The sequence below is a fragment of the Triturus cristatus genome, chromosome 6 (assembly GCF_964204655.1).
Source record: "Triturus cristatus chromosome 6, aTriCri1.1, whole genome shotgun sequence".
Lineage (NCBI taxonomy): Eukaryota > Metazoa > Chordata > Amphibia > Caudata > Salamandridae > Triturus > Triturus cristatus.
Window position 1 is genome coordinate 794203887 of NC_140589.1, and position 72089 is coordinate 794275975.

Genomic DNA, 72089 nt, shown 5'->3' on the forward strand with positions numbered 1-72089 from the left:
CTATAACGGGGGAATTTCAATGGTTTTGTACAAGTGAAAAGTCCAGCTAACTATAACACCCCTGAAACCTATGGTTTTTTCAGTGAATTTCTGAGGTTTTTTAAATGCTAATTCCTAACTATAACGTGCCTGAAACCTATGGTTTTTCTGTGAATATATATATATATATATATATATATATATATATATATATATATATATATATATATATATATATTCAAGACAACTCGGCAAAGTCCCCACCAGAGTATCCACGGCACAGAGGGAGTCCACAGCAGTTTACTTAAGGTACTTTTTTATTCCTTTAACACCATGTGCAAAACAAAAAGGATGGTCGGCGCGTTTCGGCAGATGCCTTCAACTGGACCATAGAGTCCCACCATTTAAACTGTCTATTTAAAGTGACTAAGTGCAGAGATCCTGTACTGCTCGATTTTTCCCGGCCTTTCTGTGTTAAAGGGGAACTAATGTGACTTCAGTCTCTTTCCATCCAAGTCTAAGGGTTAGAGTAGTGTATAGAGCCTATTTATTAGGCACTTCGACATGATCCTGTGTTCTTCCCCATAGATCAGGGTTTGCACACATATCCTAGGGGATAGATTCGTTAGTATTAGGGGTAATTTATTCTGTAGTGAGGGTATTTCATGGAGCCGTGCTGAATTCAGGCCTGGTAGGCCTCAAACGGGAGAGACTCCATCTTTCTTCCTGCTCCGGCAGCTTGGGATGCTTCTAGGTCATAGGCAGTGTTTTAGTTAGGAGGTGTTATTCGCTTGGAGAGAACCGGTTCAGGCCGGCCCTTATCGAAGGATTGTATTTTTCTTCATGCCGAAGACACTACATCAGGCCGGCCGGCTGGGAACGTGTCCTTGGCACGGGGAGGTACAAGAATTTGGTGGGCGGCAGGTTACGGGCTGGAATTTTCCATGAGAAAATGCACCTCTATATTAGTGAAAGTCTGAGGCAGATACTGGCACTTGCTTTTAGTTCGTAGGCGGCACCTGGCCGTCAGCAGTAAAGCTACTACTTATTCCAGGGAAGACAGATGACAAACTTGAAGGTGGAGAAAAAACCGAGAGATAGATATTCTTCTAACAGAATAGCCAAAGAGAAGAGAGTAGCCGATGAGGAAGAGGTCCCAGTGACTCGGAAAAGGAGAAGGGAGTAGATCCGTGACTGCGGAGGTGTGACTTCCAGGCGAAGCCGAGGCACAGACGAGAAGGGAACCTAGATGACCATTGAGTGCAGGCTACATACAACCAAGGTGATGTCGACCCCTTTCTTATTAGAGTGTACAACCTAATCTTTCACTTTTCTTTACAGGTTATGTGTCACACTGTACTGTTATGTGCTTGCGTATATGATATATATATATATATAATAAAGTCAGTTTGTAGTGAATCGACATGTGCTGCGTGTTCTTGTATAAGAGGGTAGCCTATTCTTCTAGTCAGCTGTGACTTGACATGAACAGATGTTAACCCTGATCAGGTAAGTGGTAACTGAATAAGGGAGAGAGGAGCCCCTCAAACCAGAGAACAGGTTGTGCTCAAACTGGCAGTTCTTGTGTGATCTGATAAATAGTAACACTGATTCCCTTGTTGTATGTTATGGTGATTATAGGATGAACTCGTGCTGAGGCTGCCATCTGGGTAGGAAGTCCTGGGTCCATCTAGGACCGCGAGGCTGAGGCTGCCGTCTGGGTAGGAAGTCCTGGGTCCATCTAGGACCGCGAGGCTGAGGCTGCCGTCTGGGTAGGAAGTCCTGGGTCCATCTAGGACCGCGAGGCTGAGGCTGCCGTCTGGGTAGGAAGTCCTGGGTCCATTTAGGACCGCGAGGCTGAGGCTGCCGTCTGGGTAGGAAGTCCTGGGTCCATCTAGGACCGCGAGGCTGAGGCTGCCGTCTGGGTAGGAAGTCCTGGGTCCATCTAGGACCGCGAGGCTGAGGCTGCCGTCTGGGTAGGAAGTCCTGGGTCCATCTAGGACCGCGAGGCTGAGGCTGCCGTCTGGGTAGGAAGTCCTGGGTCCATCTAGGACCGCGAGGCTGAGGCTGCCGTCTGGGTAGGAAGTCCTGGGTCCATTTAGGACCGCGAGGCTGAGGCTGCCGTCTGGGTAGGAAGTCCTGGGTCCACTTGGGACCGCGAGGCCGCCACTTGTAGGTCTTGGTATATATATAGTAGGAATTCCCCGTCCTTAGGTGGTATATATATATGTGGTTACTTATTGTGAATAGGCCCTAGGGAGGGGGTAACGTTCTGGCTGGGTTAGAGAGGCTCTGTTGAGCGGGTTCTATCTGATCCGACAACCCAAGCAGAACATTTGGCGTCACGAACCGTTTTCGAAACCTGTGTGCGTCGTGTTGTCTCGTGTTTGCTTTCGGCGTGTGCGTGGTTTTGTTTGTATATTATTTGTGGTATACTTGTGTGTCTAGCTTTTCTTCTTCTTTCTTTTCTTTTTCTTTCTTTTCTTCTTTCTTTTTCACAATGTTTTCTAGAAAATCTAAATCTACTTTTAAGTTGCCCGTTGATATTCCCGGATGGGATTCAACGCCTTATGAAGCCTTAGCCCGTGAGTGGGCTGATTCTACTGGTTTGAGTGAGAATTGGAATTCTTCTTTGGAGCTGGCGGAGCCGCCTAATGTGATTACTTGTTTACAGAAGGCACCCGTATCGAAGGGTGAGGAGATTCCCGTTTTGGGGCGCAGAGGTTGGATTGTTCTGTCTGCGTACAGGATTCTGCATGAGAGGTTGTTGAAGTTACAGATCTCTCTTAAGGATGTTGAAGCGCACTTTGTTGAGATTCAGAATTCTCATACTTTGTTGCGGTGTCAAAATAAGTTGCTTGCTGATAAACTTGAGACTTACCAAACTATTGCCGAAAGGGCGGCCGTGCGAATTGCTCGTTATAAATACAAGAATAGGCGCGGTCGGGTTTCGACGCGAAAGGTGCGTCTGGTCGTGGCGAAAGCCGGGCTGGATTGGAATCCTGATGAATGGGATGGTAATATCTGGAACTCGAGTGATTCTTGTTCCTCGGGTGAGGAGTCTGCCAAGCGCGAGTCTTCTCGCTCCCGCCATGATTGTAAGTCTGCTTCTCGCACCTCTGATGGTGCACCCCATGATTACGCTCGTTCTTCGAGTGGGATAGATGCCTCTTACACTGATTGTCCCTCTACGAGTACTGATCGGGCTCCTTGTGATGCTCGTCCCGCGGTTTCTGCGCATCCAGTTTTTCGTCGGAAGTTGCAGCAGTCTCCCAATGCTCCGCAGGGTATTTCTTTAGACTCTTTAGAGGACTTTACTCAACAGGAAATTAGTGATATTTTGCAGCGATTTCGGCAGCGAGCTGGTGAGTCCTTGCTCACATGGATGGTGCGCCTTTATGAACTGGGCGCTGCTGGTATTATGTTGGATACTGGCGATTGTTTGAAGTTTTGTTCCTTGAGTTTGGATTCTACTGTGCAGGATCATTTTCGTAACTATAATGGTGGTGGTCAAATTTCTTTACTCCAATTGGCGACTGAGGGTTGTAATCAAAAATATCCTACTGAATCTGACTGGCCTGTGAATGACAAGCCGTGGTATACTTTGCGCGATGCTGCTCAACGTCTCAAAGAGGAGGTGATGAAAACGGCAATTTTTCTAGGTACTGCTGACAGATTGCTTGATGGTTTGTTGACATCTTCTGTGCGGAATCGTATTATTCGTTCTTCCCCTGTTGCCTATAAGCAGGTCATGATGACTTTATTGATTAATCAAACTGGTAACGTGTTATCTATGGTACTGGAATCGGTACGCCAACTCGGTGAGTTGGGTGAGTGGTTTAAACCTGAACGTCAGTCCCGGCCTGACACTCGTACTCCTGGTGAAAATAAACTTACTAGACGTGATATCTTTTCTGGTCTTCTGGCTGATGGTGTGCGTAGGGAAGACGTTGACGGTGAGACTACCGCTCGTTTGTGGGAGTTGTTTCTCAAACGTGGTTTGGATCGGAAGGAGGGTGCCCGGCGTGTTCGGACCACTGAGTGTGATCGTGATGGTTCTGACGGCAGCGGTGATGACGACCGCCGTGGGCGCTCTGTTCGTCGTGATGATCGACGTTATGTACGTGATATGTCCCCCCGTCGAGAGAGAGACAGGGAGAGAGAGGGGGAAAGAGAAAGGGGGAGAAATGATTATGTTTACAGCAGACGTAGAGATGATAGGGATCAATCCCCTGAGTTGAGGAGGAGAGAGGATCGTCACAGTTTGGTCGATCGTAACCCGCAGTACAATGCTGAAGACTCGAATCCGTTCCGTACTGGGAATGGATATGAACAGGAGGTACCGATACCTAAGAAACGTGAGAGTCTTTATCCTGATTTATCCTGGTACACAGAATGCAGTAAGAATGACTAGGAAATAGGTCAAGCTCCGGTACACAGATGGGCTCACAGAGATAATAGACCCTATGTAGATATTGATATTTATTGGAGACATCGTAATATCCAAAAGGCCCGAGCATTGGTAGATACAGGAGTGGAGGCCACTCTTATTCATGGAAAATCAAAGAAGTTTACAGGTCAGCCTTTTACAATTACCGGATTAGGTGGAAAAGAAACTCCTGCAGTTCAAACTTTGCTTGAAATGAGAATAGGTAGAATCCCTAGAAAAGAATATTCTGTACTAGTGGTGCCTCTCTTAGAATTCATAATTGGAATTGATATTTTGAAAGGAATGACGTTACATTTAGATGATGGGTGTTACCAATTTGGAACCACGCATTATATATCGTCCAGGCCTATACGGGTTGGTCGGTTAAGAATGCCCCCCATACAAGTTCCCCAGGCGACAAAAGTGGTTTGTCAGAAGCAGTATCGGATTCCAGGTGGTCATGAGGATATTAGTACCACTATTCAGGAGTTGGTGGATGCAGGTGTTATAACCCCGGTTACTTCTGCTTGGAATAATCCTGTTTGGCCTGTACGTAAGAGTGATAACTCTTGGCGCATGACTGTTGATTATCGAGAATTGAACAAACACACGCCCTCTTTGACTGTTGCAGTACCGGATGTTATTACCCTAATTGAAAGAATCCAAAAGCATCCAGGTACATGGTATGCGTCCATTGATATTGCTAATGCTTTCTTTTCGATTCCAATTGCCCCTGAGTGTCAGGAACAATTCAGTTTTACGTGGAACGGGCGTCAGATGACGTTTAGAAGTCTTCCTCAGGGCTATGTGCATAGTCCTACGATATGTCACCGGCTGGTGGCAGAGCATTTGGCTGAGGTACCGGTTCCTCCCCAAATTCAGATATGTCATTATATTGATGATGTTTTGATCCAAGGTGAAACACGAGAGGAAGTTCAGACACAATTGGACAGGATCATTGAGTGCCTGCGTGGGAAAGGTTGGGAAATCAACCCGGATAAATTGCAAGGTCCGTCCCAGGCTGTAAAATTTTTGGGTATTAATTGGCATGAAGGGCACCGTGAAGTGATCCCTCAGGTTAAACAGAAGATTCTTGATTTTGCAGTTCCGAGGAATAGGAAAGAAGCCCAGAGCTTCATTGGTCTGTTTGGTTTTTGGCGCCAGCATATTCCTCATTTGAGTCAAATATTGGCCCCTTTGTACCGGGTCACGCGTAAAAAGAATGCATTTGAATGGGATAAACCGCAGCAAGATGCGTTCAGTCTGGCAAAAGAAGCAATTCAACATGCTCTGGATTTATGGCCTGTACGTGATGGTGACGTGGATCTGAATGTGTCTGTACAGGGCCCTTATGCGAATTGGAGTTTGTGGCAGAAACAAGGCAGGAGTAGAGTACCATTAGGTTTTTGGACCAAAAAGTTACCTGATGCTGGTGAGCGTTATACACCTTTTGAGAAACAGTTACTTGCTTGTTATTGGGCTCTGGTGGATACCGAGCAATTGACTTTGGGACATGATATAGTTTTGCGTCCTGAAATTCCTATCATGCAGTGGGTTTTGAGTTCGCCGAAAACTCACCGAATTGGACATGCTCAAGAGGCGAGTGTGATTAGATGGAAATGGTATATACAAGACAGGGCACGTGTGGGCCCGAAAGGAGTTGCCTCTTTACATGAGCAGGTGGCGCGAGCGCCGTCGACTGAGACTGAGAGTGAATGTTCCGTACCTTTAGTACAGGAGTCTCCTGTCAAGTGGGGTAAGCCTTTTGATGATTTGTCCGCAGCGGACAGAAACCATGTTTGGTTCACGGATGGTTCAGCGAGGTTCATAGGGACGAGACGGCACTGGAAGGCGGTGTCCTATAATCCGATCACACAAAAATTGCTGAGCACAACTGGTGAAGGTAAAAGCAGCCAATTTGCTGAGCTCTATGCTGTTTATCAAGTTTTGAAACAAGAGTTACCTGGTACATGTCATATTTTCACCGATTCTTGGTCTACTGCCAATGGACTGGCTGTTTGGTTGCCGACTTGGCATTCCCATAATTGGAAGTTACATTCCAAAGAATTGTGGGGAAAAGAGTTATGGCAAGAGATTTGGGAGATGCTCCCACAGAGTACTGTTACAATCTTCCATGTGGATGCTCATACCCCGATAGATTCTCTTGACAAATTTTTTCATAACATTGCAGATGAGAAATCTAAAATTGCTGAGGCAGTGGTGGACAGGCAAGATTCTGATATTGCGGGATTGGCGAAATGGGCACACCAGAAGGCAGGACATTTTGGAGAGAAGGCCACTAGCAGGTGGGCTGCTGATCGAGGAATTTATATTCCCCTAGATTTAATTAAAAATGTTATTTTACATTGTCCCGTTTGTCAGCATGTCAGACAGCGTAAGGTGCCCCAAATTGTTAAAGGTCATTTACATCGCGGGAAACTGCCCGCTCAAATTTGGCAGATTGATTACATCGGTCCACTTCCCATGAGTGGGAATTGTCAATATGTTTGCACTATTGTTGATACATACAGTGGCATGTTGGTAGCCCTTCCCTGTAAGCAAGCTACCCAATTGAATACCATTAAAACATTAAAATTGATTATGATGTATTATGGTGTGCCATTCCAAATTCAATCTGATAATGCATCCCATTTTCGTGGAAGATTGGTACAGGAATTCTGTGTGGAAAACAATATTGAATGGATATTCCATATACCCTACTATCCACAGGCCTCGGGTCTTGTGGAGAGGTTGAATGGATTGTTAAAGGATCAGCTGCGTAAGTTAACAGATGACAAGTATAAAAATTGGCGAGACTTTTTGCCCCAAGCAATATTGATTTTGAATAATCGTCCTTTTCTAAATGCTGAATCTCCACTTATGCGTTTGTTTCCCCCGAATGTTGAGGCTATGCCTAATGAAATCAGAGAGACTGTGATGTATTGGGAAATCACTCCCGGAGCTTTGGCTCCATGTAGAGCGACCCCAGGGTCGGCAGGTTTAGACTTGCATGCCATGGATGACACCGTTTTAAAGAGTAAGGATTGGGTCATCATTGCTACCGGTGTTGGTATTCAAATACCACCTGGGAATTTCGGATTGATAGCCCCTAGATCGGGGCTGGCTGTAAAAGGCATTCAGGTGCTTGGAGGAATAATTGACAGTGATTATCAGGGAGAGATTAAGGTGCTCCTGCTGAATAGCAGTGAGGTTGACTTACTGATACACCGCACTGACAGAGTGGCTCAATTACTCATTATGCCTGTTTTCAGTGGTTCATTAATGAAAAGCGCTGCCCCAACTTTGCTAACTGTACGAGGCCAGAAAGGTTTTGGCTCTACGGATAACCCTGGGGCTAGGGTTTGGGTGCAGTCGCCTAAGAATCCCCCTGAACAAGCAGAGGTCATTGCCACCGGTCAGGACAATACCATTTTGGTTATGAGACCAGGGAAAGATAGCTGGGAAGCGGTCCCGGCTGACAAATGTTACTTACGAGAATGATTAATGCCTGTATTTGATTCTCTTTCAGATCATTCTTTGGACTGTTGCTGCAGGATGTGTCGGCACTGGACTCCTTTTGGGCTGGTACGATGAGAGAGGAGGGATCCCGTCAACCCGGGATGAACTGAGAACTAGAGTGTTGCGTTCCTTCGCTGCGTGGGATTCATCATCGAACTTTTGGACATCGCTAGCTAAGAGGGTGACTGATGCCCCTCACTTCTGTTTGACACCGATGAGATCTGTACATGATATCTTGGCGACCTGTCTGGTTGCTGTCCCTGCCTCACTGAAAACTCTTACCAACATTTTCAATGTTTCAAAGGCTCGCCCCAATGTTCTCCTGGGTGATTTCGCTACCCATGTGTATTGCCCCTCATGTACTGAAATGCTAGACGAGCAACCCCCCATCCAGTCCCAAATAGTTACTTATAATATCACACAAGGTGACTTATGTTTCTTTCTTACGTGTAATCCTAGTGCGATCTCGGAATGTCTACGCCTAAAACTGAAAGGTGCCACTTCATTTACAGCTCATGAACGGACTTTGTGCTTTCAAAGGACCCCGACCACATGTGTTTCAGTTCAGAACAATATGACTTGCAATAGTTTGGTAGTTACCCCCAGTCATTATCGCACGATGTTACTACCTGCCGGATGGCTTTTCTCATGTGGTAATACTTCCTGGCCATATGTCCCTGCAAACATTTCCGGAGGCCCTTGTGCCATTACTAGGCTGAGCTTGTTAATGTTTTCATCACATCCGAATGTCAACTCTCGTGTGATTCGAGATACTGTGATGTTACAGGAGGATTGTGACTCATCTTTACATTTATATTCCAAGTCTGAATACCTTAGCCTGGCTATTTCAATTATTGGTGTTCCTGCTTTGGCAGTTTATAATGCCAAATCTATTGGGGAAATGGCCTGCTGGATGGTGAAGTCCATTAATCATACTTCTACAGTCCTGTCTGACATGCTATTAGACGCCCAGGGTGAACGTAGGGCCATTTTGCAAAATAGAGCGGCCATTGATTATCTTTTGCTTAAACATGGACATGACTGTTCTGATTTTGAGGGTCTCTGTTGTTTTAACTTGTCTGATCATACACAATCCATTCGCGCACATATTGACAAGTTACGTGACTTAACGGAAGAAGTTAGAAAACACATTGACCAGGGATGGTTTGACTGGCTCTTTAATTGGTTGCCTGATGTACATATGCTACGTCAAACATTAGGAGGTATTCTGATTACTGTTGCTATTTTGATTTCTATCTGTTGTTTTATTCAGTGTATTCCTTCACTCCTTCAATTCTGTACACTCGGTACTAGACATAGATCAGTTAGCTTTGTTTCATATTATTCTTCCACCGATGTTAGTTCTGTGTAATGAATGTATAATAGACTGAAGTCAAGGGTGAAATGTACTGCTCGATTTTTCCCGGCCTTTCTGTGTTAAAGGGGAACTAATGTGACTTCAGTCTCTTTCCATCCAAGTCTAAGGGTTAGAGTAGTGTATAGAGCCTATTTATTAGGCACTTCGACATGATCCTGTGTTCTTCCCCATAGATCAGGGTTTGCACACATATCCTAGGGGATAGATTCGTTAGTATTAGGGGTAATTTATTCTGTAGTGAGGGTATTTCATGGAGCCGTGCTGAATTCAGGCCTGGTAGGCCTCAAACAGGAGAGACTCCATCTTTCTTCCTGCTCCGGCAGCTTGGGATGCTTCTAGGTCATAGGCAGTGTTTTAGTTAGGAGGTGTTATTCGCTTGGAGAGAACCGGTTCAGGCCGGCCCTTATTGAAGGATTGTATTTTTCTTCATGCCGAAGACACTACATCAGGCCGGCCGGCTGGGAACGTGTCCTTGGCACGGGGAGGTACAAGAATTTGGTGGGCGGCAGGTTACGGGCTGGAATTTTCCATGAGAAAATGCACCTCTATATTAGTGAAAGTCTGAGGCAGATACTGGCACTTGCTTTTAGTTCGTAGGCGGCACCTGGCCGTCAGCAGTAAAGCTACTACTTATTCCAGGGAAGACAGATGACAAACTTGAAGGTGGAGAAAAAACCGAGAGATAGATATTCTTCTAACAGAATAGCCAAAGAGAAGAGAGTAGCCGATGAGGAAGAGGTCCCAGTGACTCGGAAAAGGAGAAGCGAGTAGATCCGTGACTGCGGAGGTGTGACTTCCAGGCGAAGCCGAGGCACAGACGAGAAGGGAACCTAGATGACCATTGAGTGCAGGCTACATACAACCAAGGTGATGTCGACCCCTTTCTTATTAGAGTGTACAACCTAATCTTTCACTTTTCTTTACAGGTTATGTGTCACACTGTACTGTTATGTGCTTGCGTATATGACATATATATATATATAATAAAGTCAGTTTGTAGTGAATCGACATGTGCTGCGTGTTCTTGTATAAGAGGGTAGCCTATTCTTCTAGTCAGCTGTGACTTGACATGAACAGATGTTAACCCTGATCAGGTAAGTGGTAACTGAATAAGGGAGAGAGGAGCCCCTCGAACCAGAGAACAGGTTGTGCTCAAACTGGCAGTTCTTGTGTGATCTGATAAATAGTAACACTGATTCCCTTGTTGTATGTTATGGTGATTATAGGATGAACTCGTGCTGAGGCTGCCATCTGGGTAGGAAGTCCTGGGTCCATCTAGGACCGCGAGGCTGAGGCTGCCGTCTGGGTAGGAAGTCCTGGGTCCATCTAGGACCGCGAGGCTGAGGCTGCCGTCTGGGTAGGAAGTCCTGGGTCCATCTAGGACCGCGAGGCTGAGGCTGCCGTCTGGGTAGGAAGTCCTGGGTTCATTTAGGACCGCGAGGCTGAGGCTGCCGTCTGGGTAGGAAGTCCTGGGTCCATCTAGGACCGCGAGGCTGAGGCTGCCGTCTGGGTAGGAAGTCCTGGGTCCATCTAGGACCGCGAGGCTGAGGCTGCCGTCTGGGTAGGAAGTCCTGGGTCCATCTAGGACCGCGAGGCTGAGGCTGCCGTCTGGGTAGGAAGTCCTGGGTCCATCTAGGACCGCGAGGCTGAGGCTGCCGTCTGGGTAGGAAGTCCTGGGTCCATTTAGGACCGCGAGGCTGAGGCTGCCGTCTGGGTAGGAAGTCCTGGGTCCTCTTGGGACCGCGAGGCCGCCACTTGTAGGTCTTGGTATATATATAGTAGGAATTCCCCGTCCTTAGGTGGTATATATATATGTGGTTACTTATTGTGAATAGGCCCTAGGGAGGGGGTAACGTTCTGGCTGGGTTAGAGAGGCTCTGTTGAGCGGGTTCTATCTGATCCGACAACCCAAGCAGAACAGATCCCTTGTTTGTTTCCATTGAAAAAATAGACTAGACCATTCACCCACATACAAAAGTTGGTAATTTGGCTTATAGTAGCTACCATTTTTTCTCTTTCTATTTTTACATTTTCACACATATTCATTTTTGTCATGGTTATAAGCATTTTGTTACGACATTACCAGTAAAGTATTAAAATTGAGTGCTAGAAACTCAATTAGATTTTTCTGACAGCCTGTTTCTCTATTCTACTGTTTCAGGATAGTAGGCGGGATAAAAAGAGAGAGACACAAGGGAATTGAAGATCGTAAAGGTAGTAGAGTATTTTACGAAGCTGGAAGGAAAATGATCTTTTTTTGGGGGGATTGGAGAAAGAATTTGAGGAGTATTTCTGGAAAGATAGGATCATTCTCCTCTTTGTAAAGTACCTTATATACATGATCATTAATAATCTAGATTCTAAACATACCAGGGACAAACTAAAAACCGAATGTAGCCAAGTATCACGGCACCCGTGATTTTATAGATAGCCCCAAGTACATCCTAAAATTACATTATTATCTGGAGAGTAAAGTGACATGTGCTCGATGCAAAATATATATATATATTTGTGTGTGTGTGTGTGTGTGTGTGTGTGCCTGTGTATATGTATATTAAACCAAAGGTTACAGGGATGTTAGGCTCAGATTTCACTCATATTAAACCAGTTAAACTCACCAGTTAGTAACCTGAGCTAACTATAACTTACGCTCCCACAATGCACTGCTTATGACCTCACACATTACATCACTCATGATATGGTCAATGACATCATTGTGAGAAGGTGTGTGGGTGTCTCACTGGGTCTGTGAGTGGGTGTGAGAGTGTATAAGTAGGTCTATGAATAGGCGCATGAGTCTGAGTTGGTCTGTGAGTGGGTGCATGAGTGTTTGAGTGGGTCTGTCAGTGGGTGCAAGATTGTCTGAGTGGATTCTGCGAGTGGGTGCATGAGTGTCTGAGAGGGTCCGTAAGTGGGTGGATGTGTCTCTGAGTGGGTGTGAGAGTGGGTGCATGAGTATCTGACTGGATATTTGGGTGTGTGCGTGAGCCTCTCAGTAGGTCTGTGAATTAGTGCATGAGTCTCCGAATGGGTCTGTGTGTGGGTGTGTCATTGTCTGAGTGTGTCTACGAGTGGGTGCGTGAGTGTCTGGGTATGTCTGACATTTGGTACCTTACTATCTGAGTGGCTTTGTGAGTGGGTGCATGAGTGTCTGAGTGGGTCTGTGAGTGGGTGTATGTGTCTCTCCATGGGTCTATGTGTGAGTACATGAGCATCTGAGTGAGTCTGTGAGTATGTGCATGAGTGTCTGATTAGATCTGTTAGCGGGTGTGTGAGTCACTCAGTGGGCGTTTGAGTAGGTATAGGAGAGTGCTTTATTTCAGCTACAGTTTTATTTGGCCCTCAACAATTCCCCATAGGGTATAGTTCAATTTAGTGTTTCTAAGTGACTGCTAAGTGCATGTAGCAGGCTGTTTTCTGCTATTGGTATCAAAAGAATTTGGTTGTGAGTTTGTCTTCTAGTACCTCTACCACCACATCAAGAAATTCAATTCTGTTGTTAACCAGAAACATTAAAATTAATATACCTATGGGGAATTGTTGCGGGCCAAGAGAATTGTAGCTCCAACAAATCATTTGTGACAGAACAGGAAATAATGCTCACCAGGTTCCGGACTAGAGGGTATCCTTCATGGGTACTCAAGAGAGCACTGGATAGGTTTGCCAGCAAAGACAGGGATAACATCTTATTCCAGAACATACAGAAACAGGATAAGGAAGGAGAAAGCACCACTAGACTCATACATCACTTACAACAGTCAATACATGGAAGTGGAAAGAATTCTTAGGCAGAAATGGCAGATCCTCTCCAATAACCAGATCATAAGCCCAACTCTTGATCCCAACGTGAATATCGCAGATCGGAAAAGCAGATCTTTAAGAGATATATTAGTACGTAGTGATATGATCTCGAGAATAGATAATCGTATGCGTGCCCTTCGGGGTTTCTTTCCTTGCAAGAAGAGTAAAGTTTGCAGAAACAGCACAGAGAGAACTGAGTATGAAACTCCATCTAGCCAAAAATATAGACAGATAAACATTTCTTACATGCAGTTCTCAATGTGTTCTGGAGTGTCCCTGCAAAAAGAACTACACTGGGAGCGCCATAATAGGCTCAGAGGTGGGACCATGTGGCCCCCCTCCACTTTAAAAACAAACTTGCCCTGGGGATGGGGTCTACAGGGCCTTATGAGGCTCAGAGAAGGGGGCCACTCAGCCCCCTCCCCTCTTTTTGCCTCCCCGGAGCCTAAAATGGAGCAGGCCCTGACAGATGCGGTCCCCAGGGCCTAATAAGGCTCAGAGAGGAGGCCACGTGGCCCCCCCTCCCCTCCCCTTTAAAATACATAGGTCCCTTTGGATGGGGTCCCCAGGGCCTAATAAGGCTGGGGGAGGGGTACAAGCAAGCCTCTACCCTTTAAAAAAAAGGCAATGGGGAAGAGGTCCCCAGGGCCTAATGAGCCTTGGAGAGCGGTGCCATGCATTTCCCTCCCTGAAGGTTCCCTTAAAAAGAAAAAAACAAGGCCCTGGGGCCTGAGAAGGCTCATGGAGGAGGCCGATGCAGCTCGGGGAGGGGGTTCCACGTGGCCCCCTCGGCTTTTTTCTTGGATTTGGTCCCAAATCGGGTTCTCAGGGCCAAAAGTCTAATCTTATACTGCGCATGGCAAAGGCCATAAACAACATGGGGTTGGCTGCAGTGGGGGAATTGATCCGAGCCTATATGCTCCCCAGGCCCTACAGACAACCCCCCGCTGAGCATGGTTTTTAGTCGTGCGCGGTGGGAACTTGGCTTTACGTGTGGTAAGAAAAATATTACTTTACATTAACAAAACTAGAAATTCACTGAAAAAACCAAAGGTTAAAGTAACATCCTAGTTAGGTAAAAATGTCAGGGACAAAAATTATATTTTAAACAAAAATAAACACAGAAGTGCACCAGTTAAAGTTATAAGCGCTAACTATAACTTGCACCCCACCATATACTGCCTATGACCTCACACATTGCATTATCATGAAATGTTGTATGACATAATTTATGAAACCACTGATGACATCCCAAATGACTTTGAGTCGGCCCTCTGCCATGCACAGTGTTCTCTAATTTGAGATGTCATGTGTGTTGCTATGAATGCTTTGATTTAACGTGGTATAAGTGATGTAATATGAAAGGGTATAAGCTGTAAATGAGAAAGGCACAAGTTATGGTTCATTTAGTCTGCGTAGCGAGTTCACAACGCTTTGTATGGAGGTGTGCAAGTGATTTTAAGTTTCGGGTGGTGCGGAAATTAGAACTTTCAGTTACAACTATAATTTTAGAATTTATAATGTTTGTACAGTTTAAGTTGGTTTTGTACAGCTATACTATCAAGGTTGTACCCACATGAGTTGTAAAAGATTTTTGCGGACGGTGCTTCCTCTGCTTAGAGTGCAAGCCAGCAGATCTACTCTTACTAATGCATGATCCATTATTTTATTTGCTTCCCACTGTGACCATCTAACCATAGCCTGCAAGTGAGCCAGTTTCTAATATATTTAATGTTTGAGAATCACTGTTTCTCCTGATTTCTTTGCTCAAAACCGTGTGTCTGTCTAATGAACAGTCTAGCCAAAAAAACTTGAGGAGGGCCTGTTTAAATGCATCAAAAAAGCTCTGTTTTATCAACCAAGTGAGAACCTGAAAAGATACAGGACCTTAGGTGAAATAATAATTTTTATAACATTAATTCATCCCAGTCGTGATTGGTTAAAGGGGCCGCTTTTCCTCAGATCATCCTTGATAGCTTTCGTTATGGTTTGCCCTATAGAGATCAATGATGGTGAAGGTGAGATGAATCTCTGGATATGTAATATGTTTATGTGATCAGCAAAATGAATTTTGCTTTCTAAGGGCCTCATGTAGGTAGCCAAATACCGGTCGGTAACGGCCGATTTTCGGTAATTATACCGTTACCGACCGGTATTTTGGCCATTGGTATGTAGGGGGACATATTTTGCTTTCGGAATTTACCGAATCGGTAAAATTACCGATTTGGTAATAATACCGAATCGGTAATGTTACCGAATCGGTAACTTTTCCGAATCGGTAATTTTACCGATTCGGTAAATTCCGAAAGCAAAATCGAGATGTAGGGGGAGTGTGTGTGTGTGTTTATGAGTCGGTATTTACCACCAACTTATAGTTGGTGGTAAATAATGAATGTATGTGTAAATGCATTTTCACGCGCGTAGCAGTGTGCAATGTGGCATACATACATGCCCTTAGGGCATGTATGTGTGCCACATGTGCACACATGGCCGAATCAGGCGTGCAACAGGGTGTCAATGTGACACCCTGCCACCCTTGTATGTGTTCCCCCCATTACCGAATCGGTATTTACCGATTCGGTAATGAGGCATACCTTCCCATCAATGGGAAGGTATGCCTCATTACCGAATCGGTAAATACCGATTCGGTAATTACCGACTAGTAACGAATCGGTAAAAATTACCGACTCATTACCTACATACGAGTTACCACTTCTTAAATACCGAGTCGGTACGGCTCGGTATTTAAGAAGTGGTAACTGGTACGCTACCTACATGAGGCCCTGAGTGAGTTGGTTTCTGCTAGAGTATAGGTCAGGTTGAGGATTTCAGATTTATCCAAGTTCATCTTTAACCATGCCGCATTTTAAAAGAAATGCATCTGACTCAACAATGCCTCCTGGAGCGAGGATCTGGGTCAGTTAGAGCTAGCCAAATATCATCTGCAAATATAGAGACAGGTCTGAATTGCACCACTTTTATGCTTCCATTCTCCATAAATTTGGTTGCTAAAGACTCTATACTCAGGGCAAATAGGAGGGATGAAAGAGTGTAGCCCTGCAGTAAAGCTCAAATACACCAGATTGATGACGTTCTCTGCATCCAAGAAAACGAGTTTCACTAGAATGAACCTCCTGTTGATCTTTTTGATGAAATGCATAACCATCCTCACATTTTCATGTGTCTGATGTGTCTGACTAACTCCTGATGGATCAGCATGACTTAAGTCCAGTATAACAGGCTACAGTCATGTGGCCAGGATTTTAGTAAATTTTGTGGCACCTACATTTATCAATCCCATGCACCTATCTAGGGAGAACTGTTTAGGCTTTTCCCAGATATGGTTCGTTCTTCCACAAAGGCAGTGACCTTGTCCTTGTCAGGAAAGATATATAATAATAATTGGGCCATTATGGGAGCAGAACTACTTGAAATGTTTTGTAGATACCATCCACATAGCCATTAGAGCCAAGTGCATTACCAGTCTGGTGTTTTTAGCTCAGAGATCACTTCCGCTGATGTTATTATATCCTCAATTTATTCCCACTGTTTGGAAGAGATGCAAACCATGATGGTGCTACCCAGACATTCCTCCTGAACTGAACCCCATGAAGGGCCAGCAGTACCTTCTAGGTTTTCATCTTCCATTACTAGGAAATCACAAAGTAGAGATATATTGTCTGGAATAAATCTATCCTCTAGAGAACCACAAACTGCTGCTCAACTTGTTTTCCTAGTCATAGGATTTCATTTTCAGGTGTGGGAATACTGTTTCATACTTGTTAGTGGTTATTTTGTTGATCTTTTTCCTTAACGTTGACACCGTCCTCAGCCTGCCCTGGGCTAAGCTTGCTTATATGCTCTTTCTGCCTGAATCAGCCATGTCTCTAACAGGTTAATCTCCTGTCTTCTCAGTCTTTTCCACTCAACCCAGTGCACTATCCCTTCATAAGCTCTGGAAAAGCATCCCAGAGCATCTCTTATGTATTGTTCATCTCAAGGAATTCTTCTATACTATCTGATACACAATACCATGTTGTACAACAGGGAGGGATGGAGTTTCCATCTGAGCAGTCGAGGTCTCTGCATGCCAATGTAATCATAAAGGTGAGGGACCCACGGAAAAGCATAATCACCCAGTTATGTTATGTGTCTAGAAGAGGAATAGAATAGTTTTGTGATTCAGGAGAGTCTGTTCACTACCATGCAATTGCTTGTCTAGAAGGGTGGCAATATCATAGTTACCTTTCTCTATTGACCAAAATATTCTGACCTTTCTCTGGTGGCAATTAGCCTTTTAAAGTTTAAGGAGCCAACATTAATCATCCCTGCATAATAGCAATCTTAGTTTCAGGTGTATATTGCCTGGCATAACTATAAACTTCAAAGTCAAATATACAGTGTCTAATGGAGACAGCATTTGAACTCCCCCCACCCCCCACCACTGGTTAGAACAGGAACCCTAACTGAAATATACTCAATCACAGCAATATGACCCCCATAATGTATCACGGTAAAATTATACATTTCCTTCAATGAAAGCCTACCTCTATCTCTAGTATTACACAGTGGTCAACTGAGGACCCGATTCACAAAGGTAAACTCACTTTTGCAGAGTCTCTGCACATAAAAAGATAGGTCAGTCCTATCTTTTTATGTGCGGAGGCTCCACACTCGTAAAATGCAGTATGCATTTTAAGCCCAATGCAGCATACATAGAAAGAGGAAGTAATGAGGAAAAATAAAGATATTTCAACTTGTTACACCTCTCCTAGGAAGGCGTAGAATTTTGGCGCATTCCCAGGTTTACCAGTTCTGGAAAATCTGGGAATGTGCCAAAATCCATGGAAGTTGCATAGGGACATAGACGCCACAACCATGGAATGCCTTCCAAGGGAAGAATAACACATTGCAGTGATTTGCACTGAGTTGCATTACTCCAGATTAATAAAGCCACTAAGACCCACGCAAAGTGGTCTTGTGTGGCTTTTTAAATCTTATTTCTGGTGCGACACAAATGGTCTCATAAATATGGCCCTGAGTCGCTGAAACAGAAGTCCACAAACTTCAGGCAGGTAAGGCAGCAGGTTGTGGCCAAAGAGGGTTGGAAATCTCACAGTGGGAGAAATTTGAACCTAAGGAAGGTCCCAATGCAGCAGGATACGTTTGATGTCTTTGCCTGGTGAAGATTTCTCCAGCGTGGCAAGGCTACAGCTGTAGCCAAAGAAGGCTAGACAAGACCAGATTCTTTCTCCAAGAGGTACCACTGAATTGTACATACTGCTGTGGAAAAGATAAGATGCGGGGGAAACCTTAATCTTTACCCCAACGGCAATGCACATCTATTGGATTTGCTTGGCAGGTTGGTCCCAATTCTCTTGAGGTCTTTGGATTCAAAAAGTTTTTACATTTCAGGTTTCTTAGGCTATAAGGAGGAGTATACATTGAGACAACCCATGGATCAAGAACAGCATTGAGGGTCAAGACTAACTCCTGTAAAAGACAACAGCAGAGTCCAGGGAAGGTTCAGTTGTAACTGGCCAGCTGGGCACTAGCAGGAAAGGAATTTTGCAGCTTATTGTGTCCATGCAGCTAGAAGAGGAGGCCAGTATTGTAACCGTTGGAATGTACTTCTTTGTCCTGGGTACAAGAACAAGAGCAGTTCCAGTCCTTCAGGTCTCAAACAGCAGGTTCAGTCCTCTTTTGATCTTCCACTGGTCAAGGAGATCAGAGGGGGTAAAGGGCATGCATCAGGAATGCCTGGAATCAGCTTGTGAGTGTGGGTGACTCCTGGCTCCTTCTTATCCTATGGGGTAACGGTTCCGAGATTTACCCTCACCCACTTATGCAGCATTTCCTGTGTGCCCTACAGCAAACAATCCCAAAGTACCCCTCTCTGACTACATCTAAAATGGTGAAACCCTTCTCCCCTTTTGCAGAGCCTGAGTGCCCAAACCAGAGGTGTGGCCAGGGGAATGCACACACCTCCTCCGCCGGCAGATCTACTCTTACTAATGCATGATCCATTATTTTATTTGCTTCCCACTGTGACCATCTAACCATAACCTGCAGGTGAGCCAGTTTCTAATATATTTAATGTTTTAGAATCACTGTTTCTCCTGATTTCTTTGTTCAAAACCGTGTGTCTGTCTAATGAACAGTCTAGCCAAAAAAACGTGAGGAGGGCCTGTTTAAAGGCATCAAAAAAGCTCTGTTTTATCAACCAAGTAAGAATCTGAAAAGATACAGGACCCTAGGTGAAATAATAATTTTTATAACATTAATTCATCCCAGCCTGGATGGTTAAAGGGGCCGCATTTCCTCAGATCATCCTTGATAGCTTTCGTTATAGTTTGCCCTATAGAGATCAATGATGGTGAAGGTGAGATGAATCTCTGGATATGTGATATGTTTATGTGATCAGCAAAATGAATTTTGCTTTCTGAGTGAGTTGGTTTCTGCTAGAGTATGGGTCAGGTTGAGGATTTCAGATTTATTCAAGTTCATTTTTAACCATGCCGCATTTTAAAAGAAATGCATCCGACCCAACAATGCCTCCTGGAGCGAGGATCTGGGTCAGTTAGAGCTAGCCAAATATCATCTGCAAATATAGAGACAGGTCTGAATTGCACCACTTTGATGCTTCCATTCTCCATCAATCTGTTTGCTAAAGATTCTATACTCAGGGGAAATAGGAAGGATGAAAGAGTGTAGCCCTGCAGTAAAGCTGAAATACACCAGATTGAAGGCGTTCTCTGCACCCAAGAAAACGAGGTTCACTAGAATGAACCTCCTGTTGATCTTTTCGATGATGTGCATAACCATCCTCACATTTTCATGTGTCTGATGTGTCTGACTAACTCCTGATGGATCAGCATGACTTAAGTCCAGTATAACAGACTACAGTCATGTGGCCAGGATTTTTGTAAATATTGTGGCACCTACATTTATCAATCCTATGTACCTATCTGGGGAGAACTTTTTAGGCTTTTTCCAGATATGGTTCGTTCTTCCACAAAGGCAGTGACCTTGCCCTTCTCAGGAAAGATGTATAATAATAATTGGGCCATTATGGGAGCAGAACTACTTGAAATGTTTTGTAGATACCTTCCACATAGCCATTAGAGCCAAGTGCATCACCAATCTGGTGTTTTAGCTCAGAGATCACTTCCGCTGATGTTATTATATCCTCCATTTATTCCCACTGTTTGGAAGAGATGCAAACCATGATGGTGCTACCCAGACATTCCTCCTGAACTGAACCCCATGAAGGGCCAGCAGTACCTTCTAGTTTTTCATCTTCCATTACTAGGAAATCACAAAGGAAAGATATAGTGTCTGGAATAAATCTATCCTCTAGAGAACCACATCTGCTGCTCAACTTTTTTTCCTAGTCATAGGATTTCATTTTCAGGTGTGGGAATACTGTTTCAGCCTTGTTAGTGGTTATTGTGTTGATCTTTTTCCTTAACGTTGACACCGTCCTCAGCCTGCCCTGGGCTAAGCTTGCTTATATGCTCTTTCTGCCTGAAACAGCCATGTCTCTAACAGGTTAATCTCCTGTCATCTCAGTCTTTTCCAATCAACCCAGTGCACTATCCCTTCTTAAGCTCTGGAAAAGCATCCCAGAGCATCTCTTCTGTATTGTTCATCTCAAGGAATTCTTCTATACTATCTGGTACACAATACCATGTTGTACAACAGGGCGGGATGGAGTTTCCATCTGAGCAGCTGAGGTCTCTGCATGCAAATGTAATCATAAAGGTGAGGGACCTAAGGAAAAGCATAACCACCCAGTTATGTTTTGTGTCTAGAAGAGGAATAGAATAGTTTTGTGATTCAGGAGAGTCTGTTCACTACCATGCAATTGCTTGTCTAGAAGGGTGGCAATATCATAGTTACCTTCCTCTATTGACCAAAATATTCTGACCTTTCTCTGGTGGCAATTAGCCTTTTAAAGTTTAAGGAGCCAACATTAATCATCCCTGCATAATAGCAATCTTAGTTTCAGGTGTATATTGCCTGGCATAACTATAAACTCCAAAATCAAATATACAGTGTCTAATGGAGACAGCATTTGAACTCCCCCCACCCCCCACCACTGGTTAGAACAGGAATCCTAACTGAAATATACTCAATCACAGCAATATGACCCCCATAATGTATCACGGTAAAATTATACATTTCCTTCAATGCAAACCTACCTCTATCTCTAGTATTACACAGCGGTCAACTGAGGACCCGATTCACAAAGGTAAACTTTCACTTTTGCAGAGTCTCTGCACATAAAAAGATAGGTCAGTCCTATCTTTTTATGTGCTGAGGCTCCACACTCGTAAAATGCAGTATGCATTTTAAGCCCAATGCAGCATACATAGAAAGAGGAAGTAATGAGGAAAAATAAAGATATTTCAACTTGTTACACCTCTCCTAGGAAGGTGTAGAATTTTGGCGCATTCCCAGGTTTACCAGTTCTGGAAAATCTGGGAATGCGCCAAAATCGATGGAAGTTGCATAGGGACATAGACGCCACAACCATGGAATGCCTTCCCAGGGAAGAATAACACATTGCAGTGATTTTCACTGAGTTGCATTACTCCAGATTAATAAAGCCACTAAGGCCCACGCAAAGTGGTCTTGTGTGGCTTTTTAAATCTAATTTCTGGTGCGACACAACTGGTCTCATAAATATGGCCCTGTCTCTGAAACAGAAGTCCACAAACTTCATGCAGGTAAGGCAGCAGGTTGTGGCCAAAGAGGGTTGGAAATCTCACAGTGGGAGAAATTTGAACCTAAGGAAGGTCCCAATGCAGCAGGATTCTTTTGATGTCTTTGCCTGGTGAAGATTTCTCCAGCATGGCAAGGCTACAGCTGTAGCCAAAGAAGGCTAGACAAGATCAGATTCTTTCTCCAAGAGGTACCACTGAATTGTACATACTGCTGTGGAAAAGATAAGATGAGGGGGAAACCTTAATCTTTACCCCAACGGCAATGCACATCTATTGGATTTGCTTGGCAGGTTGGTCCCAATTCTCAGGAGGTCTTTGGATTCAAAAAGTTTTTACATTTCAGGTTTCTTAGGCTATAAGGAGGAGTATACATTGAGGCAACCCATGGATCAGGAACAGCATTGAGGGTCAAGACTAACTCCTGTAAAAGACAACAGCAGAGTCCAGGGAAGGTTCAGTTGTAACTGGCCAGCTGGGCACTAGCAGGAAAGGAATTTTGCAGCTTATTGTGTCCATGCAGCTAGAATAGGAGGCCAGTGTTGTAACCGTTGGAATGTACTTCTCTGACCTGGGTACAAGAACAAGAGCAGTTCCAGTCCTTCAGGTCTCAAACAGCAGGTTCAGTCCTCTTTTGATCTTCCACTGGTCAAGGAGATCAGAGGGGGTACAGGACATGCAACAGGAATGCGTGGAATCAGCTTGTGAGTGTGGGTGACTCCTGGCTCCTTCTTATCCTATGGGGTAAAGGTTCCGAGATTTACCCTCACCCACTTATGCAGCATTTCCTGTGTGCCCTACAGCAAACAATCCCAAAGTACCCCTCTCTGACTACATCTAACATGGTGAAACCCTTCTCCCCTTTTGCAGAGCCTGAGTGCCCAAACCAGAGGTGTGGCCAGGGGAATGCGCACACCTCCTCTGCAGTCACTTCAAACCCGCTCTGGGGGTAGCTCTCTCCCCACTGTCATTGGTGCCTGACTGACCGAGGACACAAAGAAGTGCTCTGCACAGGTGTCATCTGATATTTGCTTGTGATGGGGAGGCCCCTTTCAAGTTAATTAAGTTCCTGGGCACTGCTCAAATGTTCATCCTGCCAGAGGAAGTGAAACACCTCCCCACACCCAAACATTTGTCTCCTGCTCTGGGAGCAGTGTTCACGCCTTATTCAGGGTTAAGCATTCAGAAGGCTACAGCTGGAAGCGAATGCAAATTAGCCCCCAGAAGCTTTCAGAAGGGAAAAGGTAACTTTCTAAAAGTATCTTTTCTATAATATTTATTAAACATCCAACTTCACCAGTGAATTGGGTTTTTATTGAATGTTACAGAGTCCAAGAATGACATTTCTATTGGTTTCCCAGCCGTAGACAGAATTATTAAAACTAACATTGCATCCCAGTGTTTTCCTATGGAACAGCCAGCTTAAACCAGTAAAAATTGTTTTTGGAGCCTAGTCACTGTAAGCACATTTGTAACATTACATTTCTAAATGTCCAACATTTAAATGTAATACTCCCTGCCTTACGGGCAGTAAGGCCGGATTCGGGTTGGCTTATAAATATTTAAACAGAAAGTTTAGACTTGTCAAAAAGTGTTATTTTGGTCAGGTCATATGACAGTTTAAAACTGCTTGATTCAAGCTACAATGATAGAAATGCGGCCATGTTTTACACTGACACTGTAGTGGATGGCAGAATGTGAGCTGTAGTCCACTAGTGACATTTAACACGCAGATCCTGGGTACATTTTGTAGTATATACTAGAGACTTATAGCTAACTTACCATATACTAGGGACTTATAGCTAAGTTATATATGCTAGTTAGTGATATACCAATGTCATCATATTGAAAGGGTGCAAACATGCATTATCACAGATTAGCAGGAATAAAGTGTGCAGGGTTCAACAGTCAGCAAAAACAGATATGGAGACACGTGGGAGTACACAATGCACAATAGGGTCATTTACGACTGTGTGTGTGTATGCGCGTGTGTGGATGTGTATGTGTATTTTTCGGTGTGGGTGCTATTAGCCTACTGCCTCACCTGCATGACCAAAAAATCTGTTAACTACACCCCTCATTATTCCCCATTGCCTTGGGCCGGTCCCACAACATCAAACAGGGTACTTAACAGCAACGTGGGAGTCGTACCCCAATAATCACCTGAACCTCAAAAATTTGAACACTACAATTTGTCCCTAATTAATTTGGATCCAAAGACTCCTAGTGATCGCCCGGTTAGAGACAACACTCCTCATCGAAGGAATACCTAATTTAAAAGAGTAAAACAAAATATAATATGGAAGCATTAACAACTGAGTCAAAAATAGGAAAACATAGGTTAATTATAGAAATATTAATAAATGCAGTATATAGAATAAATGCATGAATCGTCATAAAGGGTTGAATATAGAAATACAGTCTAAAAACTTAGCCCCTATTACTTAGGTCTAAGGAAAACCCAGAGACTCAGAATCAAAAAGAGTACTGACAGCACCCCATAAGGAAAATCAAAGAAAAAATGGACATGATCTCAGACAAAAAGAAATTAAAAGTCACCCCAGCATCAGCTGATGCAACACTAAAAAAATTACCCCGTGATTCTAACACCAAAGAGTTTTCATTCACAATTTACACAAGCTATTAATAGATTCTGCAAATTCAGCATGGTATGATCATGGTCAGGGCCACATTGGCAAATCAGAAACAGCAAAGTCATTTTCCAAATCTTCAGTACTCGACTATTTCTTAATGTAAGAGAAATCTTCCACCTGCTCCCTCAGCAACTACCCCCTTCAGATTCGCAACACAAATTGAAACATTTCTTAAACAATGACTCACAGACCTAACATGTCTGCAACAAAACTTCCAGCGGAAGTCCTTGAAAATGATACTTTGGGTTCACGATGGAATGTTTCCTAAAACAATTGTACATCTTTTTAAATCTTTGATGTCATTCACTTGGTGCACCATGGCAAAAAGAAGACAATTGCCTTACAGCAGGACACTGATTGGGAGGGGGAAATGATCAGGAGCAAGATGAACAGAGCACCAAAAACTGCATCCATTTTTAAATTAATGGTATCTAACACAAAAATGCTACACAAATACCACACAGTATTAATCATACTTCCGTCTGACAAAACAAATTTGTTTAGAGTGAAACAACATAAATTCATTGGTTATGCCTCCTTGCAGCATTAAATCCATTAATTTTCGAAAAAACAATTCACACGAAATTTGCATATTTTTTAAAAAGCCAATACAACTGTAACACTTAATTGTAGTTCAGGAAATTCAGTTGAATATCTCTTTCAGTAGTCATAAACGTAGTCAGTCAGGAAAATAGAACCCTAGCCTAAGTCCACTATTTTGAACAAAAGTTAAGTTCTTGGAACCAAGTAACTTTACCTTTTGGGATGCATCAGCCATACTTACCACATTTCACAGTCAGGTGTGAGATTGAAGAGTCTTGGAAAACTTCAGTTGTAAAGTTTCCTATTAAATCCATTCTTTCGCTTTATTCTTGCTCAAGGGCAGGCCAAAAGCACTTGGACCAATTATCTGGAAACTTGGCAGGACTGTGTCCCTAAGGAGCAGTGTGTGCTTCTTAGTAATGGAGTGACATTTGCTGCAGCTGCTGATGATATTCGGCATAAAAATTCCTCTACTCATTGTTAACAGAATACAACATTTGTCTCTACAAGTTATAAATGTGCTGTTCATAAAAATCCAAAGACTGTTCTTCCCCTCTGGAAAATACTAGCCAAAAAGTTGCACCGTATGTCGAGCCAAGATCTAAATCAAAAAATATATGCAACATATTTCTAGTAAGTGCGTGTAAATACAACACCCACAAACACATACCCACGAATAAGTTACTGAATGGCACTTCGTTACACACCAAACCAAATAGAGGGATCTTCGCACAGACATTACGACAACATTACCAAATTAAGGGGCATATCAACAAGGCAGCGATAATTTTTTATCATCGCTTTAGCAGCGATAAAGCGGCGATAATTTTATCGCCTTATCAACAAGGCGACGCTAACCCCTGTTAGCTTGCGTTTTTCGGCGATAGCTACCGGATTTTTATTGTCTTTCAAGCCAGCGATAATTATCGCTAATGACATGCAAGGTAGACGTTCCTGACTGAAATTTCACACAAAAAATCTCTAACACAGCTGCTCCATATTAACAAGGTTATCTCCAAAACGCTTAGTTACAAAAAAACGCACGCTAACTCCCGCTAACTCCAGTTTTCAACACCTGATAAAAACCTGACTTAAACTGGAGATAAGTGGGTGTATATAAGGGAGAGTTGGCCCGAGCCTTCCCAGAACAGCCACAGAAGCCATGGAGATAGTCATCATGCAGCTTGGAGTCCCACCAATGCAGCAACAACAACAACCACCGCCAATGCCACCACCACCAGGACCACTACCACCCATGCAGCGACGAAGAAGACAGCGCTCACTGCGCAGATGTGTCTACCTCACAGACTTAAGGCCAGAGGAAGTCATAGCCCACTACAGGCTCAAAAGGACCTCCATCCAGCACGTCCTGACCCTCATTGCCCACAGGCTGACGCCACCAACACAGCGGACAACCAATATCCCTCCGCAGACAAAACTGCTCGCTGTGCTGCACTTCTTGGCCTCTGGGACATTCCAACCAACAACAGCCAGAGTCGGTGGCGTATCACAGGCATCCTTCTCAACCTTCCTCCCCACAGTCTTGGATGCCATACACAGCCTGATTCCGCAGCACCTATACTTCCCCAACACTGTGCAGGAGCAGATTGCCATCAAGCAAGGATTCCATGCCATTGCTGGCATACCACAGGTGATCGGTGCAATTGACTGCACACATGTACCATTTGTGCCCCCTGTGGACAGCAAACACATCTACAGCAACAGGAAGCACACCCATTCAATGAATGTGCAGGCAATAGTGGACCACCGCAGACTGTTCACCAATGTCGTTGCCAAATTTCCAGGGAGTGTGCATGATGCATTCATCTTCCGACAATGCATCATAAACCAGCGCTTCCAGGATGGCATATATGGAAATGCATTGCTTGTCGGTAAGTACCAACTGAACACACCACATGCACAAAAAACACAATCATGTTGACCCATCTAGAGGGAGGATGTAAATACATTGCCTAGGTACTGATTGGCGGGGGCACAAAAATGCATGGGCACATGTTGATGTATTGTGTACGAGGATGAGGTATACAGGCTCCACTGTGTAGAGCACGGCTACTCACAGTATGGCCCACGTGCTGCCAGCGGCCTGGCAAGACTTTCTTGTTGCGCCGTGGACCTTGCAGACATTGTACCTGTGTGCAGAAGAGTGCCACCAAACACTGCCGCAACAGCGCGGACTCTGAGAGACTCTGCACCATGGGGGCTGTGCGAGTCCAGCGATAGACAGAGTGGAGATGCATGTGCACCAAGAGGTAAAACACAACAAAAAATATTTAACAAGTAAATGGTCCATGAAAGACCTGTGATGTACTGGGGTGTGGTTGTGTGTGTGCCCAGGAAGCTGTCCCAGCCCAGGCTGCCGGGGGGGAGGTGACAGAGGGTGACAAAGGGAGAGAGAGGCAAAGAGAAACAGGGAGGGAGACAGAGGGATAAGGGCGACAGAGGGAGGGAGACTGAGGGTGACCGAGGGAGGGAGACAGAGGGAGGGAGAGATAGAGCAAGGGAGGGAGACACAGAGCGGGGGAGGGAGACAGAGAGAGGGAGGTAGAGAGAGAGAGAGAGAGTGTGAGAGAGAGAGAGACAGAGTGAGAGAGAGATGTGTGTATGCCAGGTCTGGTGGCTCAGTGACCGAGGGTGTGCGCACCAGGGGTCTGTGTCCAACCACATGCTCAGTTCCCTTACTTACTAGCCCTGCCCCCTTCCCCACTGACCCCGCACCCAACCGTGTGCCACAGGGACACAAACCACACAGCAAATTTGGGACCAGAGAGAAAGTATGTGAGTACCCATGGTGTAGAGTAACCCCCAGTACCTGGCTATCCATTTACCTTATTAAAGTCCTCCGGACTGGTATCCCAGTCCGGTGTGTGGTCGCATGGTTGATGAAGATGATAATGTTGCAGTTCTTGTTGCCGGTGACCTATTAGGGTGACTCAACGTTTCACAAGTACTCACACATGTACAATCAGTGTGTCAAGTCTGCGGTCTGTCGTGACCAAGGTTGTAACAATGCACTTTGATTGTAGGAAGTGCAGAGTGTGGCAAATGTGCATGCATAGGCTGGAAAATGTGTCATGAAACCACCATACTGCGCCATTGGTGTTGACTGCAGTGTTGTTGGATGCTGCTGTTGATGGTGTCTAGTAGCATCTCCTCTCTCACTCTGCCACAAATATTTCTCAGCCTCAACCCTGTCATATTGTGTGTCATGTGGTTTCCTGATGAGTAAGTGGATGTGTATTCGGTCACTACTTGTGTGTTGAAATTGAACTTTCAAATGCTAATCCATTACAAATGCTAAGAAGTATGCAAAGGTGAGCCATGCCATGTGTATCAGCGTGGGGAAGTGTGTGGACAGTCTGATCTTGTTGAAGAAACCACATAATATTGAATATGATTGTGAGAAGTTGTGTCATATGAGTCTAATGCTCTGCTAGTGACAGATGACGCAGGCCAGTAAGTTTACGTGGTGTCACAATTCATTGTTGATGGTGTGTGCCAACCTTCACTGTCCCCAGTGGGCACTGCAGGTGAGGTGGCTGTGGTCTGTTCCTCCGTATTACCTCGGGACATACAATTGCATGGCTTGTGTGGTGTCACAGGTCTGCCATCAGCATGAGATGCATGTCTGAATGTCAGCTGTGTCATGGGTGGCCTATGTCATTTGAACATTCACATGGCGGTGACTGCAATGAGTGTGGATCAGTGCCATGGCTAGATGTTCGGAGAGCCAGACTGCCTGTCAGTGTCTGTGGTTATTGTGCAGGTATCATTCCCATTTTGGACACTTGTAGTGACACTTATGCATCCGTGCAGCAAACACCAGCGAAAAGGATGGTTGGAGAATCAACACTGCGGCAATGTACTCAGCATTGATGCCGCTAAATAGCCAGAAGCAACACATTTCTAACCTAAGTCAAAACACAGCAAAAAGACCAATCGCAAAATATGTCAACACTGCCAACATAGTATGCCTAATGAATCATGTACACATCTCCCTATTACATCTCATAGGTGATCAAGGATATGCTCTCTGCCCGTGGATGATGACACCAATCCGAAACCCCACCACCCAGGCACAGAGGCAGTACAATGCTGCACATCGACACACACGTGGGATCGTGGAGCGTACATTTGGCGTGCTCAAGTCATGTTTCCGTTGCCTGGACATTAAAGGTGGCAAACTGCTGTACAGCCCAGAAATGGTCAACAAAATAATAATAGCATGTTGTGTATTGCACAACATTTGTGGCCGCACAAATGCTCCTTGGATCGAAGTGCCTGCAGCACCAGCCGATGACCAAGATGATGACGAAGATCAACGAGGTGGCCCACACACCACTGCCAATGCTGCTGGAATTGCCCGAAGGGACAGGATAATAAACAATTATTTCACTTGAGCACATCACATTGTGACTGACAAAAACAAAGACATGTATATGGAAAATTGCCACAAGAACTGTTTGTGACAATAAACAAACTCAATACACATACCCTGTCTGCAAGTTACTTTCCTGCATCAGTATATCACTATGAATGTTACCAAAGTACAATAATTGCAAGTAAGAGTCCAAAATGAAATTCCTGGTGTGTATGTTTCATCATCACAGAGAGTTAACAGGGTGTCAATCGTGCACAACTTGACTTTACAAGGAGTAAAATCTGGCACACAATTCATCAATGGTTGTGTCAAATAGCATGCAAACCATGATTCACAGGGTGTACTTATCATTAAAAATTGAAACTTCATGGGTTTGGAAGTGCCAAATAATGAATTTCATGGTTAATTTGGTGTTAAAGTTTCAGGACTAATCTGAAAATTGAGCATGGAATGTTGCTCAAATCTGAGAAGTGGGTGTTGAATGGGGCTCAAATCGGAAATATGGGTCATAAATTGGGTGCAAATGTGAAATTTGGGTGTGAAATGGTGCCAAGCCTGAAAATATATCTCTGCATGCATCCAAAACATTGAATGAGCCACCAGCAGAGCTCACCATCTCTGGACACCTTCAGGAAGACCGTCCAGACCGATCTTTACTTTGAACAAATCAGCTTATTGGCAGTATGACCCAACAGACAAGACAAACTATCTGACCATCTCTCTGCACCCCGTGTTGGACAAAGTCACTGAGAGACACATAAACACCCAGATGACTGGCTACATTGAAGAGAACTCCATCATGGACCACTCCCTGTCTTGTTTGGGTATCAAGCACAGCACCATGATCGTACACCATGCTGACAATGCTTAAATATGCATGCCACTCGACCTGTGTCACATTGTGGACAACACATCCTACTATATCTCTATGAAGCCACAAACACCCTCTCACACACCACACCCCACATGCCAGATACCACCACAAGGGGATACGAGGAAAAGCCCTCTCCTGGAGTACAATATGGAACGTCACTAAGACACACGTTTTGCTATATGCACATGTCCCCACTCACTGCCATTGCTAGACAGCACGGGGTAAGCATATCATCCCACAAAGACAACACACAGCTCATCCTCCCCCTCAAGAACAACTCAGAAGACACAAAAGCCAGCTCCCTGGAATTAATGTCGGAACTAGCAGATGAGATGACACACCTTGTCATAAAGATCAACTGTGAGAAGACTGACCTCCTCATCTCCACTCCATCCACATCCGCATGGGACAACCTCTGGTGGTTGACAGCCCTTGTGAGCCCGCCCTCACTGACAGACCATGCACGCAAGTTTGGCATCATCCCAAGTACACCATCATCCTGCCCAGCCAGATCTACTCCATTGCATGCTACAGCTGTCTACAGACCGAACCTAATCCATCACAACGGATAATCCCAGGAAGCATAAAAACTGGCCCAAACGCACTCATCCACAGCAGACTGGACTACTGCAACAAAATCTACGCAGGGAGATACAAAACGCCACTACACAAGTTATAACACAGCCTGAAAGCTACAGACACACCTGTCTTCATAAACCCACATCCCAAACACAAGAGGCAACACATACAGAACATCCAATGTAGCACCAACAAGGAGAAAGTAAGCCGCTAACTACTCACACACACATTCAATTCACTACGCATCATCAGCCACAAAGACATCCATCACAGAGTCAACCTCAACATCCCCAAGAGGAACTGCTGCTCTGACAACCTTGCCCTTGCAGACTCGACCAGGATCGGCAAATCACAAGGCAGAGGGAGAGCTGCCCCCTACGCCGCAAGCAAAGACATGGACAAGATGAAAGTCAACTTCCAACAATCTCACACCCAGCATGCTTACATGCAGAACAACAAGACATGTCTATTTGGATGAGGTGAAGCTGCACTCCTACTCCCCCACAGCGCTTTGGGAGCCACACGTGTGAGTAGGGCACATCATGCCCACCCTTATTGTCGGATTTATATGCACACATACTCATAACCTACAGACCACCCCAGGGGAGTACTACCCTTACAATTCACATCTCTTTTTGTAATGAATGTCTGTGAAATTACACAAATATGTGGGGATGAGTAATGTTACATGCCATTTTGGGTGTTGACTGTCTTGGAACATAAAAGGTAGTCTTTGTATACCCCTGAGGAAGTGTTGGCTATGGAACAACAATTCCCATTCTGTTGTGTGCAGTGGGATACACAGTACCTGGGCCTACAACGTGCTCCGACTCTTGCCTGTACAGCGAAGCTCAAATATCCAACACTGTTGGATGAGACGGATAAGGCGCTGGATGCCTGCTCAAAACTGAGCCTCACATGGTTTTGAGGCACAGCGGGAGGGAAAATGTTGAGTCTTCCACGCATTTCCGAAGGATGTCAATTTGGACACTGAGGTGCCGATCACGATCCGGTAAAAAATATCCCCGTGCGACTCGTATCCGGTCTTTTTACCGTACGAATCGTACAAGTGCCGTACGAACTGGCAATCACGATTCGCATGGTAAAAAGTCCATACGAACCGCATTGGGAATCATTCCCCACACGTCCTCGGGTCGGAAAATGTGTCCGACACGTCCTCGGATGATTTACCGTACAAACGTGAAAGGTGAAGTCCGACCGAGGAATCACGATCCATCCCGTGCGTCCGAGGTTACAACCGGATGGAAAAATCACCGTCCGCACCGAACTCCCATAGCAACCATGGAGACGTGCCCGCATACGCGCCCCCAGCCCCCGTAGGTACGCGCCGACCCCCCCAGCCCCCGTAGGTACGCGCCGACCCCCCCCAGCCCCCGTAGGTACACGCCGACCCCCCCCAGCCCCCGTAGGTACGCGCCGACCCCCCCCCCAGCCCCCGTAGGTACGCGCCGAAACCCCCTGTATGTACACCCGTGTACGTGTCGAACCCCCCTGTATGTACACCCGTGTACATGTCGAACCCCCCGTGTACGTTCGAGTCGAACCCCCCCGTGTATGTTCGAGTCGAACCCCCCCGTGTACGTTCGAGTCGAACCCCCCCGTGTACGTTCAAGTCGTACCCCCACCCGTGTATGTACGGTGCGTACCCCCCCTGTACGTTTGAGTCGAACCCCCCCGTGTACGTTCGAGTCGAACCCCCATGTACGTTCGAGTCGTACCCCCACCCGTGTATGTACGGTGCGTACCCCCCCGTGTACGTTCGAGTCGAACCCCCCCGTGTACGTTCGACTCGAACGTACACGGGGGTTCGACTCGAACGTACACGGGGGTTCGACTCGAACGTACACGGGGGGGTTCGACTCGAACGTACACGGGGGGTTCGACTCGAACGTACACGGGGGGTTCGACTCGAACGTACACGGGGGGTTCGACTCGAACGTACAGGGGGGGTACGCACCGTACATACACGGGTGGGGGTACGACTCGAACGTACACGGGGGTTCGACTCGAACGTACACGGGGGGGTTCGACTCGAACGTACATGGGGGGTTCGACTCGAACGTACACGGGGGGTTCGACTCGAACGTACACGGGGGGTTCGACTCGAACGTACACGGGGGGTTCGACTCGAACGTACAGGGGGGGTACGCACCGTACATACACGGGTGGGGGTACGACTCGAACGTACACGGGGGGTTCGACTCGAACGTACACGGGGGGTACGCACCGTACATACACGGGTGGGGGTACGACTCGAACGTACACGGGGGGGGTTCGACTCGAACGTACACGGGGGGTTCGACTCGAACGTACACGGGGGGGTTCGACTCGAACGTACACGGGGGGGTACGCACCGTACATACATGGGTGGGGGTATGACTCGAACGTACACGGGGGGGGTTCGACTCGAACGTACACGGGTGTACATACAGGAGGGTTCAGCGCGTACCTACGGGGGCTGGGGGGGGTCGGCGCGTACCTACGGGGGCTGGGGGGGGTCGGCGCGTACCTACAGGGGCTGGGGGGGGGTCGGCGCGTACCTACGGGGGCTGGGGGGGGTCGGCGCGTACCTACGGGGGTTGGGGGGGGTCGGCGCGTACCTACGGGGGCTGGGGGGGGTCGGCACGTACCTACGGGGGCTGGGGGGGGGGGGGTCAGCGCGTACCTACGGGGGCTGGGGGGGGGTCGGCACGTACCTACGGGGGCGGGGGGGGGGTACGGTGCGTACCGGGCCACCTACTCTGGTCGATTCGCGCCGTACTTCGCTTTTGCGGCACTTTTTGGGTGCCGTGAAAATATTGCCGTCCGGACTGCTGTCGGTTCGAATCGTAATTCCTGGGTCGTGAAACGCTGCCTGAAAGCGTCCCGACGTCACGTCGCAGCATTCCCGGATCACATTCGTATGTATATTTTCGTCGGTCGGTGTTTTTTACGATTCGTACGGAAATGGTGTTTCCGTGCGAATCGTAATTCCATGTTTGTAAAGTTTTACGACCGGGTACGAGTCGGACGGGGAAAACGCTCCGACCGACGGTTCGTACCCGGTTTTTACCGGATCGTAATCGGCACCATGGTGTCCCACCACCGTGCACTCACACAATTGCAAGCCATTATAACTAAGTCTGTCAGGGAGGGCAAGCGGACTTGCCTCCCACATGTGCAGCTTACACGGCCGAAAATTAAAGGCTGCCTGGGATTGCCCCTCATTGGTGGCTACTAACAAGCCACATGCCTCTGATATATGGTTGAATGGAATAGGCTGCTATGGGAGAAGCAATGGAGCTTCATGGACCAGTCTGTGGCGGGCAAAAACATCTGGATCTAACTGTGGCTAGCCCATGAGCACTGGCCCTGGGGCTTGTACTCTTTGCCGGTTAGGGCGCCCACCCACAAGGTCTTGGACAGGGTGGCAGTATGGAAGGGGTGGCCTTTTATTCCCTCACCTACAAACTACAGCGTGGATAACCCGGAATTGCCCCGGATCAGGAATCAGCGATATTCCATCGCTGTCAAAAACAGGACTGCAAAAGCATAGGGTCTATCTTTGATCCAGAAGGGCATGTGCCATATCTGTGGCCATACAGGATTATGAATTTCCCGCTGCTGTTGTGTATTCATAATGCCAAATAACACACTGGGTCACTGGACTCTACGTTGTTTACGTCATATGCAAAGTGGCCAGCGCGTAAGGAGGACAAACATTCCCTCATATCTGAGCTGTACGAAATGCTCATCACCACTCTGAGTGGTCAGTGCACAAAACTGCAGGTTTTGTTGGAAATGTAGCTGCAGAGGCCAATTTAAGCCAAGGAATGGGAACGTATCCTGTATTGCGCACACCACACTGTGCACAGTGTAGCGGGGGCTGGAACCCCCTACAAGGTTTGCTCTCATTGTTGTTACACACCTGTGCAACTACATGTCTGGTATAACAGCCAGCCATATTGCTGCTGTCAGGGATGCAGGATGACTGGTACCCTCGTGCACTTACTCTGGCATTGTCCAAAATTGTAGAGATATTGGTGTGAATCCTTAGATAACATAGATACAGCGTGCGACATAGCAATGCCCGGCGCACCGGAGTACACTCTCCTTGGCCTCTCACATCCGAAGGTCTTCTCACTAACATCCCTCAGGGGTAGGCAAACAGCCCAGCGTTGCTGGCGGACAGGCCGGTTATCCTAGCACAGTGGGGGACAGTGGAAGTTCCAGGGCTCCTGTTCTGGTTACAACGTCTAAGGAACCTATTAGCTCGGGAGCACCTGTCTCAGGCTGCAGAGGGAAGGGTGAGAGAGTTTTGCCACTCCGTGTTTCCCCTTTGTGATTTCATTGTCGAAAGATATAAGGGAAGTCACATGCCCAAAGTACTTGCAGGTCTGACGCATACCAACGATAGGGCAATCATCCTCCCCCGGTCACCCAGTGGAGTGACGAGGGGGCTCCCTTACACACATATTGTGTATGCTTACTATCATCTAGGTAGGCTGCAACTATTGCGGAAGGTGGGGTTGTGGGAGGGTTATTGGGGGAGGGGTGTTTTTGCACCCTTGTTCATGATTGTTTCACTTATCTGTTTTACATGGTTATTCTTTGGAAAATGGAAGACGCTCTTAGTGGCTTGTTTGCTCTTCCGGTATGCGTCCGGCCTCCGGGTGGCGGCTTAAACGCTGTGTAAATGCCCACAATGCTTGCACGTCCGACATCCGGATGTAGCCAGCAAGCTGGGTTGGCCACATTAGCCTGCATTCCTATAAAAATAGATAACCCTCAAATGGAGTCGGCCTTCATTGTGCAAACCTATTTTCACATTGTATTATTGTGCTGTAACCAGAGTTTTGGCCAGAATGTCCATCATTGCCATATAAATTCCGGGCTGTGAGATTCTCATCGCAAACACGATGATATATCCGCATTTAAAAGGACATGGCTGGACACACTACCCAATACAGTATCAGCATCAGGCCAGTAGCAGCCTCTTAGCGTGAAGAAACCCATTGAAAACTATGAACCATGTCGCATACACATGACAGTAAGCATATGGACATTAGCGGGCCCTTAGCGTGCAGATTCTGGTCGCATGTATGCTGCATGATTACATTAGCTGCCCCTTAGCGTGCAGATTCTGATCGCTTTTCATTAAACTGTATGCATACACATTACAGTAAGCATATTGACATTAGCGGGTCCTTAGCGTGCAGATTATGGTCGTATGTATGCTGCATGATTACATTAGCTGCCCCTTAGCGTGCAGATTCTGATCGCTTTTCATTAAACTGTATGCATACACATTACAGTAAGCATATTGATATTAGCGGGTCCTTAGCGTGCAGATTCTGGTCGCATGTATGCTGCATGATTACATTAGCTGCCCCTTAGCGTGCAGATTCTGATCGCTTTTCATCAAACTGTATGCATAAACATTACAGTAAGCATATTGACATTAGCGGGTCCTTAGCGTGCAGATTCTGGTCGCATGTATGCTGCATGATTACATTAGCTGCCCCTTAGCGTGCAGATTCTGATCGCTTTTCATTAAACTGTATGCATACACATTACAGTAAGCATATTGACATTAGCGGGTCCTTAGCGTGCAGATTCTGGTCGCATGTATGCTGCATGATTACATTAGTTGCCCCTTAGCGTGCAGATTCTGATCGCTTTTCATTAAACTGAATGCATACACATTACAGTAAGCATATCGACATTAGCGGGCCCTTAGCGTGCAGATTCTGATCGCATGTATGCTGCATGATTACATCAGTGGCCCCTGAGCGTTCAGATTATGATCGCTTTTCATGAAAACGGCCGTATACCCATTACAGTATCAGCCAGAATACAATAGCGGCCCCTTAGCTTGCAGTTTCTTGTCGCTTTGTACAAAAAATTGCCTCTAACACACATGAAGTGATGTATGCCTGCTTCCTGTCTCCATGTGTGTGGCATTCACTTTCACTTTCTCTTTTGAGCACATTGTGTTGGATTTGGATGAGTGAGGAGGTGTTTTTGGGATTGTGCTGGTGGAGAGAGTGGTTTGGAGTGTTGCTGTGTTGCTGTGTCCTGTCTAATGTGTTTTTTTGATTATTTCACAATTAAATTACTTTCTACTGTTTACTAAGGGTGGGCGTAGTTCGCGAAGTAGCACTTCGCGAAGCTACGCAAAGTGAAGTTCGCACTACGCGAGCTACGCGTAGCACTTCGCGAACTGCGAAGTAACATGTTCGCACTGTGCAAGATGTTGTTTTCAATGATTGCACAGTGCGGACAAGCAACCGGCACTGTGCAATCATTGAAAATGGCATCTTGCACAGTGCGAGCTGTAGTTTTCTGCTGTTCGAGTAGATGTTTCCTTGAGCTTCAGCTTTCTCAACGCGAACTGGTAGTTTCTCATCGCGAGCGGTCGCGAGCATACGCGACCCCTCGCAATGAGAAACCTGACCTTCTCGCGTTGGGAATCTCGCCGGGAGGTTTATTTTCCATGCTCGCGATCGCGAACAAGGAAAAAGTCTCGCCAGGATGTCATTTTGCTTGCTCGCGGTCGCCAACTTGACGTTGAGGACCGCGAGCAAGCAAAAAATGACCGCAGCACTACGCAACACTACGCTACGCGTGTTCGCACTGTGCTACGTGCAGTTCGCGTAGCGCGAAGTAGCGCGAACTTCGCAAACTACGCGAGCGTAGCGTAGTGCTTCGCCCAGGCCTACTGTTTACTGTCCTCAGTCTTGTTGTGTTTTTTGTGTTTTTTTTACTATTGTCATCCTTGGGTTTTCTTTTTGTATTCTGGGGTTGAGAACTGGGGTGTATGGAGATGCCGGCGGTGGGCAGGTCAGGGCGGATGTCGGAGGAGGCATTGGGGGGCTTCCTGTGGCTGGTGCGTTGCTACCTGCCTCTGATGCTGGAGAGAGGAGGGTGTATCCTCCAGGGGTATGGTGTGGCGGTGCGCAAGTTGCGGTGGGAGCGTGTGCGGGCGCAGGTGCTCCGCTGCTTTAAGGTGACCCGGACCGTGCGGCAGTGGAAGCACCGCTGGCAGGATATGCTGGCGCGGGAGGCGGACCTGCTAGATTACACCGGAGTCATGCCTGGCATCCAGGGTGATAAGTACCAATTCCCTTGTTGTCCACAACTAATATTACGTACATATATGAGTGACGTGTGTGAGAAGAAGATAAGATGTTTTAATGCCGTCCCAAGACCGTGACACTGTAACAACGTGGTTAATGCAATGCGATTTGCGATAAATACTTGTGCATGATGGCCTTGACCTTGGATTTGCATGACACACTCTTCCCACTACAGTGTGTGCAACAGTACGGAAGGTGTTGGGATAGTCAATCAAAATACACATTATGGATGTGCGCCATGCAGTGCAAGGTGGATTGACGATTGGCGTTGCAATGACCGCGTAGAGTAACTTTGCCACTTGAAATACCACATTGGAATGGAGATCCCCGGTGTCAAACATCCCAAAATACACATGCTTAATGTGGCCGAATACTTAGCAGGAAGGGTTGCAGGGGCATGGCGGTGTTTGCATGTTGAAGTATATCAAGGGGTGTGTCTGTCGAAGAGCAATGTTCAGAGTTAGTGCTTGGAGATAGGGAGCAACGTTGCCTGTCAGGGGTGTAGCGGAAGTGTGTCACAGGCCATATCTGCAAGGTAGGAAAAGGAGCCCCTCTGGGGCAGGGGAACATGGCATAGGCCAGCTGGTTGGATAGTCGGGTCCTTTGTTGTGCCATGGAAATAGAGTTGGATGTTAAGGTATGTTTGCCCAGTGTTGTCGATGGCTGTGTGATCCTGGGTGAACATCTTGAATGCCGCCACTGGGGGTTGAGTCTTTCACCGCACCTGTACTGGGATGAGTCCCACCCTCTCCTACCCCTATATAACACACTCTACTTCCCGGCAGCACCGGCGGCGCGCCGAAGGCACGCCAAAGGCAAGCCTGTCTGCGCCCGTCCACGCCCTGAGGCGCCCGGCGGCCCGACACTCTGCCCATTCTGAGCCGACATCCTGCAGCTTAATCACTTACTCCTCTGAGGAGCTTCGTCGCCTGAACAATACCCTTCCCTCTTGCATATCTCTTGGTTGCTCGCTCAAAACGTCGTCAAAATGCCCACATTGCAACTTTGCTTATTCCTCCTACATCGCACCTTCAGCGCCATTAATCCCTCCCTACAAGTTCTGGAGTATTAACTGTCGATCTCTGCCTAAAAACAGAGACCACATCTTCGATCTACTGACTTCCACCCAGCCAGATGCACTGTTCCTAACGGAAACCTGGCTCCATGCGAGCTCCGGCCCAGACGTGGCAAGTGCCCTGCCACCTGGATATGTGATAGTTAGGCAAGACAGAACCACGTGGAAAGGTGGGGGGATAGCGATTATTTTTAAAGACATCCACTCCTGCTCTCTGGACACAGTTCCCTTCCCGAACTGTGAAGCCGCACTATTCAAGATAGCAGTTTCCCCTCGACTGACGTTATCGGGCATTCTAATCTATCGTTCCCCCTGACAAGCCTACACAGTGGCTAACCTCATTCGCTGAGCGTGTAGCCCCCCATGCTATGAAGGCAGCGAATTTCACCATCCTGGGAGACCTAAATCTCCATCTAGAGGATTCGCAGAACGGACTAAGCAGAATGTTTTTATCCGACTGCGAGGCTATCAATCTAACACTGCGCAACCGAGGCCCTACCCATCAGGCAGGCCATTTACTTGATCCTGTCATCTCCAATATTCTGTTTGACTGCACCTCCCCTGCCCTCCCCCTCGATTGGTCCGATCATTATGCCATTCACTTCACTCTGCCTGCTGATACTACAAAGTGCATGCCTCTTCCTGGCACTAGGAATAACCATAGAGCCTGGTCTAAGCTGAACATCTCGGCGTTTAACGCCTCTCTTATGGCCACCTGCCCCGATACCAATCTTGGGTGCACCTCTTTGGCTCAGGAAGTATCCTACTGGTTAACTTCTAACATTAATCACCATCTGCCGCCGCGTCCTAGACTACCGATCTCGAATCTCGCCCCTGCCCCATGGTTCACGGACGATCTGAAAGTAACTAAATCCGAATGCAAACATCTGGAGAGATCTTGGCGAAAAACCTACGCCCTGAATGACAAATTAACCTATCGTTCAGCACTCAGGCAATACCATCAAGCCTGTCGAAAGGCAAAAGCCCTGTTTGTCTCAGAGTCTATTGAAAAGGCCATTAACCGGCCGAAAGCCCTCTTCTCTATGGTCAAGAAGCTAGCTGGCTCAAATACCGCCCCACTCCACCTGTGCTAGGGGAAGTGGAATGCAATGAAATTGCTGACTTTTTCTATCCAAAGTCGAAACCATCTACAATGCCCTGTCCCGAGCCTCCCCCATACCCCCTCCCGACCCCTCTACTCTGGACTCACTGAGCCCGCAATCTCAGGAAACACAGATCTCTGAATGGCCCCTGCTAGACTCCAACTCGCTGCTCGCCTGCATAACAAAGGTCAACTCAGGCTCCCCCCTGGACCCAATTCCTATGAACATCCTTCGCAGGCTCTCCCCTGACGCTCTACTAATCATTCAAGAGCTCCTGAATTCCTCATTGCGGGAATTTATAGTCCCGGATGAATGGAAAAGAGCTTTGGTAGTGCCACTTTTTAAAAAACCCGGTGCAGACCCCAAGACGCTCGCCAACTTCCGGCCCATCTCCTTGCTGCCTATGTTCTCAAAAATCCTGGAGAGGCATATCAACATACATCTCACATCTCATGTGGAGACTATAGGTTTTTTACATCCGTCCCAATCGGGATTCCGCTCCCACTTCTCCACCGAAACAACCCTCCTGGGGGTTACCGAGAACCTGCGCACCCGTCTTGATCACGGTGAGACCGCGGCGCTTATTCTTTTAGATTTAAGCGCCGCATTCGACACGGTCTCACACTCCATTCTTCTGAGAGCTCTGAGAACGGCTGGAGTGACTGTCCCTGCCCTTGCTTGGCTGGCCTCTTTCTTAAATCACCGCACTTTTCAGGTTGTTTCTTCCGGCTCTTCCTCCTCTGTTCGCTCATCTGCGTATGGTGTCCCGCAGGGGTCTTCACTGAGCCCTATGCTCTTTAATATCTACGTGAGACCCCTAGCAACCATCGTGGAAGACTCTGGTCTCTCCCTCTACTCATACGCAGATGACACTCAGATCCTTTTTTCCCTCTCCTCGGCCACAGCAAACGCTCCATCTGCTCTTAAACTAGGACTTAGCCGAGTGGCAGAGTGGATGCAGGCGAACCTCCTGAAACTGAACGGAGATAAGACGGAGGTGCTCATTCTGGGCAAGCAAAAGCACCTATGGAGCCCTGCACACTGGCCGTCAGAAATGGGCCCACCACCCCTTCCAGTGACCCAGGTTCGCAATCTTGGCTTTGTCCTGGATGATTCGCTCTCCATGCGACATCAAGTGGTTAAGGTGGCAGCCACTTGCTTCTCCATCCTGGGGTGGCTCCGTAAAATTTTATGGATGCTCCCAGTATGGACAAGACGCTCGGTGGTCCAGGCTTTAATCACCTCTCGCCTGGACTACGGCAATGTGCTTTACCTAGGAGTTACCCTGGAGCTTCAGAGGAGACTTCAGCTTGTACAGAATTCAGCCGCCCGCCTCCTCTGCAAGGTCCCGTGGAGATCTCCAATTTCCCTCTTTCTTAGAGACCTTCACTGGCTCCGTATCGCTAACCGTGTCAAATTCAAGGCCCTTTGTTTTCTGCATAAAATCAAGCAAGGGTCGGCCCTAGGTTACCTCAAGGCCCTTGTCCAACAATACTCTCCATCCCACCTCCTCAGATCATCAGCTCATGGCAACTTTCTGATTCCGCGCTTCAAACTGACGAGAATGGGTGGATGCTCTTTCTCCTGCGTTGCCCCCAGGTTGCGGAATTCTCTTCCGGCTACACTGAAACTCGAACCATCTCTGTTAAAATTCCGCAAAGACCTTAAAACCTGGCTCTTCTCTTACTAACAACTGCAATGCGTAATCATTAACTCTACTGGCGCCGGGAGACCCCTTGTGGGTAGCTGCGCGCCCTATAAATTCAATTACAAATAAAAATACAAATACAGATACAATGTGACTCTAGCTTTGATGTGGAGGCAGTGGAGTGTGCGCAGGTGGTGGGAGGTGTGACAGGGCCCTGGCAGTGTGATGATCAGTCCTGTGGTTGCATTTGAGATGTCCTACAGCTTGCGGTTGTGGTTCATGTAAAATATGTCATGGACTGTGTTGCCGTAGTAGGGTGAGCTATTGCACAGGGCATGAGTGAGTGTCCATGTGTGTCTGAGTAGGAGTAATTTGAGTGTCTGACATAGGAGGCAGAGTGTGTGGAAGCACGATGATGAGACCGGATAGATCTTGCAATTATCTTGGACATCGGAGTCCATGATGGATTACATGTCGCGTGCTTTGGCCGTGTTGGGGTGTGGGTCCCCCATGCCGTGTGAGGAGCCTGTGTAATTACATGCGTTGATGTTTTGGCGCATGATGGGTACTTTTCGTTTGCTTTTGCTCACTTGTATGCAGCTCTTTGACATTCATCTAGGAAGCTCTGCCATGGATTCGCTATACTTTTGTTTGCTGTAGTTGTGTGGGCTGGATGTGTCGAGGAGAAGTTGCCAGTCGTATGCCTATGATACAATGTTGAGTCCATAGCTAATCACGATTGTGGCGTGTGGAGACATGTAGATGTGAAAGATTGTAGGTCTGAATGTGAATCTCTGGGTGACTCCACGGCTGGTTGTTGGAGGCTCCAAGATAACAGAGGGGTGTCTGACCCACACGTATGTACGTTGAGGAAGGAGCAGATCCAGTTGAGGGCCTTGTCTTGAATCCTTTTCTTGTGGAGTCTGCATATTGGTGGGCTTTGTGAGACAGTGCTGAATGCCGCTGCGATTGGTCAAGGATGATGAGTAAAAAGGTTTTTTTGCGCTCCGTGTGGATGAGGTGCCTTGATATTGGGTGAAACAACTCAGATGTGCAGCTCGTCCAGCAGTGATGTTTTGGCTGTGCAGCCTCTGCTTCAACATGTTCGTGTGTGGATGCCATTTAAAGTAGGCCCAGTCATGTCGCCAACATGAAGTCAACACCACAGGGATGTAGCATTGTTTGTCACTGTAACAATTCACATAGTGAATATGCCACGTTTGCTGGGGTTTTATAACAACATCTACTTGCGTTTGTTCTCTCACAGATGGACACCAACCGATCACCCAGGGGGACATTGACCGTTTCCGGGACCCACACGCCACTGGTGAGTAGTGACAAGAAATATTGGCATGTTGCGTGGGCATGAGTGTCTGTGCCAAATGCAGCACGTTGTTGATTAGCAGTATTGGTGTGTATCGCATGTCAATTGCCTATGATGTGCAGAGGTATTCAGCCTTTCCGTACTGTGTCTAATATGGTAGTGTAAAGGAGTACAATGCATCTCATTCAGAGTTGTGAGTTTTCCATCAGCAGTCATTGATACACGTGTCAATGTATGTGCCTATTTCCGAGCTAATAATGCTGCCAACTAGGCATTTACACTGCAGTTGTGATGGCAATAGGCCACTAGCATTTACTCCCATGTTCATTTGCGCAGCCTAGTCAAGATGGCACACTTACATGCGGTAGACATCATCCAAGGGGCGTGCAGTGGGTGTAGCATTGTGCACAATGAGGCAGTGCTATTATACCCGTTCAAGGTCATACATCTTGGCACAGTGATACCTAAGGTATGCTGCATAGCACAGAAGCAGAAGTGGCGGGGTGTAGCTCAGATCCAATATTGTCAATGGTGTGTTACACAAACACATTCCATAGATGTGTACGTCAATTGAGAATTTATATTTGTGCACTGCAATGGTGTTGACAGGCTATGTCCGTGTGGACAACTGGACATACCAGGCTGGAATCAGGATCATGTGTACCAACTCATCTGACACAATTGGTGACATCACTTAACACACATTTCATGCCCATGCATTAGCTCTGCATCATTTGATGTCACATAGATTAGCTAATCAGGACTGCGGCAACAAGATCTGTGTGTAGACATTAGCCATAACAATTACACAATCCTCATGACTCCAGGGTGCCATTACAATGTGTAATCCATTGTAACAGTTTGCGTAGTTGATGCATGCGTGTTCATCTCTACTATGGAGTGAGATTGGGGGTTACAGCACATGCATGACTGGCAGTTGTGGGTCAATGATGTATCCCCCTCGCAGTGGATGACTATCACCAATTGCATAGTAATGGTGGAGTGAGTAAGTGCCTTAGTCCGCATTCATACCCTAAACTTGTTTCCATGTATGCGCCATGATGCAGCATGATTACAAGTGTGAGTAGGGCAGTCCCAGGACTGTTATTGTGCATGTAGTGTGAGACTACAATAGGTAGTTATTCACACCTGCACACATACACCCTTGCCTGTCTTGGCACTGACTTGATGTACTGCACACAGTTCCTGAGACACACACATGGCTGCACATGTGCATTGTTATTCTGATGCAGCTGTCTGTCACAGGATGGGAGAGGGTTGTGCTGTGCACGTAGGGGTTATGCCTCCCGAATGAAGTCAATTGTACAGGTCACCCACAGCCCGGTTGTCCAATGGTGCCATGTTTGTAGCGTATCCTTAGCTTTCAGTTGTGTCAGTGCATCTACCATGCCATGCACTGTCATGTCAGTCTCAACAGCATGTAGATATTTGATCCTGCGTAGACATTGTGTTTAACAGGTCAGTCCTTGACTTAACATGTTGTTTTTCACTTGTGATACAGATCTCATGTTGTATGGTTACATAGTGTAGGGGACAGACAACTGACATAGATTTCTTTTTTTTCTCAGACAACATGACAGGGGAAGAGCATCGGTTCCAGGTCGCCAAGGAATGGTACCTCCATGTGCAGAAGGTACACAAGGGTTACAGGCTGATGGCAAGGAGGTACCGGTCCGAGAGGAGGGCAGGGACCTGGTCGTCGCTGCCAGAATGCATCACCACTGGCAGCGGCTCTACACCATCCCCCTCAGGTGTCGTTGTGGGATCCCGAGATGTCAATCCCCCTGCTGCCACACCTGCACCGGTGCCAGGCCAGCATGCGCCGCCACCTGCACCAGCCACAGCATCAGCACCAGCCCCCGCACCAGCACCAGCACCGGCACCAGCACCAACACCGGCCCCCATGGACCCTGGACTTGCACAGGTCATGGGGATTGTCCAGGGCCACACTACCCTCCTACAGGACATCCGCTGGGAGTTCCTCTACCTAAACAGGCAGATCCACAAGATCAGGGCCCACCTTGGACTGCCCTGAACACTGCCCCTGTTCTCACCTTCTCCCTTCCCACACTGTCCCCCTTTTATTATTATGTTGTGTGATGTCCTAGTTGTGTGTGTTGTTTAGCATAGTTTTAGTGTAGGCTTAGTTAGGGTTAGTTTTAGACTGGTTTTATTTATTGAATGTTATAGGATTTGGGGATAGGCTTCATTTATCTTTTGGTGGGGGGTTGATGTATTTATTCTTTTTCTGTGTTGGTAAATAGTTAGTTAAGATAGTTTTAGGTGCAATTAATAATTGTACTTAGTTTAGGGCTAGAGTTAGGGACATAGATTAGTGTAGGGTTCTTTTTTATATATATCTTTGTATAATAAATCTTGTTAATTATAGTTTTCTGCTTGCACTTATATCATGGCTGATGCGGGGGAGTGGGGCTTGCCCCATCGTGTGCAAATCATACCATCGTTGGAGTAATCATTGTATGTGTAACTATGGTCCTGACCTGTCACTCTGCAGGATGGATTGAGGCCAGATACCTTAGATGTGAGCACAATGACCTTGCATGTCTGATAGATTAGCAATTATGGTTTACGGCCTACTTTGGTGACAGTTCATTGTGACCTCCAACATCTCACATGTTCCTGGGCATGGCCAATCGATCTCCATTCCATGCATGCTGTTGGTCATTTGTGGGTCCATTGTTAATGTCACATGGCACAACAGTGTTAGTGAGTCACATGAGTCATATGAGACTGAGTAATGAGTTTGGAATAGAGGTCACTCACAGGTGTATTGGAGTATTAGCACTGTCTGGAATACAGACTTAACTTCGAGTTTTTTGCTTTTGTGACACAATTAATTAAAGTAATGCCTTGGGACTTGATGATGTTAGTTTGCAGATACACAGTTGTGCTGCACACAAGTGGTGACATGCTGCATTGCTCCCTGTACCAACAGTGCCAAAGCCACTCATCCCAGCTGTTACTTTCGCATTGTCTCATAGTGATGACACCCTTGTAATCTTGCCACTGATCCAGACTATATGCTGAGTACAGTTCAAATGACATCCGTGGGCACATTGGCCAATATGTGTGCACGTCATGGCAGTGCTCAGAAGTTGCTTTTGCATTGTTTTTGCACAGGTAGGAGCTGACTGACGCAATGCACTTTGGCTTCAGTAAGTATTGTGGACTCAACTTCAGTGTGGCTTACTTTGTAGTTCCATATATGTGTGTTATACCGGAGCCCTTGGGTCTCCTCAGCAATGTGAATCTGTTGTGGACACCTAGAGATGCGACATGCAATGTGCTACATCACAACAATCTTTGACCAACATGTCTAGTGTTTGGCTACATGCCAGGAGACCATGCTTTGCTATCATTCTAGCCAACACTACTTGTGTCCTGCAACAGACTTGTACATGTTGTCACACATGCATATTGTTAGAAAGTGGCTAGGTATATACTGTTCCCAAATAGGTACGGTGTGCACAGAGTCCACAGTCACCAGAGTTTGGGCAGAGGTTAAAGTTAGATATAACCTTACTCTGTGAAGTGTTAGCTTGGTCAAGCAGTAAGGCAGTATCAGTGGACAGTGTAAAGCCTTTTTTGTACACACTCAGTCAGCAGGTGGTCTCACACACTCAATAACTGAACTCAAGGCCAATGTTTTTGATATAAAAATATATGTTTGTTTTATTTTATAACCAACAATAGGTATCAAAATATACTTCCTCAGATTGCGAGGCTTTAGTTACATACTTTGGCAATATGCAATAGACTTTGGTAGGTAATAGTTACAAGTTGTTGCAATAGGCAACACAATTTCAAACACAATAATACATTGAGCTCAATGTGAGTTTGAAGTGATTTGCAAAAGATTACTTCCAGGATAACTTTCCTAAGTCATGGCCTGGATCCTAGATTCAGTCCTGTGCAAGGTCTTGGAAACATGTGAGTATATCCGTTGTAGTTGCTGTTGTGATTTTCATGCAATATTTTGCTATTTCTAAACTTGACACTAAGAAGAAATTTTACAGAGAAACTGGCAATGATTTCCTATGGTCGAAAATTGTGTTATTGGTAAGTACGGTTGTGAGTGGTTTTCAGGGTCAGTGCTGGGCACCAAGATCCAGCATTGGGATCTCTCCTAATAGCAGTTGAGTTTTTCCATTTGTGTTAGTTGGTTGATTTTAAGCAAAATTTTTCACTTTTAGAATCTCCACACTTACAAGAATTTTCTGATGTAAACCAATCAATGTTACCCTCTGGAATACATTTGAGTTCTCGGCTTAAGTACTCGACTGGCAGAGTTAAGGTTAGGCCTGGGCGAAGCACTACGCTACGCTCGCGTAGTTTGCGAAGTTCGCGCTACTTTGCACTACGCGAACTGCACGTAGCACAGTGCGAACACGCGTAGCGTAGTGTTGCGTAGTGCTGCGGTCATTTTTTGCTTGCTCGCGGTCCTCAACGTCAAGTTGGCGACCGCGAGCAAGCAAAATGACATCCTGGCGAGACTTTTTCCTTGTTCGCGATCGCGAGCATGGAAAATAAACCTCCCGGCGAGATTCCCAACGCGAGAAGGTCAGGTTTCTCATTGCGAGGGGTCGCGTATTCTCGCGACCGCTCGCGATGAGAAACTACCAGTTCGCGTTGAGAAAGCTGCAGCTCGAGTAAAAATCTACTCGAGCAGCAGAAAACTACAGCTCGCACTGTGCATGATGCCATTTTCAATGATTGCACAGTGCCGGTTGCTTGTCCGCACTGTGCAATCATTGAAAACAACATCTTGCACAGTGCGAACATGTTACTTCGCAGTTCGCGAAGTGCTACGCGTAGCTCGCGTAGTGCGAACTTCACTTTGCGTAGCTTCGCGAAGTGCTACTTCGCGAACTACGCCCACCCTTAGTTAAGGTTCTGGGCACAGACTCAGGGTTCCCCCAGGCTCAGGTTTGTACAGTTGTTACACCCTCTGTGGGACTGTGGCGGAAGGGGACAGAGTGAGCTTGGCACGATGTTATCCTATGGGAGGCAGGGGGGCCTTGGTTGCTGGCTGCTGACTAGCAGGCCACACGGCTGTGGGAGCTGGGTTCCTGGTCACTTGCTCAGGGCAAATGGGGAAGTAGGTAGGAGTAGAAGTTACACTGCCAGGGCTACTCGGGCAGGTGGGTGCAGGGTGCCTTTGACCCTTTGTGCGCTCTGTGGCTTGTAATAGGAAAGCTTCTGGCCAAACAAAGGCTGCAAGCTCGGGTTCGCAGTTTCTTCATGTGCCCCCACCACTTTGGGAGTTAAATTGGGTAGTTGAAAGGTGGGTATGTCCCCAAGAGTCAGGCACAGGGGGCCGCAGTGCGCCGGGTGCTGGGGTGACTTTTGGTCTTGGTAAATCTTACCCTCTGTTGATTGTGGTCGGGGGGGTCCCTGGTTCTGAGGCTGCAGGCGTCGTCATGAGCGTCGAGTTGAGAGCTTGTTGTCCAGATTCGGGGTCACAGTCGCCGGGGGGAGACGTCATCGGGGTCTTTGTCCATTCCAACACAGGCCAGGCCACTCCAGTGCAGAGTGTGCAGGGTTTGTGGTTCCGGGATGATGCCAGGGGTTAGAAACTTGCTTTGAGCAGAACTACTGCTCATGGGTCTCCCAGATGATCAGAGTCACAAGGTAGCCAGGTCCACCGGGCTTTGTGAGGTTGCTGGCCACAAGTGGGTCTGGGCTGTGGCAGGAACAGGTTCAAGGGTCGACAGGCCGGTAGGGCTGGGGCCAAAGCAGTTGGTGTCTTCGTCTTCTTAGCAGCTGCACGACGTTTCTTTCTTCTTGCTCTTCCTTGCTTTTTCAAAATCTGGCAAAGGAAGCTTCAGGGTGCCTCTAAATACTAGGTTTAGTTGCGTTACAGGTAGGTACAGGGCAGGGACCAATGGGTCCCTGCCCTGGGGTGGATACACACACTATCCTGCCACTCACGTGTGGGAGTGGGCCAGTTGCCTAGTCCTAATTGTGCAGGGCTTCACATCTTCAAGATGGAGAGGGCCCGGAGAGGGGCTTCACCTCGCCTCCCCCACCTGAGGGTTGGTGTGGGCAGGCTGGAACATATCCTGTCCTTATTTTGTGTTTCCGGTCAGTCTTCCGGCAAGAGTGGGTGTCAGAACGGGGTGTTGCGGGCAGTTTTCTGGGTAAAGCACGTAGCCTGGAGAAGCTCACAGAGTCTGCATGCCTTTGAAGGTTCCCCCAGGCCATCCTGGGGGAGGAGACCTAGCACCCCGCACAGCATGTGCAATGTTGCAGGCGCAGGAGAGCGGGGGCTCTACACCCTGGGGTCCAGCAACATGTCTGATGTGTGGCAGCCAAGGCAACCTCCCAACCAGACGTGGATTGTAGGTTAGTTGTCCATGGTTTGCCAATTTTTAATGTTAGTGTTTCGGGATGGAACATAGGCCCTGGGCACCTGATTGGCAGTAGTCCAGGGCACACTCAGTCAAAGTCCATTCAGCAGTTCCTCAAAAAGTGGGGGAATACCATGCATGAAAGATGGTACTTTCTCACACATATGTCATACATGTTGTGGGAGCAGAATTGGGATATTGCTAGATTGTGCTATCTGATCAATGTTGTCAGTGTAATTTGGCCCATGTAATCTCGTGGGGCCCCCTGTGCCCCTTCTTCACTATCTGACTCCGGTTGTCTCATCTTTGCCGTCATTGCAAGTGTTATTTAGTTTGCAACACTGTGCCCCCTTCTGATGGGTTTAGTTGTATTGCTAATTTACATTTCTTACCCTGTATTTGGACACGTGTTTTTCAAACCGCCTCCGCTCTCCCTTCCCAACACAGTATCCCCTGGTGAGCCGCACAGCAACACGCACATTCGTACCACCCACATGCCAGGCTGATCCGCCCACCTCCCCTTCCACTTGCGTACATCCATGCCGGGTCCGCGCTAAGTGCAGGGACTTCCTGGGTCCGCAAACACAACTACACATGTTGCCACTACGATGCTAGCACACTCAACGCCCTCAACATAGGACGATCACACACCTGCTTCCTGCCTGGAACAGAACGCACACAAGGAAACATCTCCAGCCGGAACTGCATTGTCACCAGCATCAAATCTGCAAATCCACCCACTGTGTTGGAAGCCAACTACCTCAGATGCATTGTCCCCAACACCTGCCACAGAAGCCAGCACACAAGTGAACTCTGGGACCTACTCAACTCAACCTCCCCAGACATGGTCTCCATGACAGTGACCTAATTGTACCCCTCCTCAGAACACTACCTCGCCATAGCCATCCTGTGCAGCTACAAGATCAACCACAGGGACCGCACCAACGGAGTAGGACTAGGAATTGCCATCGTCAACAGGAACACTCGCAGAGTCTCAACCAACAACGACAACATCCTCATCGACGCCAGACACATGCACATCCAGATCCACAACAATCCCAAAACCACCCTCAGAGTGACCCGCGTCTACTTAGCCTCCAGACCCCTAACACAGTTCTGCATCTCCATCACCAACTTTGTCAGTACACACGCCCTCACATCCACAGACTACATCCTTCACGTAGAGCTGAACTTCCACATCGTGTACATTAACGGCACCGTATCCACCACCCTGACCGACACCCTTGCCAACCTCGGCCTCATACAACTTGTCACAACACCCATCCACCACAACTGCCACATGCTTGACCACATATTATCCGCAAGCTCCCACGTCTACTCCAACCACCCACCCAACCTCCACTGGAACAACCATCAACACAGCAACTTTGCATTCCATGAAGACACCACGCGCCACCACACCCAACAGATCCACTGGCACTGCTGGAGCACAGTCACAGAAGCACAGCTAACCAGCATCCTTGACTGGAGCACAACCACTGACACTGACTCCACCACCCAGAACCTCAGACAAGGGATTGGCAACAGCGCAAACACACTTGCCCAGATTAAGACACAATCCAACAGACACACCAGCAAGTAAGCCAGCTGGTTCAATGCAGAACACCAGGCCTCAATGCCGCCCTGCCATGAGCTAGTGAAGAAATTGCTGCGTGAACAGACACTGGACAGCTACGCAACCCACAAAGATGCCACACGCAGACACCATCACCTCATCAGATACACAATTGGGCCTCCTTCAAAGACCACATTGCCAACAACGCACACACCAGCTAAGTGCTCTACAACATAGTGAAAGAACTCTCCAACACCAGCTCCAACACCAACACCATCCCACCTTTGCAAGACCTGTGCAACTCCTTTGTTACTTTTGTCCATCGCAAGGGTGCAGCCATCCACGACAGCTACAACGCCACGACTGCCACGAATAGCACTGATATCTCCATCACCACGGATCCCATACACGCCAAGCCCCTGCTCTCCTGGACCAACGTAAACAACACAAACACAATGCACATCTGGTACAACATCCACTCCGGATCAGCGTCAGGCACATGCCCACACCACATCTGGTCCCAAGCCAGCCCCACCATTGCACCCCATTTCCAGATGAGCATCAACATCTCCCTCGTAAATTCAACATTGACGTAGAGCTGGAAGCACACCGATATCAACCCCTTACTCCACATACAAAAGACTGACCCCAAGGACCGCCTGAACTTATGTCCCATCTCCCTGCTACCATTCCTGTGAGGTGTCATTGCGAAGACCATCAACAGACAACTGACCCACTAACTCTATGGAAACAGCATCCAGGATCCATCCCATTCGCGCTTCAGCCGCAACTCCTGCAGGGAACTGGACACATCTTCGCCACCAATGACATAATGCCATGGATGGACAACAGTGAAAGAGCAGCACTCGTTGACCAGTACCTGTGGTTTGCCTTCAACACTGTCTTGCACTGCACACTATGCACACGCATACACGACAACGAGATCCAAGACAAGGCTTGTGACTGGACAAACTCCTTCCTCTACAGCAAAACCCAGTCCACCCTCCTCCACCCTTCCTGCTCAGAGTCCACAGTAATCTTCTGCGGATTACCCCAGGTCTCATCCCTCACACAACATTGTTCCACATGTACATGTCACCACTCGCACATGTTATCTGACTGCACAACCTCAACATCATCTCCTACGAGAACAACAGACAACTGATCTTCTCCCTCACCATGGCCACCCTCACTTACACAACTATACACCATGTAGGACTGTAAGACGTTGCTGAGTGGATGAAGAACTGCCAACAGGAGATGAACATCAGAAAAGACAAGAAATGCTCATCTTTGAATCCCCCCCTACGCATGAGACACCTCCTGGTTTACGTCCGCCCTGGGAACAGATCCAGCACCAACCAACCACGCATGCAACATGGGGTTCAACATCAATTCTACTCTCTCCATGTCAAAGCAGGTACACGCCGTCTCATCCTCCTGCTTCATCACCCTCCAGATGCTTGTCAAGTTCAACAGGTGGCTTACCAGCCAAAAAACATGGGGAACAGTCACACAGGCACTCAGCAGCAGCAAGTTGGAATACGGTAACATCCTCCATGCAGGAACCTCGGCCAAACTCTAATAACTTAAACGCATTAAAAACGCCTCTGCACGCCTGGTCCTCAACATCCATTGCAGAGAGCACATCACACCCCACCTGTGAGACCTGCACTGGCTCACCGCCAACAAGTGTATCACCTCCACGCGCAATTACCACGCACACAAGCCACTCCACAACACCAGACATGCATACCTCAACCGACTACTCAGCTTCTGCACCCCAATCCAGCAGGTCCGCTATGCTGACATTGCAATTGCCACAGTCCCCCGCATCTGGACAGCTAACTCCTGCAGAAGATCATTATGCCACCTCAATGCAAAGAACTGGAACACTCTCCCCACCCTCCTGCGGCAGGCACAGCACATGCAGACATTAATGTGACTCCTCAAGAACGGGATTTCCAAGCAGTGGCAGACTCCCACCCCCCCCCCCCCCCCCCCCGCTCCTTGAGACACTCACGGGTTAGTGGTGCACTTTAAAGATGTTGTCATCTCACTGCCTATCCGTGTCAGGTGACACATGTACATTGATTGAATTAGCCTTGCGGGCCCTTCTTGTGAATTCACAGCCCCTTACTTATTGCCTAAGTTAAATACTTGATTGTTCATGGAAACACACACCTGTGTGATTTAAGTGTATTTATTTACAAAAAACAGGTTGTGCATTGTCCAGAACTGGACCATAGGACATGGGATTGGCAATCCATTGCAAGCGACAGAGCCAGGGGAGGAGGCGGATTTAGCAGTGCCATTGTACAAGAGGAGATTTGCTGTGGGTCAATGGGTGGGTCCACGCTGGGTGTTGATGGACATCGGCAGACAGTGGGAGAGGAAGGGTGGTGAAATGATGTTATGTACAAACTGACAGGCCTGTGTACATCACTGCTAGCTGAACTTGCACATCACCATGGTGGCAGTTTCATCCTCAGATTCGTCCGATGATGTGTCGTGTGTCTCACATGTGGGCGGTGGTATGGTGGGAGCAGCACTGTGAGGCACAGACACATCAGGGTGCGGAGCTGAGGATGGGGATGCGCAAGCAGCAGATGTCACAAGGCCGTGGGGAGGTAAAGCTGTCATGTGGAGAAGCATGGCCTGCCATATCTGTTCCAGATTGCGCTGGTGTTGAGCCATGGCAGCCATCTGTTGGAGCTCCCGCTGCTCCCTGGACTCCATTACCCCTGCCAATTGGGATAATGCAGCAGAGACACTGCTGGAGCTATCCTGCTGGGACAGTGTGTCTGCTCTCCGGATCAGGACCCCAGCAATGTCATCCAGGTTGCGTTGGATGTTATTGAGTGAGGTGTGGATGTCTGGCATCCTCGCGATGTTGTCATGGAGGCGATTCAGACACCCACTGAGCTCCTCAAACTTGGTTGCCAGGCTCTCCAAGCCCACCCGCAGCAGGTCCTGTGTCTCCCATTGGACCTCCAGCACCATGGTATGAAAGGCCGCATATGTGTTGGCTGGGTCCTGGGAGACAGCTGTGGTTGGAGGTGCTTGCTGCTGGGTGGTTTGTGCAGGGGGTGGGCTGGGCGCAATGCTGGTGGGTAGCCCTGCTACTGGAGTTGGTGTTGCGAGGGACTCGAGGAGATGCTGAAACTCGTCCACATTGATGGTTGGTGTTTGGGACGAGTCATCGTGGTGGAGTGGGTCGTCCAGCTGTCCAGGAGGTGTTGTCGCTCCCTCTGAAATGTTCATGGGAGATACAGTTTACCAGTGGTATCCATGTATGGCCATGCATTATTTGACTTCACAATCAGACTGAGGGCGACTGTACATTATAGATATTTTGTCCAATACGCATGCTAGTTACTGGATGGTGATTATTTCAGAGACATCACAGATGTGTGTGTGTACTTGTACGTTGTAATATCACAAGTTCCCTAGGTGAGAAATGTGTCTTGACAGTGTCTACACACAAATGCTACCTGTTGTGTCTTGGTTTGTGTTATGTGACTGATGCAGTCCACAACACCTATTAGGCAATGTTGATGTACTCAGATTAGTATGTGTGTACACTGCATTGTGTGATAGTGGCACCTGCTGCCTTTGTTTAGCAGCCCCTTGTCCCTTTCATGAAATGGGCCTTTGACTTCTGTGTATGGACAATGCAGACATGTGGAAATCTGTGTGGATGGTGTATCCTTGTCAGAGTAGTGACACTTGTGCATAGTAGGTCATCAAGTGTCTTGGTCACATCAGGGGTTGTGAGTACATAAGTTTGTGCCAGGGTGTGACATGCTCCCTTGAGGATGAGTTACACACTCCGCAACATCAGTGAGGTGCCCTGCACCATGTGAATCTCTTTTTCCTGCAGGCATGCCATCCATCATGCCCTATCACATGCCTTATCGGTGTGGCTCAAGGAGATGCAGCTTTGCAGGGGCTTGCACATGTGCATGTGTTTTGTGTGCTATTGGTGATGTTTGGCCCATTGGCAATGGGAGCCTACTTGGGGGCATGTTATCATGAACGTCCATGGTGTTATCTGCACTTTAGCAGCAGGAGACTTCCGCTACAAGCGGCAAAGATGTCCTTTGAAATGTGCCGCCTTGAATTCCAGGGGAAGCACATGTTCTGGTGTGAACATGAGCATTGATTAGAATTCTCTGCTGCATGTTATCAGGCACATTCTCACCGCTTTGGTGTCTGTTTCACGCTGCTGAAGTGGCGATAATTTGAAGAACCTCCTTGATTATATACACCGTGTTGTTTCTACAAAGCTGCACTGTGTATGACACATGTGCCTCTAAGTCGCTTTGGCTCCTTGCGATTTGTGTTGTGTGCATTGCATCTGTCATGTTTAATCTTGCTTCCTGCACTTCTTTTGGATTTCCCTTTCAGAGTATGGTGCAGCATGTATGGCAAATTATGTTGCTATCTGAGCAGACAGTGTCCACACTGATTACCCACAGATTTGGTCCCACATGTGGAGTGTGTGTGGCAGTGGTGGGCCGTTTTGTGCATCATACCAGGCGCTAACCTTCTAGACTCTGCATGAACGGTTTGATTTACGAAGGGGGGACTACATACTCCATGCAGCGATCACAGCGGATATTCGTGCACATTGTAAAGGGGACCAAGCAGGACCTGAGCTTTCTTTAGGGTGCCAATACATATTGACAGCAGCTGTAAAGTTTAAGGCAGTCACATGCCTGTACATGCGCATGGGTCTCGTGGAGCTGTCCCCTTTGGACAAGCTGAATTGAAATAGGAGGTAGATGTAGTTAGAGAGATACCGGAAAGGGCTTGTGCTGAGATTGTAGAGTAAGCATGGAGGTGCAGCAGGCACACCCGCTTCCAAAGGCTTCTTTTTGATGTTTTACATTGCCTTACCTCACACCGGCAGAAAGTCAATGCATATTTCTACACTGATGCAGGCATGCACAAGGGTTCAGGGAGAGGGGGCAAACTTTCCTCACATGATTTGGGGGTGACCACTTTAGGCTACTTATTGGACCGTAGTGATAACAGTATTGAAGGTGTTGACAGACAGGGAGGTAGATCTGTCGTAGGGGGCTTGTATCCTACATTGTTTCCCACACACGGCTCAAAGTGGGCTTGCCGCAAGTTTGTGTATAGGGTATTATTAGTGGCCATGAGGGGATATTACGATGCACTGGAAGGCAAGTGGGGCCCAAAGTTTAGATCAATGGGAGTGCGAGTTCAACAAATGGGCAGAGTGTGATGGGATAGTTAGGCTACTACTGGTCAAGGGTACAGTGAGCAAGGGATCACTTGAGGCGGCTAGGGCATGGGACCACATCTTTGGACCACTTGTGGACGAGGACAGAGAGAGCGATGTCAACACTGAGCCAGGTGAGCTGGTACCAGGCTAGTGCCTTTATAGCCCATAGATGTGACCATTCCACACCATTGTAGACATGCATGATGGGTGAATCTAAAGTGGCAGCCTGTATATTGTGTTTTTAGTGTTTAGCTTCTGGATAACACAGATTACCACAGATTACGCACTGCTAAGGCTATCAAGGAGTACATAGCAACATGGGTAGTGACATGCCTTGAGGGATTGTGAAATAGACTTTCGTATGCATTTGTGCTGGTGATGTTGTTTTATATGGCCTGTGTTGTAAATTGGTTGGTATAGCCCTTTTTACATGGTTCTTGATATTCAAGGTAGTAGAGGAGACATGTCATAGTAACAAGCCAAGGATCCTATGCTGAGAAAAATGAACACCATAGTGAGTGCAGAGAGACTAGGGGCCATATTATCAGGATCAGCGTTAAAATGATTGCGGCTTTAGCGGTAGGTAACTGCCACTAAAGCGGCGGTGTGGGGCTTGATGATAGACCCTTGTGAATTCCCATAGAAGTCCATGTTGTGGTGTGCACATGGGCTTCTATGGGAATTCACAGGGGCATATTATCAAGCCCATTGCAGCCACTTTAGTGGCAGTTTCCTGCCGCTAAGGCAGCAATGATTTTAACGCTGATCTTGGTAATATGTCCCTAGGTTTGCGCAATTGTTAGATCTGAAGATCTAGCTTTTGCAGACATGAACATATTAAAATTTTGCTAGTGAAAATAGTACATGCCATGCATTGATGTGGGGCGGGAGAGGGTGGTGGGTATTATGGACAGGGATATGTGTGCATGCAGGTAAGTTGCCTTTGGATGACTGAATGGCTTTCATGGTGCGCCCCGCATTGCATTTTGCAATTGAGAGCACACAACTAAGGGCCAAATTATCAGGGACGGCATTACAGATTATTGGCACTTGAGCGGCAGAGAACTGCCGCTTAAGTGGCGATCATGGCCTTGATACTATGCCCTAGGGAATTCCACTTGAAGTCCATGGTCTGGTGTGACCATGATCTTGTATTGGAATTCTCCAGGGAATTTTTTCAGGGCCATTATCGACCACTTTAGTGGCAGTTTTCTGCCGCTCAAGCAGCTATTATTTTAACACCGTCCTTGGTGATATGCCCCATAATCCGTATTTTTGGTGTGACATTGCATGTGTTGTCGGTATGCAGAGTAACTCATTACTTTCTCATCTTGCTGTACACAGTGCTGCATAGCATGTACAGGCAAGGGGGCATTTTTGTAGTACAGGCATGTGGTTGTCATAATGTCCCCCTTGCCTCATCATCACACTTATCCAAATCTTCTTCAGAAGTCCGCAACTCCCATGTGCCAAAATGAGTATGCAGCGTGAATGTGACTGGTAACGTGCACGAGTAAGCATGCCAGCGACAGGCTCAGCACACCTGCATCATTGCACATGTGTCTGGCTCGTGTGCAAGGTTGTGTGTGGCCCTCCAAGTCACACTTGTTGGCCACGCACATTCTTGCACACAAGTCAGCCACATGTGCTATTTTGCAGGTGTGCTGTTCTTGCTGTTGGCATGCTTACACGTGCACGTGATCAGTCACATTCACACTGCATACTCATTTTGGCACCTGTGAGTTGCGGCCTTGTGGAGATGATTTGGATATAGGTTGTGATGGTGCAAGGTGTGCATTTTGTCAGCATTGTGCGTCTCTATGTGATGTGGCATTTTGGTATGTGATGTGGCACTTATTTTGTGGTCTGATGATGTAGCTAGACTTTGTTTTTCTGACGTTTTAGTGCACATTTCGATGTCAGTGTGTCCGTCAAAGAGTGTCTAGCAATGTTTATGTTGGATCAGTTGATATGTGTCCATGCCACCATGCACAGGGCTATCTGTGACCTGAACCACAGTAATTGTGGGTATGCAATGCTATTTATTGTACATGTGTGCCATTGTGGCCCTCCACCCCCGTCCACCCACTCCATAGTTTGTACTCACCCTGTGGTTGTGTCTGTTGACCTGCAGCGGTGTCCCGACCCGGCACTCCAACCACCGTCTCCTCAGTGATGTCTTGCGCCACCATTTCCTCCTGCTCATCCAGCTCCAGCTGCGGCACGGGGCTACCACCTCCGGTGGCCATGGCTGCCCTCCGGTTGGCGGCCATCTTCTCCTTGGTGTTCTTCTTGCTGTCGTTCCAGCGTTTTTTCACCTCCTCCACGGCCCTCCTTTTCCTCTTTCCCACAGCATTGACCTTAGCAGTGATCTCCTCCCAGATGTGTTTCTTTCTGGACAATGGCACTGTCCTCCTTATAAACAGCTCCTGCTGGTGTTCAGCCACCAGGCTATACAGACCTAATTCTCCTGGTGGCTGAACCTGGGGTTCCTCCTCCTCTTTTCCTTCCCCTGGCTCTCTCCCTGCTCCTCCTGGCTGGCTGTGGGGTTCGCTGTGGTCTCTGCGCTTGGCCCTGCTTCCTCCATGTCTCTGGTCTGGTCTGGTCTCTGGTCAGTGGAATCCATTTTTTTTTGCCTGCTTGGGGGCCTTTTATAGTGCATTTTCCCGCTTGCTGCGTGCAAAATGCAGGCCTGTTGTCAATTGTCAGGCTGATTTTGGAGATAAATTGCTTATCTCTACTTTTCGCGGCTTAGCGTGCTTTTTTTATCGCCGGCGCTAAGATTTTATTGCCATCCCTAAGAGCCGGAACTGATTGTTATCGCTGGCTCGTTGCGCCTTGTTAATATGTCGCTACGGCGGCGATAAAAAAAAGACTTCGCCGGCGATAAGATTTTTCGCGCTAACAGCACTTAGACATAATTATCGCTATTTCTTGTTGATATGCCCCAAACTAACTAAGACAAACCACAATGGACTATATTTAAAGATAGACACGTCAAACTAACACATATTCTGAAAATTGATTAAAAGATATTGCTAACAAATGCTAGCATAATGATTCACTGTGGCATAAAAACAACTCTCAAGCAACACCCTGTACAAAGACGATGTGCATGCTCAGATGCCAACAACGTGATCAAACTGTACATAATGTAACTGTTGAAATGTATCCCACAAATGAAACACTAGAAAAGAATGAGATTCACTCATTCAGAATAACAAACCGATTATCTCACACATAGATACAACAAAAATGTACAAAAATGTTGTTACGCCACAGGCCACACCTGCAAACATGTATAGCTGTGCAAAAGTGAAAGGGACAATGGCTCATTGGCAGCTATAATGACAGAGACATGCTAGATTTCCAGGGAGAAGTGGACAACATTTGAACATCAGAAACGTATTGTAAGAAGGGCCATGCCACACGTAGTGCTGAGCTATTGGCATCTTCAGTTTATAGGCAAGTTTTGGGGCATGAAAGTGCCCATGATATTGAGGTGCCAACCGCTGCAGTTTTCATATCCGGCTGCACATGATGGACTCTCATACATGTTTTTGTTTCCCTGTGCAAAGCCTCTGAATAAAAGAGTCCAGCTTTACCAGAATGCTTGTAATGTCCTCAAGATCATCACCTGAAAATGAGGCCAATGCAATGGGTCGAGTAGTGCCTAATTTGTAAAAGAATAAATGCTGAGACCCAAAGTTTTGCTCATGAGCCCGCAATCTGCTCTATCAAATATCTGGGTGCCGTGAACCAAGGTTGAATAGTCATGATTCTACCTCATTCTTTATTCTGGAGCAGCGTAACTTTGGCTCCACCTTTATGTTTGATTTGGCCACATATATATTTCCGCATGGCCTTAGGCACTCGTCTGATATACCATTATCAATGTAAATGTAGCGCACCAGAACAAATGCAGAAGGTATGTTTATTGTGTAATCTTGACATTTATATGAGTGTGCATATTACCATTTTCCTTGCAGTAACATTGAAATTACAGTTCTCATATATATCTGCATTTGTGTGGTTTGAACAATATTGTTAATTCTTATGCATGTGTGTACTCATTTGAATAATACTCTGCATTTTTTTTATAACTGAAAATGTTTCCATTTGGAAAGTACACTACATCTATATTATAACTGAATACATATCTGCAATTGTGCATTTAAACATATTGAGATGCTTGCCACACTAACTTGACCAAAGGCCTTAAGCATTTGGATTTTTTAATGTTTAACCTCAATGTGAATGTTTGCTTTGGATGCAACGTTAACCTCTCCACTGCAGGTACGGTTGTGTGATATTATGAACAGAGAAGGCACATTGTGTGAGAGAGATAGTGATATTCAGGCAGAGTACTTATGGCAAGGATGAGTAGCCTTAATGAACAAAGGGAGTACTATTTCCATGCGGAATAGGGAGACTTGAGGAGTTCTAAGAGGTTCTGATGTGTGGAACAAAGGAAATGAGTTTCAAGTGTTGCCAAGTTTTAGTGTTTGAAGGTGGAAAATGAGGAGACATTGGATTCACAAAGGATCTTTTTGTGGGTATAATTGATGATCACACTTCAGTTTATTCAGACACCTGCTAGATTTAGAGAGGTTCAGACATGTTTGCAACATCTCTATTGTGTGGCTTTATGCTGTACAATATTCTTTCCCTATAAAGAACATCTACAGAGGTTCTGCCATGCTGGCACCAGTTCTCCTTTAATGGATCTAATAAGGGTTTCCTCATCCACTATTATTAAGGGTAGATTTTTGTTAGGAGATTAAGATTTTCCACATGCATAACAGGCAAGGGGACGGTAAATTGTATACCGATCATCAAATCCTCTTTTTAATATTCTGCATTGTGATTATGGAATTTCTTTTATGATTTATATTGACACGGCTAAACTTCATTTGTCATTTTGGCCTGCCTGTAGTAATCCTCTATTGTTACAATCCTGAGACTTGTCTATTTATGTCTGGCTTTGAATTTGTAATAAGTCCATTCTTACTCCTATTCTCTGGTTCGGAGTTTTACTGTGTGACCAAATGGGCTACGCTGTAATAGTTAAATTGTAGTAGCTCCTGACTCCTTAGGCACCTAGAAAGATCCATTGCAGGGAGCAAGGGAAAAGGGTCCAAATACTGTGCATTAGCAACTCCACCCTCAGACACTCCATGCCCCTTTATCCCACTCATGTAGGTTCTTTTTCATAACTGTTTTCTCTTTTTCTCACAGTTTTTCAGGGTTTCTTTTCCTCCTTCTTTTTTGCTTTACTGTTTTTCTCTTTATTCCTCTGTGTCAAATTCTGATAGGTGGTGGTCCCTAAAATAAATACTAGTGTGCCCAACCTACAAACATCAGCTCAAATTACTCAGGGGGTGATAAGAGGGGGCAGGAAGGCTTTTCATTTTTAGGTCTGCTCCTTTGGAAAATTCTGCAGAACTTAGAGTAATTTTTCCTCTTCCTCCATATTTCAAAGCTGCATCTATACCAGGAACATCTAACCTTGCAACTGCAATGCAATAGTAGAGAGTCTCCTGTACAAAATGAGGTGGACCGGCCTCTATCCACAACATCACATTGCAATAAACACCTACAACATAGATCAACAAATTCACATTTTAAATATGGGATGTGGAAGGTGACGGCATACTAAGACAGCTCCTCACAGGAGATACAAGTTGGAACCCCAAAATGAAGAAGAGTGACAATTTGACATTTTTAAATTATACACCCACATATTGATTTCAGTATGGTGAGTAGCTGGACTACAGATTAGTTTGTTTTGCATGTGGATTAGAAGCCTGCCCTTGCCAGTGTTGCCCTTGCTTCTCCTCGATTCCCTTCTCTGCAGTGCATTGGAACATGATGGGCCACCAGCGCACTGACTGTTGAGAGCAATGTGATGATGATCTATTCATTCTTTCCTTCTGCCCCATGGTCACATACATGTAAGAGATGGGGCTTCATGAATACGGAACTAAGGGGCCTATTTAGGAGGAGATTTGCATTGCGTTTCCACCACACAACATCTTACATGTGCAACACAAACCTTATGATGCCACTTTGCATGTCCCTGAGTGACTTCATAAATCTGGAGTAACACAATGCAGCGCAAATCGCTGCATTGCATTACTCTGCCCTGGGAAGGCATTGAATGATCCCACACAACCTCCATGGTATTTATCCCATTCCCAGATTTTTCAGAACTGATGAAACTGGGAATGTGCCAAAAAGTTATGCCTTCCTAGGGGAGGCGTAATGAGGAGAAATATGTTTATTTCTCCTAGTTTCCTCCTTTCTATGTGTGCTTGTGTACTGCATTCTGCAGCACATATAGAAGGAGGAATATGCCTATGAGGGTTATTTTTGTGCAGGATGGTGCAATGTAGGCAACTTGGTCCATGGTGCAAGGGTACCTGCATTGGCACTAGGCTACCAAAAGGGCACCAGCGCAGGGGAAAAGGCAGGAATTGAGCTATATTGCCTTAAATATGGCCTATTGCTGTCCTTTTCCTGTCATGCTGTGCAGCAAGGTGACTTATCACGCTACACTGCGTCATGTTTTCATAAATAGGCCCCTAAAATTTTAGGATTAAGCTGTAAAACCTTTTGACATGAGGTTTGCATATTGCTGCAACAATATATCTTCAAGAGATGGTTTCCATACAGTCTGAATGAAGATCTTTAAAAAAGTCTCCTGAATACCTGCCAAGACATTAACCGTCTTGACAGAACCACGAAAAAGGGTGGGGGATTAGCCTGCATATACCGGAATACACTATCAGTCTCTCAGATTGAGGCCCCCACCTCAACAGTAGCTGAATATCTGTGCCACAAAATCTTCGGTAACAACCTCCCAATATGCAAATTACATACCTTCTACCACCCCCTGGCGATAACTTACTTTTCATCGAACAACTAATGGAAATTATCTCCACCAATGATGACCACTCACTATCCCAAATCTACCTTGGTGACTTTAACCTTCACTGGTCTAAGCACAATGATCAAGCGGTGATCTGTCTTTACGCTTTCCTAGCAGAGATGGACTGTATTCAATTCTGTGACCGACCAACTCACAACAAAGGAGAAATTCTGGACCTCATTACCTCTAAAGGAAATGCCATCACACTGCTAGACATTACTCCTTGTGACTGGTCCGACCACTACAGCATCTTCTTCCTTATCAATAGGGAGGTGATACCAAAAACGAGCCAGCCCAAGAAAATTAAACATTGGAAAAGGGACCTCATGAATATTGACACGGACTGTCTAGCTACTAACTATAAAAAAAAGCCCTGTCTCCCCAAGTCGACATAACTGATGTTCATGACCTCACGGACTTCTACAACTCAACTATCTCTGATATCATGGACTCAATAGCACATATACAACTAAAAAACTCTGTATCCAAATTCTCCAAACCATGGTTCAACGACAACCTAAACTCAGATCGTCGCAACGCAGCTGAACACCTATGGAGATCAAAACCATCTGCCTTTAACCTAAAAGCCCTTAGAATGGTCAGAAGCTCCTAGAAGAAAAAAATCAAGACGACTTAGGCAGACTACTTCAGATTGAAGCTTAGACAAGCCTCTAACCACCCCAAAAACGTTTTTAAATTATCAAAAGAGCAATCAGGGATAGCTTCCAATCACATCGACTCATCAGACAAGTCCCTTTCCTGCTCCGATTCGGCTAACTTCTTTATTGAGAAAACTAAAGCCATCAGCCTTGACCTCAAAGCAAAGAGGGCCCATCTTACTTCACTTGAGATGACGGTTCAGCCTGTCCTCTCAGCGATACAAAAGCTGCTCAGTCTCAGCACTAAGAACAGGGCCACTAGGAACTCCTTCTCACCCCTCAGTGAAAATGACATCTACAAAACCCTGCTTAGCATTAACCACTCCAATCACTTTAGTGACCCTCTGCCACCAGTTATCTTCAAAGAAATCAAGGAGGCCCTCATCCCCCTATAGACCAAAATTGTTAATGCTTCTTTAACTCAAAGTAAGATCCCTGAATGTCGAAAAGCAGCCCAGGTCTCACCCATGCTAAAAACACCTGGTGCGGACAGATCTGATCTCAACAACTTTCATTTCATCTCTAACATCCCTACTCTGGCTAAGCTATTAGAGAAATGCGTCCAATCACAACTGTGCTCACACATCGAGACCTTCAATCTCTTGGATCAATATCAATCTGGCTTCAGGAGTGGTCACAGTACTGAATCTGCACTTCACATCATTGATGATATCTTTATCATGCGAGGCCATAATGAATCCTGCCTCCTAATCCTTCTTGATCTCTCTTCTGCATTTGACACTGTTAATCACGATAAACTTCTAGCTATTCTGGAACATAGGATGGACCTCTCCGGCTTCGTACTGAAATGGTTCTCTTCCTTCCTTCACAATAGATCCCAAAGAGTTAAGTTGAACCATACCTTATGCCATCCGTCTGCAGTTTCCATGGGGGTCCCGCAAGGTTTGTCCCTTTGTCCTATACTCTTTAATCTTTTCCTGGAACCACTAGCGAATCTTCTATCTTTCTTGAACATGCTCTTCCATATGTATGCAGACGACACGCAACTCTACCTGAAAATCAATTCATCCGAAGACCTCTTCTCACTGAACTCATCCTTGACGATTATCCAAAACTGGTTAACTGAAAACCATCTTCTGCTGAACACCTCTAAAACTTAATTCCTTCTCATCTCCCCCCCTAAGCACACCCTCAAGATTGGCATCTGGATGAAACACCTCACCTCCTTCAACTGCTCCCCGGTTATCGGCGACTCAGCAAAATCTCTTGAAATCACCCCGGACTCACACCTAAACATGAAGAAAAATATTAGTACGATGTGTAAGGATGCGAATCACCAAATAAGGACACTTAGGAACCTAAAACCATTCCTCCCTCAAGAAGACTTCAAGCAGGTGGTACAAGCACTTGTCCAACCTAGGCTTGACTATGGAAGTGCAACGCTCAGTGGCATCCCCAAATATTCCATAGCCCCGCTAAGGGCCTCCCTGAATGCCGAAGCCAGACTGATTACCCACACTAAAAGAAATGAGCACATCTCCCCAGCCTTAAGATCTCTAAAGTGGCTACCCTACGAAGCTAGAATACAATTAAAGATTGCTGTTCTGACACACAAAGCCCTTCACCACAAATCACCCGGATATCTGGCACAAAAACTTGAATTTTCAGGGGGTGGCAGACCTTCCAGAAGTGCTACCTCATTGCTACTCAAACCGCAGACATTTTGTAAAAAGAAACCAGGCTCAGAGCGTTCTCGGGCGTAGCACCCAAAATCTGGAACGAATTTCCCACTGGAAATTCGCGAATCCCCTACACGGTGGCGTTCAAAAAGGAAGTAAAAATAATCCTAATGAACAAGTTCCTGCCTTAATTTGTCCATGGCTCGTCTGTTTTCGAAGTGTCCGTTTTTTATTATTAGTTTTTTTTAATCAATTATTAATGTCTTATTGCATTACCTACTATGTAACATTGTGCCTTATAGTTTTGTATTTAATTTTTTTTTTGCTCACAATTATGTACAATCGTACTAGCTTAACATGTAAGCCTCCCTTACTTCAATGTTTCCCTACTTTGTTTCCCCTTCCCATTAATGTGAAGCGCTCTGATACCCTTCGGGGTCTTGCTCGCACTATACAAAACTTTTTAAATAAAATAAATAAATAAATAAATAAATAAAAAATATGTGTAATAAAGTGACTGATACAGCTGATGAGGCACCAACAAGCTTCTTGTTGTCTGGCAAAATTCTCTTGTTTGTTGTGTATGATTGTTGCACTATAGTGGCCTACATGAGAAGTGTTGAGAGTTCTGGATGTGTCTCATATGTGTTCTCCAAATGCGTTGCAGTGAACGTGTCTCTTGGCTTAAACATAGTATGGAGTAGCGAGGTAAAAACTGGTAGAGGTACAAGCATTTGCTCTGATGGATTGTTTTTTTGTAGTGTTTCCTGAGTGTGAAGTGGGGCTCCAATTGTGTGTGGTAGACGTGTAACTGTGCTTACTCATGATGTGTAGCAAACAGGTGATAGAGTTGGAATTGGGTATGCAAACTATCATCCTCTAATTCAGAACAATGAAAGAATTTTCTTCGATCATGTTTGCAGCGCACATAAAGCAATCACTGATAAGGCTCCCAGTTTAATCTTCAGCCCTTATTTGTATAGTATCTGTGTGCATTATTTTGACTCAGCTAACTTCTATCTCCTAAACGTTGCTTAGTTTAGGAGTTTGCAATGGCACTCGATTGAGCAGACATGCCAATTGAGAGCTCCTGTGTTATCTCCCAGCTGTTGATCCCCTACCTCTGCTGTCTGGGAAATCCAAAAGCCTTTCAGCCATGGAGTCACCTTGCTGCACCTGGCCTGAAAAATAACTGCCACGGGTGCTGTGCTTTTGTTGTAATGTGGCAGTGAGGGAACTGGCCAGTAAGTGATGCAGCCTTTCAAATGGTTGCCTAGTGCCATTTTCGCCTGCTGTCGACCACCTCTAATAAATAGGAGCTGGATGCATGACCTCAATTCAAGGGCCTTACCTAGTCACTTTGTCTCTGTGCCTGAAGGGGCATCCCTTTTATGGGGATCTTCTTAGCCTTTGGGGGCCTGAGGAATTTTGAAGAGTGTAAGGAGGTCTCTGTGAGGGAGAGGAAGGCGTAAAGAGAGTGCAACATAATGGGGAGCCTGATGAATAAATGGACAGACTCAGGCTTGAAGCGTTCCTCTGACAAAAGCAATACTGTGGAAAAGGATTCTGCCTCCTAAGGATAAACATGTTACATAGTTCTGACAACATAAACCCTGAAGGAGGGTACATTGATTCTTAAGGCTATACCTTTCCTCTTCTCTCTGAACCTGGGCCTTGATACTGGACTGGGACCTGTGTGATCTACTAGAGAAAGACAGCAGCCACAGGGCTCACAACAACTAGATTCACACAGTGTCCATGGAGATGAAAAGCAGATTGCAAGCACCAAACACAGGGTCCATTTCTGTGGAAGTTGCAGGGCCCTGGGATACAATGCAGGATAATCTTATTATTTCTGACACCCCATCGCCTGATCTGTGTCCTGGTCAATCCATTTTCTCACCCCCACTCTTATGGCTACAATAGAGGTATTTCTATACTGAAATCCCCCAAGAGCATTGACTTGCTGATATGTTTCTTGGCATTCAATGTTCAAAGGTGCTATTCGGGGTGGTCTGACCTGTGCATCCCATGTGGTTTTGATCTACTTTGCCTGTGAAATTGCAGTGGTAACAAGTATTCTGGCCAGAGAGAGGGGTCCAGCCAGCTAGCATGAGCACCAAGGCCTTCACCAAGAATGACCTCCTAGCCAACCTCCACCTTTTTAAAAGCAAACTACATAGGGAAATAAAATTTGACTTTTCTGAGAACATGCAGGACCTGAATTCTAAGTTGGTTGCAAAGATTGACACCCTCTAATCGCACATTGATTCACTGGGCTGAAGAATGTTGGAGATGGAGGGGAAGGTTGACCCACTGAAAGCGGTCAAGACATTTTTGGAAACTTAGCTACAGGTGAAAGCTGCAATTCTATGCTTTGGAGACCCTGAGAACATCTTGAGGATATAGAACAGAAGTCTCAGGGTCTGTAGAGAACAAACTTAAAGGCCTTCCTAGTGGGCCTGTTCTTCTTATTGCAGATCGCCAGAGGGCTGGCAGGAGAGGGTCAACATCAAACACCTTAAACTCAATTAAGCCCCAGGCCCATATGACTTAGTTGGAAGGTTCTATAAAATATTCTCCTGGTGGCCTGGCACTGACATTAGATGAGATCTTCAATACATTCCCTAAAAGGGGCATGTTGAACACCTCTATGGAGTAAGCCACTTCGTCCAAGTTATCCACCAAAATATTGGCAACCAGACTAAATGCTGTTTCCAGGTCTGATAGACCAAAAGCAATCTGGGCTCATTAAGGGAGCAGGTGCAGGACAATACTTGACATGAATGGAAGTGAAATTCTTATTGTTTGCTTTCACATAATTACTAGAAATTACAGCAAAAATGATGTAAAATCTGTCATTTTGTGCTATATTTTAGTGTGAAATGCATCTTGTGTCAATTTGTTTTGTGATAATGCATTTCACTCCTTCAGTGCAAATATTGGACAATGACCAATACTCGTACAACCTCGCCAGTGAACCTGTCGGTCATTGGCTGACACTGAGGAGGCATATAAATTCCCCTCTGGCTCTCTGCACCAAAGTGAGTTGTTTATTTTATTTTAAACTCAGGCTGATTGGAAAGAGCTTCCCAAGCAGCCTGAGTGTGTTTTTTTTCTTTGCTGTAATGATGATCAGCATGCAGGGTGCCCCGATGTCACTAAACATAGTGGAGGTAAAATGAGTCAATGGGCTCATTTTACTTTCCTTGCATCAGTGTTCAGGGACATATCTCAGACCCCCAAGTACTGACTGCTTTGTCAGAAGTATTATTGGAAAGGGGAGAATCTCCCATTTCCAATGATATCTCTGACTGCTCAATCCCTGTTTGGGGATTGCCACAGGAGAGCGATCCCTATGCACGGATATACCCACTAGGACCCAGGCACGGGCTTCTGCTTCCCCAACACTCCTAATAATTTAAGTTTTTGTGCCCCCGAGGGTGGAAGGGGGTAATTACCCCCAATCTGCCCCCTTCGAGGAGCAGAATACCCACTAGACACCATGGAAGAAAACAAAATAAGAAAATGTAAGGGTGGGGGGCTGCCCACCATGCACATACCCATACCCCCATCCCAAAAACTGTAGCATTAGTCTTTGTACCGTCGCAGAGGGTCGATGGGGTTGATTACTCCCAATCTGCCCCTTGAGGAGGCAGAAAGCCCCCTAGACACCAGGAAATGTATAGGAGTGAGGGTTGCCCAGCATGGGCTTGTCTCCACCCCAAAAGAAGCAGCAACAGTCTTTCTGCCCACCTTAGGGTGGGCAGATGGTAAGGATTACTCCAGATCTGCCTGACTGGGGAGGGGGTCAGAAAGATTACTAGAAAATGTTGGGGTGGAGGCTGCCCACCGTGTCCTTTTCCTCTTGACCATTCTCCTCATCCTCCTGTTATTTCATATGAGAATATGTACCAGATGGAGTTGCACATCTGTGAGATTTAGCTCTTCTGGCAAATTGTCAGCATTGCTTAAGTCCACAGTAAATAGCTTAATCTTTGTTGAGGTTTGAGTCTATGACCGGATTAATCTGTTATATAGCCTTTGCACAAGTGGGTGCACATGGGTCTCATGGTCTGGTATTATAAAGCTGTGATTATAATATTACAGATGTTTCAAATGGGATGTTGTGTTCCTGTAAGTTGACAGTGATCAGCTGCTTCCAGATGTGTTTCTTGGCTGCTTTGCTTTTGAATGCGCCGGTATTGAATTGTGCATGTCCCTATTAAATTGCTTTGTTTTGTTTTTTTGTTTCAGTTGAATGGACGTTTGGCACGGTTTAGATTTTTCCATAACTACGGTTTATGTGTGGAAATTATTTCAGATATTTTATAGAACATTATTTTTAATCAATTGCAGTGCTCACCATGATGAGTGGATGAGATCCCACACATTAGATGTTACTGACAACAGTTAGCTTCTGATTTGGGTTGACAAAGTCTGTGGCATCACCACCATCATTGATGATCTATTTGGTGCACTGTTTAGTTTCCTTCTGTAATTTGACCCTGGGTGACATACCGCCTGGTCACTTTGTGACCACATTTTACTGCAGTTGTGCTTTGTATCCTAAATGCCTGAAGCAAATGGTGTTTATCCTATATTGGTATGCAAATTACTAATTAAACAGATAGACTTATGCATCATAGAAGCAAGTGAGTCTACCTTTTCCTTGAAGACTTAAGGATAAATTCACATCTCAATGCATTGGAAAGAGTTGCAGGGCATGGACGTCTGGATTTTGAATGATTGGTCTCGAAGGGGGGTGCAGTTCGTCTTCTTATTGAAAGGTAGGTGGTTCTGTTAAACAGATGGACGCATCCAGAATGCTTGTGCGATAGGGCATGATCTCGTTGTGGAGTATGAATAAGAACACAAAAGTAGAATACAGTCACTGAGACATCCCAAGTTTCTTAAGTTCAAATATTTACCACTTAAGACAATGAAAGTTATAATAATTAAAGAACATAGATATCAACAACATATTTCTAATTCTTGTTATAATTAAATCCTAGGTCTACACACATAAAGGGAATCTGGGCCTAAATCCATAGTTTTTTTGCTCACCATGCCGTTCCAGTTTGAACCCAGCCATATGCAAATCAGTCTTGACCCTGTGCCTCATGGGAACAGCCCAGCCAGAACTGCCAAGCCAAGTCCTCCCTGGACTGGAAACAGGCATCCTAGGACCGGTTTCGGGGTTTCACCCCTCTTCAGCCTGGATAGCTTGATTCCAGTGGCATGGAGAGCACGGGACCCACGTCTGGGCATACCCGTCCCACTCGGGGTGACAAATGCAAAAACAACAGTTGATGGACAGAATGCAGAACAATGTCATACATTCACCCCAGTACAGAGATCTGGGCATAAATCCATCGTTTTTTGCTCACCATGCCATTCCAGTTTGAGCTCAGACATATGCAAATCAGTCTTGACCCTGTGCCTCATGGGAACAGTCCAGTCCGAACTGCCAAGCCAGGTCCTCACTGGACTGGAAACAAGCATCCTAGGACCGTTTTCGGGGTTTCACCCCTCTTCAGCCAGGATAGCTTGACTCCAGTGGCATGGAGAGGATGGGACCCACGTCTGGGCATACCCGTCCCACTCGGGGTGACAAATACAAAAACATCAGTTGATGGACAGAATGCAGAACAAAGTCATACATTCACCCCAGTACAGAGATCTGGGCCTAAATCCATCGTTTTGTTGCTCGCCATGCCATTCCAGTTTGAACCCAGCCATATGCAAATCAGTCTTTACCCTGTGCCTCATGGGAACAGTCCAGCCCGAACTGCCAAGCCATGTCCTCCCTGGACTGGAAACAAGCATCCTAGGACCGGTTTCGGGGTTTCACCCCTCTTCAGCCAGGATAGCTTGATTCCAGTGGCATGGATAGCACGGGACCCACATTTGGGCATACCCGTCCCACTCGGGGTGATAAATGCAAAAACAACAGTTGATGGACAGAATGCAGAATAATGTCATACATTCACCCCAGTACAGAGATCTGGGCCTAAATCCATCGTTTTTTTGCTCACCATGCCATTCCAGTTTGAAGCCATCCATATGCAAATCAGTCTTGACCCTGGGCTTCATGGGAACAGTCCAGCCCGAACTGCCAAGCCAGGTCCTCCCTGGACTGGTAACAAGCATCCTAGGACCAGTTTCGGGGTTTCACCCCTCTTCAGTCAGGATAGCTTGATTCCAGTGACATGGAGAGCACGGGACCCATGTCTGGGTATACCCTTCCCATTTGGGGTGACAAATGCAAAAACAACAGTTGATGGACAGAATGCAGAACAATGTCTTACATTCACCCCAGTACAGAGATCTGGGCCTAAATCCATCGTTTTTTTTGCTCACCATGCCATTCCAGTTTGAACCCAGCCATATGCAAATCAGTCTTGACATTAGGACTCATGGGAACAGTCCAGTCTGAACTGCCAAGCCAGGTCATCACTGGACTG